The 72,089-nt window shown below is 33.4% G+C and overlaps 1 protein-coding gene across 1 annotated transcript; it reads right to left on the bottom strand.

Moving 5' to 3' along the window:
- Window positions 1-12,322: 12,322 nt before the first annotated feature.
- On the bottom strand, window positions 12,323-49,424 carry LOC149420651 (membrane-bound alkaline phosphatase-like). Its single transcript, XM_089636863.1, has 7 exons — window positions 48,979-49,424; window positions 18,452-18,720; window positions 17,499-17,691; window positions 16,275-16,447; window positions 14,942-15,275; window positions 13,165-13,467; window positions 12,323-12,756 (listed from the first exon to the last, which is right to left on the bottom strand). The coding sequence occupies exons 1-7, from the start codon at window positions 49,073-49,075 to the stop codon at window positions 12,563-12,565; spliced, it is 1,563 nt and encodes a 520-aa protein (XP_089492989.1). The 5' UTR covers window positions 49,076-49,424; the 3' UTR covers window positions 12,323-12,562.
- Window positions 49,425-72,089: the final 22,665 nt, after the last annotated feature.

Raw genomic sequence — 72,089 nt, 5'->3', positions numbered from 1 at the left:
CGACCGGTACGGTGTGGTGCTGCCATCCGTAGGGTAACCGACGTTTTGATCGTAATCAAATGATATAAAATGAAGCAAATTATCGTATGTAAAAAATAATAATTTTTATTCCAGGAGAGTTAGTGCAATACCACACGTCCCATATCGATATACATTTTTTTGTAAAATAGATATTTGAAAAATGCAAAAAAAATTAGCAATTATGGACAAGTATGTAGTAAAAACATCGCAATTATCATTTGATCATAAGCGCATTTCATCGTAATTTACATATATAACCTAGATATTTTTATTGTTTGCGACGTAAGACTCTAGTAACGCCTACAGTAAATGATTTCTGACGAACGTATTACTAAAATCGCAAATGTTTCCAGAGGGATCCCTACAGATGTAAGTAATTTATATTAAAGATTAATAAAAACACAAACTTACCATTAAAATATTTTAAGAAAAAGGTTTTGAAAATTTTATAAAACGTTAAGTACCAGATTTCATTTTTTAAGATGATAAATTAGTAACTTTCCGAGGGATCCCTCTCGAAACATTTGAGATTTTAGAAATACGTTCATCAGAAATAATTAAAATAAACACCACGTAAAGATCTATTTTCAAGGCCTGTTAAGGTAAAGTCAACCATAGGTCCGTCCATAACGCCGGGCCGCGCGCCGAATTTTATTTTTACACGACATCATCACTTATGTTGTTAAGATCCCAACCATCTTTAAAAGATTTGATAGGGAAAATTCAACCGCAGGTCTGTCCAATACAGCAGGGCCCCGCGTTGCATATTTTGTGCACGGCTGCTTCACTTACGTCGTTAAGATTCTGACTTTGTTTTAGGGAATTATCTCGTCTTAACTGTTATTTAGAATTGCGTAATTTAAACTCTGTAAAACTAGCACATTTGCTTAGAATCATTTGCTTATTATTTGTCTACAATCATTTTGCTTACGATTATTTGAAAGTTACGATCATTTTGTATAGGATCATTTTGTTTACAATCATCTATAACCGATCAGTAGCACGTATTTTTGAAAATATACATTGATTTCTTTGCAGTATGTTTGTACATTTTAATATTATTGGTATTTTTATACGAGTACGCAGTGCTTATTTGACTATTTGGAATAAACATCTCTGGCTGTGTGTCTAAACAAATTTTTATTTTTATTTTAAATAGGTACCTAGTTATCTATGTCCTAATAAATGATTATACTTGTATTATAAAAAAAAATATATATATATTTTCGTAATTTAACTTTACATTTGTGGTAACGGTTAATAAGCACTTTTAATAGAAAAAAAACACTATGTAACAGCTAGATAACAATGATAAGTAAGTATTTTAGTTTCCAAAAATGAAAATATTGCATTTTAGTAGCGAATTCATAAAAAAAAACTAATAATTTGAAGTATTTTCTTCACGCTGTGTTTTGACATAACAAATCTCAATTGATTTTAGGCTAGCTTTTTTAATTTATGTTTTAATTAAACCCAAACTGAAAACCTAAGAACCTATTTCAGGGTCAAAGGTTAATGTTTTGGTTCAAATAAAATAAGAAAAAAAACATACTTAAAACTTTGACATCAATAACAATTGCCGCCAAATATCAATCGGTTTTTAAATAGGTATTAAAATGCATTATTTCCATTTGCGGAAATTGAAATACTTACTTCTCCTTATTATCTAAATTCTACAAAATATTTTAAAAATAAAATGTGTGTTAAGCATATCTCTATTTTATGTATATTTACCAAATTTGTTAATATTTCCTGAATTAATAGAATTAATTTCAGTTTCAGTTATTACCCGACATTTTCAGCACCTTGTTAGATTTAGTTCGATTATTGAATGTCCTGTTAGGCTAACAGCTGCCAGCTAACAGCTAACAGGTTGTAACATTATAAAAGTTTACCGTCTGTGTGTTGTGTGTGTGTGATGTTTGTAATCGTGGTTGTATCATCACATTATACGCTGCAAAAGGATCGTAACGAGATATTGGACATAATTGGGTAGACAAGCAGTCAGTAGCTCAGGGAGGGCTGATATCGAATGAAATGTAACTTTTTATAATCAACTATCAACAAATTTATAAATATAATGTCGCGAAGTCACTTTTTACAAACGTGTGATGTTAGGTTTCAGGTCACTTCGGTAAAGAAAAACGCATTCCATTTATCAAAATATTCGTTTGAGTTTATTTAAAATGGAACAATTATTTAAACGGCACTTTTTTATCCTACCCAGTTAAAGGACGGCTCGGTCCCCGGCTAGTTCTGAAGATAACTGCGTTGTTCCACGTACAATATGCAAGAAGTAATTTTTAAAGAAGCTACCCACATTTATAAAAAAATAATCTAAGTAACAAAATACATTTACAGAAGCCTGTGTTTACAGGTAACTACTGAGTAGTGTCCTACCTTATTGATAGAATCATAAAATCAGTACAACTTAAATAAAACGACATATTCAGTCAAGCTTCAAACCTTATATCTTAATAATTGCAATAAAGAGGGCAATAGTAATTATTTTTAAATATAATTGCATTTTTTAACATGTGAGTCAAAACAGAGACAAATAAATTATTACTAAGTATGCGTTATAAAGATTAACCGACATGTAAACGCAGGTATTGGGTTAAAAAAATTTAATTTGATATTACATCAAAACTAAACGACGAAAACCACATTAATTTAACTAATTATCATTCTGAAACACATTGATACATTCTTCACAACAGTCTACATGTCTGCCCTGATGATGGACACTTAACTACACTGTGACGCTGTCTGAAATTTTGACCAAAGAATGAGGAAGCGCAACACGGCTTAAGAACCCAAAAATTAAACACCTTGATTATTTTCTTGTGGTTCTGCAAATGTTATTTTTCTTGCAGCACTTTTGCTACTGATAAGAACTTGAATGCTGCAGCTATCACTGCCTATTTTATATTACCAAAGAACATGTCATTCAAAAGAGACAGCCAACAATAACATTATTTATTTTTTCGGGAATTCCACCAACAATGAATGTGTGTAAGTGCAAGCGAGATAGCATGCTTGGAAAATGCTATAAAAGGCGATGCTTACTAGGATTGTCCCTCTTTTGTTACAAGCAGCTCCCCAATAAATATCAGTACAAGATCAAGTATCATTATTGTGAACGACTTACACCCGCTACAATACTCCATACATTACAGAAACAGTTGATTTAAATAATCAACTTCCATAGCAATCTCTGTTGCCGATGACCCTATTGCACACAACATAGATGTTAAAAAAAATACTTTCCTGTATCCAATGCTTAACTTATATTGAACGGCATTTCTTCTTGTACATTTTATGTTTATTTTTTTCAACTTTCACAAACTCTGAATTAGCTCTGAATGGAACCCGACTGGCGAACGGAAATCCTATAAGTGAGAATTTATGAGAATTTTGCTCATTCAGAGGCGACTCCAGGCACTGCCAGGTCGGACTTCTATATAATCTACTTAAGAGGTTTTCATTTCCTCTGTTCTCTTCGTTTCCTTCTTTCGCTTTCCATTTATTCAGAAATACTTTGAAGAAACTTAAAATCGTTGTCGTTTCTCATGACAAAGTGCAAACATCTAAGGCAATCTACTCTACACCAACAAAGATCCATCTTTAAAATGGAAACATTTGCACCATAAATCCATAAATATTATTGTCATAATTGAACGAAGGTTAAATGCTGGAAATTATATTAACCAGTGAACGGTTTTTCGAGCAAACGTGTGCTGCATCTTTTACGACCATGTTATGGTACGTATGCGTTTGCAAAACTAAAAGAGAACCGAGCCACGAATTACGGCAAAGGAACGAAGCAACTGCAAGCGGCGTTTCGCGTCATTTGCGGTTGCTTTATTCCTTTCCCATAAGTTGAGGTTCAGTTCAGCAGTTCGGCTTGCGTAAGTATACGTAGCATTAGACGCTCGTCTACACGTGCGAGCCCAAGTACCATTAACGCTGGAGGTTTTTTTCCATGGAATTTTAACCCTTTGCTTTAAAAAAATTTGTAAAAAAATATCAAAATCGCTTGCTCTAACATCCCTGTAAATTATACTGCTTATTTTATGAATGTAGCATCTATAACTGCTTACGAAATAATTTTTCTATGAATGTCAAGATTCATTTACATTTTTGTATTTTTTGACAGTTATGTGTTCTTGGGAGGTCTTATGATATAAACATGAAATAATTATAAATATAAATACAACGCATTACCTAGTAACCTAAAACTTCCAGCAACAAACGAAAAAACTTTGGCAAAAGCTCTAAAAAGCTATTTCCTCAGCAGTTTTATTAGTGACTGACACATTAGTTTTTAACTCCAAAATAATCTGTGTTTATTTCTTTTATTGTATTTATGAAATATTTTCCATTTAACTGGGTTAATTATGTCTGGTCTGTTTTAAAATCTATGTAAACTATTCATTAAACTCCTTTTTAAATTCGTTTTCTTATGTAAAAATAAATTTCTTTTATTTTATTAATGTTAACTTTCCCGAAATTAGTTTTTTTAAACTCACTGGGAATAATATATGTTTTAATGTATTATCACTAAAATAAATCAATAGTAAGATACGAGGCATATCCAGAAAGTAAGTGTACTGAATTTTTGTAGGTTACAATTTTCTTTATTGAAACATAAAAATTACATGGTTACCGAAGTACATATGTAAGCTATTTTTCGACATAGTCGCCATTCCTCTCAATGCAGGTGGTGAAGCGGGGTATATCAACTTTTTGATGTCTTCCTCGAAGTAGTTTCCCGCCAACCCCTTCGTCCACTTCTACACCTCCCCCTTTACCTCCTCGTCTGTTGAAAACCTTTTTCCACCCATGTACAGCTTCAGGGAGGTAAAGAGATAAAAATCTGAAGGTGCTAGGTCAGGGGAATGAGCGGGGTGGTTTAGGACATCCCATTTAAACGAAGCAAGCAGTTCTTTCGTTGCGTTGGCCGTGTGTGGTCTGGCATTGTCGTGCAGCATGCTGACTCCCTTTGTCAGCATGCCTCTCCTCTTGTTTTGAATCGCCTTCCGCAATTTTTTTAGGGTCTCACAGTATCTTGCAGAGTTGATGGTCTCCCCTTGAGGCAGATATTCAATCAAAATTATGCCTTGACAGTCCCAAAATACGGATGCCATAATTTTCTTGGCTGAAATTGTGGTTTTGAACTTTTTGGCGGAGGGTGAAGAGGTGAGAACCATTTTTAACCGCCCTATGCATACGAACGTACGTAATACGTCCGTCAAAGTATCACCCAAACGCAACAAGCCGTATCACGTACGCTCAGGTTTAAAAAAACTTTACCGACACCCACAAAACGTTCGTGATACGTTCGTGCGCGTCAAGTTTGTTCCTGTGTCATTCCGTTTAGGATTTCGAAGTCAGCCGAAGCAAACGGGTGAGTTTTCATCACTCCTATACAAGTTACGTCGCTAGTCAGTGGTTCTCAACGCAAGTGGCGCAGTTTTTATAACAATATTATTACGTTACGTGTTTTTAGTGAACTTCATGTGAATGTATGTCTATTTATTAGTGACTTTTATACCGTTTACGTACTTAATGTTATCAATAACTGATTTTTTTGTGTTCCAATATGTCAAGTGAGAGTGAATATAAAAATATTAGCTCCTCCGGAAGTGAGACCACTATAAGTGAGGATTTTTCTACATCACAAGATGAACATGAAAGCGAAGTAGAAGACGTTCCTACAAGTGCTCAGGAGTGGGTGGATATAGATTCTGAAAGAGATGTTTTGCAACCACCATTTGAATTTAGATCGACATCTGGCTTTCCTGAAGCACTCAATAATTGTAAAGATGAATATGAATTCTTCACCTACTTTTTTGATGAAGAACTGATGCAACTGATAGTGGATCAAAGAAATTTGCTGAGCAATTTAGCAATTCTACTCCTCCTTCCACGGACGGATGGGTGCCACAAACTTACAAGGCTTGTCGAAGCCTTGTAAGTTCGTGGCATCCAACAACAATCAACGAAATGAGAATATTTTTTGCAATCATTTTAGTGCAAAGTTTGGTAAAGAAACCAGAAGAAAAGATGTACCGGTCCAAAAGTCCGATATTTGAGGCTCCATTTTTTGCACGTACTCTTTTATACAGGCGGTTTGTAATTGCTAAAGAATTTTTTGCATTTTAGCAATAATGCTGAATACAACGAATCGACCCACCCCAATCCCAAACTGAACAAATTATGGCCTGTGTATCAATATTTGCAAAAAAATTTCAACAAAGATATATCCCCGAGAAAAATGTGACCATAAACAAAAGTTAGATGTTATACAAAGGACGTTTAGGATGGAGACAGTACATGCCACTCAAAAGATGGAGATTCGGCGTGAAGACATACATGTTGTGTGAGTCCACCTCAGGATAAAGATGGTCCACAATTATTTATACAGTAAAAAATACCCTTTTTGACCAGAGCTACAAACATCTTCCCGTCTCCTCCCAAGTCGTTATGTCACTAATGAGACCATTGCTCGATAAGGGGTACTGCCTGACAACAGACAATTTTTACTCGTCACCAGAATTAGCGGAGTTATTAGAAACAAAAAAAAACGGACACACATGGAACACTAAGTTTCAGACGAAAAGGAATACCCAAAATATTTTTTTTTCTAAGAAGGTTACTCGTGGATACACCGAAGCCTACAGAAAGGGGAAAATCATGATGATGACGTGGAGAGATAAAAAAAGATGTGGTTTTTCTCTCCACTGATGCAAACTGAATCGGGTAAACAACGCCCAACTATGGCAAACGAATACAATTTTACGATGGGTGGAGTAGATCGGGTTGACCAGCATTTGGTGATTCGCCCTGTCACCAGAAAACAGGGGAAAAATATTACAAAAAAATATTTTTCATTTTCTGGAGCAAGCACTCTGAAATGCATTTGTGTTGTACAAAAAAAAGGGTGGTGTTTCAAATAACTCTACATCTAGAGAAAAGGTAATCTTTCAATATTTAGAAAATTACCATGCAGCAGATTTTTCATTCAAAGGGGGAAGACCATCAAGCAACCCAAACAACTTACGTCTAACTGAAAGACATTTTACTGATGTAATTCCCCCTACCACAGGCAAACTGAATTCTGCAAGACGTTGCGCTGTTTGCCGCTCCAAACTAAATGAAAGTGGGAAAAAAGTGAGGAAGGAGACAAGGTACTACTGTCCTGACTGTGATGTGGGGTTTGATCCCTTGTTTCAAAATTTATCACACAAAAAAATCTTTTAGAGTAATAAAATAAATAAAGAATACTAAAATATATGGTTTTATTATGAATAAATATCCTCGTAGCAGTGAGGTCCATGGCTATCAGTAAACTCCTACTCTTTTTTGTGATTGTCTCGTATGAAGAAGGAATTGGTAAAACGTCATAAGTCATAAACCTCTCCATAATCAGCAGTTCACTTTGAGAGTGTAGTGAAAAAATGGCCTAAGAAAAGGTGTTATGTTCATTTTGACCGCCCACCAACAATCGCTGGCTACCTCATATGCAGAATGTATCGAGATTATGTTGATTGACATATTATATTCAATACAATAATATTCAATAGAATATTATTACAAAAAATATTCGGTGACATCTTATGTTGAGAACCTCGGACTTACAAAAGGATATAAAAAGGGTCATAAATGAGTCTGTTGTCTAAAAGTAATGTCTGGTATGATGAAAACAAGTATTTTTATTGTGAAATCTAATGAAAAAATACCCGATGTTTTTTTACCTACATTTTGAATAATAACCCATAGTTTTATCACCATATGCAGTTTTCACCAAATTATAAACCTCAAACGGAGGTTTTCCCTTCCAAACGTGATAACGAATGACGCCGCGTATTTCACACTTGGCGGGAGATTGTATTGACATTTTTCACGAAACGTGTTGTCGCGTCGACACTTCTCAACGTACTGACCTTGAACTGGTCACGTTGCAGAGGGGAAGAGTCAGGCTACATGTAAGTGTATCCAACATGTCGAAAATAAAAATCATTCGGTCGTGAGAGCCTCAGTACACTTACTTTCTGGATACGCCTCGTACATTATCTGGTAAACAGAAAATTTCGCGAAAAAAATATTAAAACATCGTTTTTATTCAGATTCATTAAAAACTAATTGTCGGTAAAAATTGTAAGGTAATTCGCACGCGGTTCAAAAAGTTATCGCCCGACATTTGTTGGTATTTTCATTTTTCCCTTCTCGCAAGTTCAACAGAATAATGAAGGACTGAACGTGGTTGGCGCTAACAATAAAACTGTCCAAAGGAGCGAAGCTAGCAGTTCACAATGGAGTGCTGGTACCTACACTGGTGTATAGAAGTAAGGCATGGAACTCGCAGACGACGGATGAAAGTGGACTGAATGCTGTAGAAATAAGATTCCTGAGGAGTGGACAGAATGATGAGAAATGTGTAGATTCGCAAAGAATACAATATGAGTAATATTGAGAAAGGGACGCTTATATTATGGTTTGAGCATATAGAGCAATTGAACGAATAATTCCTCATGTGTAAGGAGAATATTGGACGCGAATGTGAATGGTAGAAGTCAGGGACGCCCGAGGAAGATATGACACGATCATGTAAACCAGATCAATTTTTGAGGCGGGACACCTCTGCCAAAGGTGACTCCGAGTGATTCGCCACGTTTGGTGTTTAGCAGAGGTGTCCGGGTTCATAGGGCGAGGTGTGTTTAGGATGCGCCTGCCCACCACCAGCGTGGCGAGCCAGATTAGAAGAGGCTGGTTTGGGGAAACCCATTGACAACTCCAACTGGTCTCTAGACCCATCGCCTTGCGCCGTAGTGGTAGGGATATGTTCATAAGTCCGTCGTCACTCTTGGACAACCGATGACTAGATTCCTACCCAACCCTCAAACCCTTTACCTTCTCAGAATTTCTTCTTCTTCCCTTCAGTAAAATAAGTCCTTCACACAGGATCGCAAAAAATTACATATGACCTAAGGGAAATTATAATGGAAGAGGTATTGGTTTTATTTTTATTTATTTATTTATTTAATACATGTTACATTATTATGAAATTTACATAGAGTAGATATAATGAATCACCATACTAGGCGGCTGCCTGTTTCATGGTGACCAATTGAATGTAATTAATTTGTATGAAATATTAAATCTAGTGTAAACATATGAAATTAGTAACTATAGATGAAGCTAAAATTTTGGAAAAATTGTAATAAAAAGTAGAAGATAGAAATTAGAAAGGAGAAAGAAGTAAATTAGCATTAGATTGTAAAAATGTACATAATTATATATATAATTTTTAATATGTGTGCATGCAAGCACACATGTGTATATAGCAGCAGACATACCTATATACATATAACAGCACATGTATACATAAACCCATATGACGCATCCTCACGCATATAAACAATATATACACCTCTATCTGAGTACTTGGAATAGGCTACTAACACTATAACAATCACACATCAAAAAATCCCCGAGCGCTTTCCTGAAACTGTCGTATTTGGCTATTGATTTTATTTCTAACGTTAAATTATTGAATATTTTTGGAGCAAGAAAGTTAAATTGTCTTTGTGCCATTGAGGTTTTTATTGGGGGAATAGTATAATTCGATTTGTTGGAATATCTTGTATTATGGGTCGATTCAAAATTATTTTTTTTCGTATGTTTGAATTTATAGTAGGAGGATATGTTTTTGACGTATAAGGATTTTATGTTGAGTACTTTGAAGTCGTTAAATAAGTCCTTCGTGGGGTGAATATAGTGTACTTTGTAAATAGTCCGCATTATCAATTTTTGAGCTTTAATTAATGGATCTAATATCGTGTTAGAGCATCCTCCCCAGACTATTATACCGTAAGATATAATTGATTGGCATAAAGAAAAGTATACCGTTTTTAGTGTATTTTTATTAAGAATATTTCGTAATGACCTGAAGATATATGCCAGTTTCCGTATACGGTTTGTAACATTTATTACGTGATCTTCCCATCGTAGTTTATTGTCAATTATTACACCCAAATATTTAATGGAATCTACTCGTTCTAGTGGATTGCACAGACAACTAGAGTTATCTCTACAAGAATGTATTTTTAGTGTATGATTGATTGAAAGCTGACTCGGAATATTAAGACTAAACGTTATATATTTCGTTTTAGTTATGTTTAAGGTGAGTAGATTATCATCCAACCACTGTTTAATAATTTGCAATGTTAGATCCGCTCTGTGAAATGTTTCTTCCCATGTCTTACTTTTTAGTACTAGGGCAGTGTCATCGGCGAAAGTGATTATATTGCCATCAATAATAGATAGTTTACATAAGTCATTGATATAAATGAGAAAAAGTGTGGGACCGAGTACACTGCCCTGTGGCACACCAAAGTTAATGCTAGTTGAATGGGATGGTTTATGCGATGGTAGCTTAACACATTGCTTTCTGTCTGTGAGGTACGATTTGAACCAATCAAATGCCTTATTCTTTATTCCGATTTTTTTGAGCTTGGCTAGAAGGATTGGATGAGATACTGTATCAAATGCCTTAGCTAAATCCAGAAATATTGCCAGACATTTATCACCTTTGTCTAAGGCTTGTGTTATATGTGATGTTAGTTCTAAAATAGCTGAATCTGTATTGAGTCCTTCTCTAAAGCCATACTGGTTTGACGAGAGTATGTTATATTTTGTAAGATGGTCGATAAGTCTTTTTTTTACTATTTTTTCAATAATTTTTGATAATGATGATAATATAGAAATTGGTCTGTAGTTTGTTATGTCAGTAGGATTTCCGGACTTAAAAATTGGTTGAACTAGGGCAAGTTTGAGTTTGTTTGGGAATTCACCTTTAGTGAGACTGAGGTTTATGATATGTACTAATGGATGGATTATAAAGGGTTCAACTGTTTTTAGTATAGTTGAGGAAATTTTGTCATGATTGCACGAATGAGAGGGCTTTAACTGTCTAATGGTTTGAGAAATTTCATCGTAGTTGGTCGGGTTTAAGGTGAGTATATTATCTGTTTCACTGGCACATTGATTGATAATGTCGGCAAGGGCATTTTCATCGGTTGATGTCTTATTTAAATATATAATTTTGTATATTTAAATATATAATTTTCTTATTTAAATATATAATTGGTTATATAATAATCCCGGAAGCGGTACCTATATACGCTACTCAAATTGAACTATAAATGTGCCATACTGACTTGGTACCCTTTGGTTCTAGACCATTTAGCATGTGGGCTGTCTCTCTTACACTTGATTAAAATTCTATATTGCCATCCCATTTGAATATCGTAATTATGGTGAAACACAGTTTTGTATGGAAATATAGGCCTTGTTTAGGCTAATAAATGAACTGCGAAATACGCTTCAAGGCACTTCTGGTCTTATTCTTTATTCTATGGTTCTACAATGGACTCGTTTCAGAGATGCAGAGACACGATAAAGTATTTACTTACAAAATTTGTTTAATTTTAATTAATTAGTAAATCGTGATGCGCAATAAGTATTTCTATTATTTAAATTTTTGACAAGTGTCAGAATTTTTTATAGTTTACAAACGGTTTTCATTCGAAAGTTAAAATTCTGACAGACTTAAAATTAAAAATCTTTGTTTTCGAAAGGCAATGATACTGAGGCAAATACTTTTGTTTTATTAAATACTTTCAGCTTCCCAAATTCTGCAATGATAATATCCTGTAATGTTTCACCGGTCTGTGCTATTTAATCGTAAAACTTTTCCATCCCTCCCCGAAGTGAACAACTTGTCAATACAGAACCGTGACACGTTATTACGGGCTGACGGTGTGATGAAGACTGACAGAGGAGGGAGGGTGGGTGGTGGGGGGGCATTGACCGTAAACAAGGAAGGTACCTTCACAGAACTACTTTAATCGTTATGCAAACAATCATTTACTGGAGGGTAAAGTACAACATTGCCAATATATCCTTCACATTTACTGGGGGGTAAAGGACAACATTGCCAATATATCCTTCACATTAACTGAAGGGTAAAGGACAACATTGCCAATATATCCTTCACATTTACTGAAGGGTAAAGAATTAATTGATTTTTTTGCATTAACTCCTGTTTTTTTTTTGCATTAACTCCTGTCAATTTGTTCTGAATGGTGAGATTGCACCATTCAGAACAAAAAAGTTGCATTCAAATCTTGTTGTTGAAAGAGAAAAATTTGACGTAAGGCAGTGCAAAAAAGGTCGATTTAATTGAGGAACTTTGATAATTATTAAAACAAATAACATTTTTATATGTGTAAAAGTTTATTTCATTTTCTTAATCCTATTTACTACTGATAGAATAATCGTAACGACAATAATCATAAGTTATAATCATTGAGTCACAAATATTTTAATAATACTCAACAGCTGTTGTACAAAATCATTCTCACACAATCATGAGTTCTTTTTCATTGTTCGACACAAGTGTTAATATTTACATCTCATGTTTTGATTTTTCATAGAATTTTTGTGCGGGTAGGTTGGACGTAAGGGAGTAAGATCAATGTAAAGAACAGGCTGTGATTCCGGGTCCAATGCAGGCTGCGTAGGCCATGGTGTGAGGGATCACATTCTGCTCGTAGACACCGGTGAAGAGATGGGACCAGGGACCGTGGGCGAATACTTCGACGTCCTCACCGCCATGTGTCTCAGATTCCAGAGGCACAGGAGCTGGGAAGGTGTAGTTTAGGTTGTCTGGAATAAGAAATTGAACAAGTCAGTAAAAAGCTAAAGTTTGCCTTGTTAAGCTATACAAAAATCGTAATTGTAGAGTATCATTGAAGTTTGCTAAAATATCTTAGACCCACCACGAGGTACAACAAAAACAAGATAATAAATTGCCAATTTTAATTTGAAATCTGTTGAAAAATTTTCTGGGATCAGGCAAACGAGGAATCATTTTGAGAGATGTCTTGAGCTAAACGGGCTAGAATAGGAGACACGATAACACAATGGCCGATGAGCATTGAGTATTTTAAAGTTCTTAGGCAATTTCGCAATATGCGAGGGTAGTTTACGACAATTTACTTACCAACGTAGTATCCTGCAACCAACCTTCTGAAAAACAGTTTCTATTTTTGATAACAGTTTTAAAATACTCACGCATATCATCGTGGGTTAGATTGTGCCTTCCTTCTAATTCTGGCTTGTAGCTTGGTCCATTGGCGTAGGCTAGGGTGCTGTAGGGAAGACCATCAGTCCCGTTGCCACCCATGCCCAGGATGTCCGAGCCTCTCTTGGCGTACCCCGCGTAGGACATGGTGTGCGCGTGATCGGCCGTGACCACCACCAGGGTATCCTTGTCCACTATTGACATGGCGGCCCTGATGGCTTCGGAGAATTCGATGGTCTCGTCCAGAGCTTTTCTAGCTTTGTTGTCGTGATGACCGTGGTCTATTCTACCACCTGAAATTAAGGAAATAATTGGACTAATATAACTTCATTGTGTTTTTTAATGCTTCTCACATTTATTTTTGAGAGATTGGGAAGACTGCTATGGGAATAAAGGCATTATATCATTGGAGTCAGATCGACAGCATAAAGGTGTATCTTAAAGAATTCTAAGGTATAGTCTCGTCTCCTTCAGACTTCAGACACTATAACAACTAATTTCATATTGAATGAGACAATTTTATATTTCGGTTTCGTTCTATACTAATTTCAGTCGATGTACCACTATGTACATATAAACAAGATCAAATAAAATCGTTGTATTGGTTAAATAGCAAATTTTATGAAGTAAAAGAGGGAGTAGCCAAACTCAAGACAGATAATATATGGATAAAGTTGGGGAAGAAGATAATTCTTTTGTTAGACATAGTTTTTTTCATTGGTTGTTTCGCAGAATTTCAACAATTCGTCATATTTCAACGTTCATTTTCGGGTTCTGTGAAAGTCTTATTCAAGTTTTGTTATTATATCATTTTTGGCTAGGTGCTCGAAAGAACTGAAATAGTAACAAAACTTGAAAAAAATTATCACAGAACTTGAAAATTACCCTAGAAATTTAAAGAATTGTTAAAGTTTTCCGAAACAACCAGTCAAAGTCAAAAGGGAAGACGTAATTATGAAGAAGCGTACTGACGACTGGTATCTGGTGTGACATTGTTTGCTTGATTGGTGATCTTTTGGGACTTTCCCGGTGTTACGAAAATAGCAAATAGATTTTCTGATATTGATCAAGAATAGACGAAAAAATCATAAACTTCATTGATTGATAAAGTAAAGTGTGTACTAAGATTGCAAAAAAATGAGGGTTCCGTGAGGTGTCAATAAAATTATATTGTAAGCAAATAATCACATTTTACGTTTTTTTACGGCTACTGATGCAGTGCTAATCTAAATAATTCTTTAGTTACGGCAAAAAAACATCTTTGTTTTAGTGAAACTACTTACTTTTTACAATACGATAAATACGACAATACACTGAGAAAAATGATTTTCGCTAACTTATTAAGAATCTCTTCAAATCATTTCTGAAAATCCAAATATTTTTGCATTATCAACGAAAAATCTTTGTATGATAATCAAGGCGAATCGATACAATGATGACCGGATCAAAATGAAAATTGAACAAACCTTTAAAAAATGACAAAAACAACTTTAAATAGTTTGCGTTGGTTAGGTATATAGGTTAGTTTTTTTGATCAATTTTAATCACTTTTTTTCAATTGTTTTTGTGTTGAGTTATCATAGAACCTGATAAAACATTATTAAATTAATAAGGCCTGTTAATTTATCTTGAGGGCAAATATTGATTTCTCTTCATGTTCAACAAAAAATAATAAATGTTTTTGAGAGTATGTTCGCCTCTTTTAATAACATACTATGGCTATTACACTTTGAGCTAACGTTAATATGCTATAAAGTTGTTATTCACCTTCCACAAATAAGAAATATCCCTTATCGTCCTTAGCCAGCATCTGAATCGCAACGGTCGTCATCTCAGCTAAGGTTGGATGCTTGGCAGAGTCTGCCTCTAGATGGTACTTCATGTGGTCGGAGTGGAATAACCCAAAGATGTAATCGGCCATCTGGGAGGCCCCCAGGAGGCTTTCCTTGTCCGTGACATAGGCCGATGAGACACCCCTGGAAGCCTTTTCCTTCTGCCATGCCGCAATCAGGTCTACGCCGTCGTAGCGGACGCCGTAGTCACCGTCAGGATCGACGGTGGTATTAGGGAAGAAATTCTTCCGACCGCCACCGAGGATTATCTAGAAAAAAATGTAAAATTCTTATAAGATCTGGATTCAATCAGTCCTGGTGATACGTCACAGAATTATGCTGAATAAAACGGATGGCGTTTTTTTTTGTGAATACCGCACAAGAGAAAAATCCTAACTACTTAAAACGTTCTGGAGACAATGAGACTATGGCATCTCAATTAGAGTTTTTGTGAGGCTAAAGGTAGTGAAGAATGTGCCTGGCTATTCAGAGCTGGTCACCAACATGGCTTAAACCATTTCAATTAATGTTTCAATTCTGAACAGTGGTCTTTAACTAAGGCGATACTGAAAGAAAGAAAAGCAGAGGTCGCTCATATATATGTTCCTCTGATGATTTGTCGGATGTCGGATTCTAAAAAACTGGAGATATTGGAGAGAGGTCTACAGGCCTTTATTGATATTCTTTTTGATAATTAGAGCCCCTGTCTATAAAGGGTAAAGATAGGGGAACCATATCTCCACCAGGTTGGGCAGCCTTGTGAGACGGGTTGAGGTATGGGCCGTATGAAGGGTTTAATGGTTTAGTGGCCTTTATAAAAAAGGAGGAAAAAATAGATGCTTGTAGCTCCTTCGAGATGAAAGGTAGACTTACACAAAAACGAGTCGAAGAAACCCATTCTGATGAAGCAAATATAAACAACTGTGAACGGGTATTCTGCTGGTTTCCGTCGTTTTTGGTGTACCAGTTATTCTGGAAAAGCCGTCACAGTTTTATGAATCTTGCTGTGGGTGCTTTCAATTTGAGAGGCGGTTTTGGGTACCGCCTCCCCGGGAATCATTTATTGGATAACCAAAACCTTTGCGATTCCTTCCTCTCATTAAAAAGACCCTCCACACAAGATGACATGTGCCCTGAGGGAAATTATTTTCTTTGGCCCTTCTGTGTGGGCTTAATGTGATGTAAAAAGAATAGCTTTCCAGCACTTTTTCACTCCTCAAACATCGGAATTAAGTCGAGCGACATGAAGTACCAGATTCTGTTCTCACCTTAAAGTTCTTTCCAACATCTCCCAAGACGAGTTGCTTGGCGAGATCGGAGCAAACATTGGGATCAGCGCCAGCCTTGATGACGTCACTGTCAGCCTCCCAGTCTCTCTCGGAGGTGTGGCCGTAAGTCCCTGCGGGAGAGGCGTGAGTTATTCTGGTCGTGGTGACGATTCCTGGAATTATGAGAGGATTGATCTATAAAAGATTTTAATTTTTACAATTCTCTATTTGTCAAATTTGTGGTCGGAACCTAAATTACGGAAAAGCATTTCAATGAATCAATTACATCAACTCCTTAGCTGAGGTCCTTACCTGCCTTATAAAATATCGTAACTTTAGGTGCAACAAGCACATCAAAGACACTTACAGAAACTGTAAAATTCTTCCTTTAAGCACTATATGAACACAAAACCTCAAACCACACTCAATTGATTACAATCAAGACGTACGCCAACATAACATAGGAAACCAAATTATAATATCCAAAATTCACCTTACGAAATATGAACTAAAATCTTTAAGATACATAACTTACACAATACAACCAATTTAGGATTCTTAAAATCTGTTATGTGAAAGAATACTGTGAAATTTCCGAATGTAATTAGTTTGAAAGATTGCTGTAATCACTGTAATGTTTCTCTGTAAAAAGTACATAGTGATAATAATGTCAATTATGTATTGTAAATAGTAATAACTATGTATTGTAAATGTTAATTATGTAAGATGATCCTGCAATGAGTTTATTAACACTTAGAATTATAATCCAATCAATCCAAATTATTTACATATAAAATAATGAGAAAAAAATCATACTTCCACTTCTCCAAAGATTCGCCAATTATTATAAGATGAACTAAATAATTCACTAGTATTAACACTGCTCTTTTTCACAAATTATTCTTGAAAAAAAGAGCTTATTTTTAAAAAGTTACTTTTCACAGCTTCATAGCTCATCTAGGAATTGACGAAACGATAAAACCGTTGTGTTAACTCACGGCATAGAGGTTTAAATCGCAACTCAAAAAATTACAGCTAGACGGAAATTCCAATATCACTAGTGCATTATCGCTTTGCGGGAGGGAAAAAATTCTTGTTACTGGTGCATCATTGGTGTTCCAGACGTGTTAATTTAAACATGGAGAAAGCAAATCATTATTATGCATATGTTTTTTCTGCAAAGTAATGATAAAGGAGGTTCTTAAGATGATCCTTGCTTAATACCTGTCGCTTTTCCAGCCTTCTGCGCCCAGTTGGCTATGGAAGTGACGTGGTTGTCAGGGTCTGCAGAAGTACCGCAGTCCTTCCTGAGCACGGAGCCGGTGACGCCGATGGTCCCGTAGTTGGCTTTTATACCACACAGATACGCGGTGGCAGAGCAGGCAGAGTCGGCCACCTGCTTGTCCACGCAGTAGGTCTGGAAGAAGAAGACAAAGTAAGTAGGAGAATGGTGATAGGAAATTTTAAGGATATAACCAGGATATGATGTAGCAATGGAAGATAGCTGACAACTAATGTGGCTTCTTAAACATAGGTGACTGGAAAGTGCGGTGAGGATTACCGCATTGTTTAGCAAAATAAATTAGTTGGAGATAAGAAACTGGAGGGAGTTGAGGCGTTTTTTATAGACGGCTATGACTCACCAAGTGCTGATGACGGAGGATATAATAAATTTCGGAATTTTGGTATTGGTCCAAACAAACCGGCTAAATAGTAAAATAGTATGTACAGTGGTACAGATGTCGTAAATTTTTGATTCTGCTTTTCGCTAGCTTTATCGAGATTCAGTAGGCTTAAGAAAGATTACTCAATAGTTCCTATTATCCAAAACTAACGGAAAAGAGGCACGTTCTATTAGACAATATCGTTAGAAGTTTGGAAATTGAAGTTGGGGGAGGAAAACGCTTACATAACTGTTTGGAAAATTTGATCTTCCAGATTTGGACAGTGAGGAAAACAAAGCCTAATCTAATGTCATTTATTTTTGCGGTATAATGGCATGTTGCACTACATCCTTCTTTAGCCAACGTTTTGGATAGTGTTACAGTATCCATCATCAGGACAGGTGTGAAAGTCTAATCCATTTACTTCGGTTCTTGGACGACTAATTAGTAAAATAGATACAATGTCTTCAAAACGACTTTAAATGAGCCATTAGATTAAAAAAATATTGATACCTTTGACAGTCCAGTGTAAGGGAAATCCTCGAAAGCAAGCGACGACTCTTCTCCCAGCAGTCCGAACCTCTGGCCATGCATAACCCTGGCTGCGGAAACGGTAGCTACGGACATGCCATCTCCAAGGAAGAGAATGACGTTCTTGGCGACCCTGGTATTGGGCGTCTTGGCCAGGAGTCGCCTGAGCTGGGACTGTGCTCCGGCGTGCCAAGGAGCTGCTCCGAGGGTCTGGTCTTTCTCGGGTAGAGCTCGGGATGCTCTGGATGGAACTGTGGACGAAAAAGATACAAGTGTAAGTAATTACGAACCAAGTCAATCGATAGGACGACAAATTGTATAGCATCCCTTTTTTAGAATGAACAAATATTTGTCCAACATTCACAGCGAAAACTTACGGATATAAAGTTTTGCCAATTTATTAGAAAATAAAGTCAAATTATCCGTATACCTGTTAAAAACGGGACTGCGGGCCTTTAACGAATGAATTGACAGATTTCCTAATAAATATGTTATAAAAATATTCCAATTTTGTGACATTTCGTCATTAAATTTATCAGGAAACGCACACGAGTAAACACGTGTTCCGATATATTATGGACTAATATTTTATTAGGAAATGGATTGCAATCACGGTTTTAGGAGTATTTGAATAAATCAGCCATAGGTACTAATTTTTCCAGGTGTACTGATTTATTTTTGTGATTACGCTGTGTTGTGCTATCCCCTACTTCAGCTAACGTTTCAGACAGTATTATAGTGTCTATCATCAGGGCAAATGTGCAATTTGATTACTAGCTATGAAAAATAAATTGATAAAAAATAAATAACAAATTGATTGATTGCAAAAAAGAATAAAATAGTTCAAATGAATAAATAATGCAAGATAGATTTGCAAGCATTTATTATTTAAAAGAAAAAATATAGACAGCCCTGATTTATTGATTCTTATCATCTTTAACATGCCAACTAGAATTAAATTAATTGAATTCGATCGAACAATCTTTTTAATTTTGAGTCATTTATATACTCACTTATACCAAGATTACATGCAGTGGGCAATAATTCCTCAGAAATTGCACTTCACTGAATATAGTTACAAGAAGGCTATAGCAAAATAACTCAATACTAATAATTATTAAGCTAACCATATTACAATTCTATTGCATTGAATTTCTATAAACAATTTTTTTCATTAATTACTGTTGCATCTATTATGTACGAGTACATCAAATGTTTGTAAAAGACCGAATAGACAAAAAAAATATACAAAACGTTGGAAATGCTCTTATCTGACTTAATCGAAGGTTGGAAAATCAATTATTTCTTCCGTAATACGTCTACTTCAGTGAAAATATCTCATGTTCACGTTTCTCCTTTGTTCGAGAGATTACAAGAAAATGTACAACCTTCGACTACCATATTCTAATAAAAGTTTATTTTCCATAAAATAGATTATTTAGAAGACAGGTTATACATGCATGCAAATGACGGATTTTTCCTATTGACACGTGTATCATTGAGATGCTAATATGATTATATGCAGGGAACCCTGAAACGGTAAAAAACCTTTGATTAATGACCGTACATCAATGAACGTCAGTTATTTTTATAGTCGTCAGTTCATAGGAGACTGATTGATTTGAAGGTTGTTGATTTTTAAAGAGTTATATTTTTTGAAATTGAAATTTGAAACAGAAATCAGAAATATATACAATTGCATCTAAGAATTGAACCCAGGACCACAAAGGAAGACAAGGACATGGGTTCAAATCCTGGATCTTTTTATGTTATGTCATATTTTCATTTAATTCGCCAATAAAAAAATGAGTTAAGAATAAATTGAAGAAAATGTTGGTAGTTCAAATAAGAAATAATTAAATATGACCGAAGAAAATAGCTCAATGGCAGAGCAGAGCACAGGCAAGGCTAAGGTCCTGGGTTCAATGCCTAGACGCGACCGCATCTTTTTCTGTTTCAAATTTTGATTTGAGAATCGCTAATATTGTCTTCAATGATTAAATATTACAATTTGAGTTTTTTTTACTCATTAAGTTAGTATTATATTTATGAAAAAATAATATTTTATTCTCTGGGTTGTAAATATTTTAAGAAGCTTAAGTAAAAATGTATTATTTATCGCGTTATTGATAACATGAAAACAGTTTCTGAATGGGATAAAATTAAAAATAATTCTCAATTCCAAATGCTGCCAATCGTCTGGAGTCATTGAGACTACTGCAACCCCATTTGGGGTATGTTGTGAGGATGAAGATACAGGAGTGGGAAGGAGATGAGGAGAAGGAAAGTAAGGAAGTACCTGTCTGGTCACTAATTCTATTACAAGCAACGTTTCGATTCTGTATGATGGTCTTATACCAGGGCGATACTGAAAGTATATTCACTCTGAAACGTGCGGCAAATATACCTTATATTATTTTAAATTACTAAAGCGTGAAATAAGACAAATTTGAAATTAAATTTTTTTGAATTTTTTTATGAGCAATAATTATTAGCCTGAAACACTCATCCACATTGAAAAATCTTCTGATAAAAGATACACGACGCCAACGGGACTTAAACCCGTGTCCTTTCGATTTCCGGTCGACAGCTCTTACCACTGAGCTATGGCGGCTTATCTCTTATCCGCGAAATAATTCAATATATACTAGTGTTTCATTCAACAATTACTGCTTGTTACATTTTTTCAGGATTAGATACACAGGATCATCATTTTATCAGGAGATTTTTCAATGTGTATGAGTGTTTCAGGCTAATAATTATTGCTTATATAAAAAATAATTGTTACCCTTTGTGCTATGCATAAAAAATCTTGTCTTAAACATTAGTTTACCAAAAAATAATAATTATTTTTTTTTGACCTCGCTGGGATTTGAACCAGCGACTTCCGGATTACTAGTCGAGAGCCTTACCCCTCGACCACGGAGGCCGTCAAAAATCATAAAAAGATAATATTATGTAATGTTAATCAATGTTCAACTTTTAATTTTTCTAAATTTAAACTGATAAAAGTATTAAATCATATAAGACAAGTGTAATTCTTATTTGCAATGCGTATTTCTTTTGTTCACATTTTTTACAGTCTAAATCTTTTCAGATCTAAATCTTTCTAACTAACTAACCATCACTCCGTTTCTCCGCATGGGTAGGCAGAGAGGATGGACCGCCAAACAACTCGGTCTTGGCATACACTCCTTGCCTCATTCACATCCATACATCGTCTCGTACACGCTCTTTTATTATTCTTACCCTTGACATGGCCCGACTCAAGTATCTGATTCACTTGATCATGCCATGTCTTCCTCGGGCGTCCTCGACTTCTGCTACCATTGACATTTGCGTCATACATTCTCCGTACACTCCTTTTTTCGCTCATTCGCTCTACGTGCCCACACCATCTAAGCGTTCCTTTCTTAATTTTACTCATTACGCCTTGCATTCTTTGCGAATCTCCACATTTTTCACACGATCATACATGGTTTTACTACACATACGCTTCAAGGATCTCATTTGTACAGCATTCAGTCTTAACAGTATATCTTTGACAGATCTAAATTTTTGAGAGATCTAAATTTTTGAAATATCTAAATCTTTGACAAGTCAAAATCTTTGACAGATCCAAATCTTTGACAGATCCAAATCTTTGACAAATCTAAATCTTTGACAGATCTAAATCTTTAATAGATCTAAATCTTTTGACAAATCTAAATATTTGACAAATCTAAATCTTTCACTGATCTAAATTCTGACTGATCTAAATTCTGTCTGATCTAAATTCTGACTGATCTGATTTTTGCTAGTTTTCGTATATTGCATCTACTATGCAAATTATCTGGACAGGTAATCTAATATTTTTAAGACCAATTGTAGAATAAAGAGAACCCAAGAAATGCGATGCAGGTGTATTTTGTGATACAAAAGTTTGGCCAATCGGGCCTTTAGTTTCAAATACATACTGAAGTTTATAATCATTTTGAAATTCAAATTGGACGACTGTGTACGATATCAGACAAATGGATTAGAAATCTATAATTAAAAGGTATAACTCAGCGGCGAAATTGGTTTCCATTCAAATATACATGGAATGAATGAGTTAGAATTATTATTTATTCAGTGAGACCGATTATATTAATAAAACTCCATCTCCAATCAATTTTAATATAGGAGACTTTTTTGGCTTGACTGTATTTAACATGTATATATTTATATTTATATTTTATGAATAAGCTGTTTGTCTCCTACCTTTACCAATAAATAAATAAATAAAAATACGAACAATTTAATTTATAAAGCTACAGGCTGTGACCAAAGCAGTTAAATATGTGTAAATGTGTATTTATTATTATTGTTCTAGACACGTTTTAATACTTGGAATTATAATATACATACCTACATACTCGAGTCTAACATTTTTTAGACTTGAGGACCCTGTAAACGATCAAATGTGTTTGTCAAAATTTACGTTTGCTCGTCACGGATTTTACAAACAAGGCCGAAGACTTTCTTTTTACGTAAATAACAGATAAAGCTTTTCGTGTGTTGATTTTAGCTTCGTTTGTCAAAAAAAGGCGTTGGTGGAAAAAATTGACATAATTGAGAGATTATATACAGAACCAGATGATTGCGATAACTTTCTACGAATGGATCACGCAACTTTTAATTACTTGTTAAAATCACTTTGTCTCCGTTTTGAAAAAAAATTGGATACAGTTTTCTAGCGAAAGTCTATTCCAGAATCTTCAAGGTTATCGGTGACTGCGATTTATTGTAGGTGGACCTGATTTTAAAGATTTAAAATTCCAATCCTGGCTTGCACTTCTTATACTGAGCGAATATATTATAGAAGCATGTGAAGCAATAAATATAAAAAAATACTGCTTACAATTTTAATTATAGCAGTATTTTTATTTTATTTTTATCAATATATTCTTTACGCTTAATCCTAAAAACTGCAGTAAGTTTCAATGTAATGAGAAAAAATATAGAAAAAAATTCTTTCTCTCGTGGTTTCAAACACGAACCTGAAGTTTGTTTGATAAACACTCGCGTGAACCTTCATATGTATTTGTTAAACTCGTCGTCAATCACAATTTCCGACAAACACATCAAACACAAAGTTTGTTTAACAAACACATCAAATAAAGCCGCAGACTACCAAGTATTTTGAAAAACATGTAAAATTTTTAAAATTATTATTTGATCGTTTACCAAGCCCTTTGCGGCAAACTGTCTCTCGATTTTTGTACATATTCGACGTTTTGGTTAACGGAAGATCGGAGGATTTATAACTCAAAATTTTAAAATTAATGATTGAATAACTTGAAAATTATTGATATTGCTTTAATATTAGTAACTAACAATAGTAATAGTGACTAACTTATCCACACAATGTTAGATGCAACATAATATTGAATACTAAATCCACAAATTTTGTGTTGTAGTAAAAACACCATAGTGTCACCCTAGTTGTTTGTATGTTTACTTTTCTTTATTCTTGGGAATAATGGTTTATTTATGGATCAAACATTGTTACAATGCTTTCTAGAATTACATAAGTAGCGACCCATGTAACATATTTTTCTTTGCCTTTCTCCTTTTAATATCAATATAATATTTTGCGTCCAGGTTTTTTTTACATTATCCCCAAACAGGAAACCCTGAGGAAAATAATTTCCCTCAGGGCCTATGTCATATTTTGGGATGTTGTGTGGAGTGTCTGCTATAAGGAATGGAAGGAGAGGAAGTTCTGGAAAGGTAAAGGGTATGAGGAGTGGGCGGGAATCTAGGGATCAACGTGTCCAGGAGCAAACGTGTAAAGGGCACAAGGCGATGGGTCGTGAGACTTGTTGGAAAGGTCAAATGTCTCTCCAAACACCCCTTAAAAATCACCAAACGTTGGGAACCACTTGGGGTGACTTATGGTAGAGGTATTGGTTATTCAACATAAGGTTCCCGGGCGGTGATATTATATTGAAATATATGTAGATTACATTATGTATGTAGTGATTAGGTACTTTATATTGCTACACTGAAATGTGCATATTGTAAACTTTGATACAGGCTATTTATTAGTCCTAGTGATGTTGATTATTACGAGAAAAAATACACTTGATTTTCTGCAAGAAGTAATAAATAAATCAATCATACACTATTTCATTACAACTCTTGAAATAAACCACCATTGAAAATTAATTCACCTAACTGCGCCACGTCTTTTAAACATCCAAAATTTGAAACAGTAATACCTCCGAAACAAATACTACATTAATGCAAACACAGTAGTTTTGGTGGTCCTCTTACAAAACAAATGACTAATACACACTACGTGAAATAATTAAAATTATGGCTGAATGACTGGTGTTGACCTTTAAAATCTACTCTAATTGTACAGAGATTATTATAATTGGCGGATAGCTGCTCTATTAAAGTAATTGCATAATTATGTAATATTACTTAAAAGTAACCAAATTGAAGGCCCATGTGTTGACGTTATTTATTTGATGAAAATAATATTTTGCAGTTATGTAAGTATTTAAAAAATTTTATTTTTATTTATTTTTTTATTTAGTACAAGATTACACATTTATATACATTATTTAAAAATGTTTTGACTGCCCAACTAGGAGGATTCCCGTTTTAGGAGAGTCAAATTAGTATGAGTATTAACATTTTGATAAGTATAGTATTAAAATAATAATGAAATAATAGGTATTTGTACTTTTAACTGGTGCCTAAGCCTACTAACATATTTTTTATAAATATGAATAAGAAAGAGAAGAAATAGAATAAAATAAAATATCCAATTAAACATAAGATTAACTGCTGCTTGGGTAGCATTCTAATTTAGAAGTACTAGGTAGGTACATATATACACATAATGATAAAGATTAAAACATAAAGGTATCTTTTACATGGTTTATTTTTTGTTGGAGTTTTTGTTGTTGTTTTTGGTTTGTGTTTGATTTAATTTTTTGTGTAGTAAAAGTTCACTATCCTTTCTATTAATAATAATAGAAAGGATAGTGAACTTAATTGATGAAACCAATTAGTGGACAATTTATGAAGAATAGCTGTGTTTTCCTTTTTCCAAGCATCAGGCATGAAGTTGTATAGTTTTGGACCTAAGAATGAGAAGTGTCTTTGAGCGAGAGATGTTTTAGTTGTGAGTGGTACAATTGGATTTCTCCGTGAGTGGCGGGTGTCATGAGGGTGGTTAATAGATGGGTAGAGGTGGCGTTGTTGATGGGTGTTTAAAATTAATTTTCTCATGTATAGTTGTCTAACATCCAGAACTCGGAATTCTTTAAATAGTGCATCGCTATGATATCTAAATGGTTTTTTGAGGATTACCCTTAGTAGTGATTTTTGAGCTTTTGCTAATTTGTCCAAAACAGTTTTTGCACACCCACCCCAACCTAAGGATGCATAGTCTAGAAGTGACCCATTTTTGTTATTTGCTTTGGTATATTTCTAACAAAAACCTTTAATTATTTTTTTTTAACTATTGACAGGCGAAGATGCCAAATGATGATGTAATAATTCACAATAATAGAAATCTATACCATAATTTGCACTATCCCTTACATCTTCACACAAACAAGAATTTATTTAAGAAGATTTATCTTTGCGTAATTGACACTAGTTTGGAACGTGACAAAGATTGCTTTGTAACAAATTATCTGCATTTAAATAAAGCCAAGAAATCTCAAGTGGCAAGTAGTTGCACAGTAATCATTATCATTAACAACTATTAAGTCAATTCCTAATGTAATTATAATGCAACATAATCAACATCGCTATCCGGCTAAGTATAAGAATAATCGTAAAATGACTGGTTTTAGTAAATCATCATAAATCAAATATAAAATTACCTAATTACTAATTAATAGTAAATAACAGTGTTTATGTAGGATGATAAAGAGCATTCTTAAAGAGATTGTACTAATGTTTGCCAAACATAAAACAATACTGCATGGATGAAATTTTTTTTCAGAATACGCCTTCACGCTTTGCTGTGGATCAGTCTGTGTGTGCAGATAATTGCTACGTCCAACAGATGGCTTTGTTTTTCAAAAAAATCACAGGTAACATGTAAATAATATAGGTATATAAAAACACACGCGTATTCGGTTCCATGATAACACACTTTAACAATTTAACACACTTTTAAAAAGTGAAATAAAGTCATTAGAAACGATGAAAAAAATAAAATTTAAACCTAACCTAACCTACTTAACCCAGTTAAGAAAGTTTTTGTTTCATAACTTTCCATGGCTTTATAAAACTTTTTAAAGATGTGATGAATTATCATTTTGATGATTTATCCGGTCACCATTTTTTACAGGCAGTACCATACTTACCTAGTAGGCATTTAAAATTAACATTGCTTATTGTTTATTAGAGAAATTTAGATTCGCACATACAGGACATAATTGGACTTTCTGGTATTTATTTTGATGATATGTATTTATGTTCTAAAGGAAAAGCATATTTTATGCTAGGCGGTACGACAATACAAGGTTATGATCAGAATTCATATTCTTAAACGTGATTCGTCCATCGGTATAAGAGAGATTTCGAATCATATAAATCCAATAAGAAAAGTGTCATTTGGATGTATTATAGGCAATACAAGAATGCTACTCTAAGACAGGTATATTTGATTTAAGGGAATGAGAGCTTAAAGAGGTAAGTTTTTAGTTTAGACCTGTATTCTGTTGGACTTGTTATGCATCTTAGTTCCGGGGAAAGTTTATTCCAAGCATTCATTCCATGCTATATCTGAACATCTCTTCTTAGTTTTAAATCCACATTATTTTTACAAAAAATCCCGTTGTTATTAAGATATTACAGTTGTTTAGTTCTTGAATAATTGAATTTTTTTTTAAGTCATAAAAACTGAGTATATTTCTACTTTTTAACGTTTTTATTCTAGATAACAGAAAATTACATTTTCAGATATTTGACTAGAAATAACTAATATATTACACATAAATACATAACATAACCACATTATTTACCATCAGTGTTTTGTTGATTGAGCATAAAAGTGAACAATTTTTTTTAAAATTAACACCTCTCACTATTAACCTATATGTCACCCCCTCGTAACCAATGGATTGCTTGCCATAGTCAATATGTATGTTGTTTAAATGTATGTTATTGTGTAGCCGTGTAAATTGTGTGTGTACTTCCTCCGATTCTCCAATTGCCACTGTTACTTTGTGACTGAAAGTAATCCGAAATTCTACGCTCTTTAACTGTAATTACTCGAAATAATTACCACTGCCAATTATTATTCATACAGTTGATAATTATTAAGCGCGACAAAAATGTGTTCATAAAAATTTATTCTTAAATAAAACATATGTAAAAGGTATTGAATATGTAATTGTTTCGTTCGAAGTAAATTAATTACTCTACTCAAAATGCTCATTTACGGTTTAAGCTGTTTATGTCTTTAAATTACCACATTATTAAGCACAGTTTATCAAACACGGTTCGGTGACATAAACATATATTGGTGAAAAACCACCAATCAAATAATTTTTTTTCTTGAAATGGCTTAAGTCGTGTATGGTGACCAGATCTGAATAGTCAGGTTTTCTTTACCATCTCCTTCCCATCCCCACTGTTCAAGAAGCGACCCGTTCTCATATCAACAGTGTCAATTTTTAACGGTATTTTACAGGGCTAATAATGCCGTGCGTATTTCCACGTAATTTCGAGGAATATTCTGCTTTTTAGACTGGCCACATTAGTAACTGTTACTTTTGCATAAAGGCACTTGAAACAGCCCGCGGTCCGATTTAACATCCTTGTTACTTTAACTGACAGTTAAATTTTTAACTTAGCTCACGATTTAGCATTCTGTTGAAACAGACGGCCCTAAGAGTAGTGTCTGTTGAGAGACGTGCCTTACTTACTTCTAGTGATTTCTGACACCATTTGGAGAAAAAAATGTATGTTTTTGACAGAAACAAACAAAAAAGTCTTTCACGTGTCATCACTGATCACTAAGCCGAGTATAATGAAAACCTCCTAGAATTCAAGGCCCGGAAACTGAATCAAAGCGGCCTCCTAACTTTTATGATAACATTAAAAAAATATTTTTTAAATTAACTAAAACATTTTAAAATGTTCTAAAGAAATAATAATGAATTGAAAAGAAAAAATGAACGAAAGATTTTGTATGATCTCATACGCCGTGTGATCTAGAAGGATTTGTCCTAACTGTCCAATACTTACTGATTTATAAAATGTTTTACCTGATCAAAATGTCCACCAATTTATCTACTCCAAATATCTTCAGGAATCACTGGTAAAGTCTTATAACACCTGTATATTAATTACACGTTAAATAATGTAATGTTAAAACAAATTAAATACAATTTGCTACGTACAATATATTTAAAATTCATTATCAGCCTTCTTTTTTACACTCACTTTTTACAGTCATTGGTTTTATAAAAACCAATGATTTTTTTTATGCAACTGTAAACATTAGGTCATTGATCATTTCTAATAAAGAGGTCAATATCACTAGCGACCTTGGAGAGAATAGAACATAGGCGTGTTCACGCCATTATTTAAGGTTAAGGTCGTTATTTTAATCATTGTGATGACTTACTATGATAATTTCAGTATTCCTCAGTTGATTTCTTATAATTATGAATTAATTAGAATGTATCAAATAATGCTATGTGATCGTACTCATCCCTTGCTCGAATTTCAAATACAGTTTACAATTTCAAATCATTATTATATTCTCATCGATTTCATGCAGTGCAAGATAGACAGAGGGCGCACTAAACGGACTAGAAATAAAGGTTCTAGGAAATAAGTCATTGGTGTTATCAGTTTCCATTCAAATCTATACGAAAGGCATTTCTAGAAATTTAATTTGTATGTTTGTAAGATTATGGACGGGTTGTTTCGGAGAATCTGAACAATTCATCAACTTTCAACGTTCATTTTCAAGATCTGTGAAAGATTTTTTCAAGTTCTGTTTTTATTTCAGTTTTGTCAAGCAACTAGCCTACAATTATATAAAAACAGAACTTGAATAAGTCTTTCACAGAACCCGAAAATGAACGTTGAAATTTGATGAATTGTTCAAATTCTCCGAAACAACCCGTCCTAAGACTTCTTGGATCAATAATAATTTGAATTAGGATTGATGGTTTTATGTGCAACAAGTGTTTTAAGACAATCATTGACCTTTTGCCCTTAGTAAAACGCCATCTATGGGTAACCTAATAGACTAATCTAGTGGCATCTATGGGGGAGCTCATAAACTAATATCAAAGAAATTACAATCGCTAAGTTTTTTTTTGGTATCTATAACATTTACATAATTATTTAAAACATATTTCATTGGTATAAAGACGTTCAATAAATACGTTCAAATTTTCCGATACAAATTTTACAAAAAAAGTAATTTAGTTTTAAAGTGGGAAGTCAATAAAATCACCCCATTTTACGGTTATTATTTCTTTTTAAATTGAGCAAACCATATCTTCCGCATTATGCATGTTCACGAGTTAGAGGATGGCACTACAAGAAAAAATGCTTTTAAAATTTATTTCTAGTAAATTAACAAGTATTATTCTCAACACTGTTTTAAAGACTAAACCAATTAAGCAAATTGATGCAATTATTAATCTAATTGCACAGATGTAAATGAGTTAAATGAGTATTGACAATTTGAAAACAGCTAATTATGGCATTTATTGGGTTGCTACCATAATATAGTAATTTAAAATAACTATTATCCATTTCCGCCAAACACGTTATTAGAATGTGTGTACTTACACAATAACATTACACATATATAATATTATCTATGGAAACATTTGCGCATATAAACTCTTTGTAATAGTGAGCTTAAAAATAAACCGAATATTTGTATTCATAATCTATAGATTATAATATTAAGTATATATAATATTATATAAATTATCTTTATCATTAAGTATTTCATACGTTATCGTTTATGAACCTTTAACGTTATACTAAATTCATTTATGATGATCTCAGTAAATACTAATATACTCAGTGATACTAAGTAAATACTAAGTAAGTATTTACTAAGTATTATTATGGTGCATCCACAGACAAAGTTGCCCTAACATGTAATATGGGTATCATTTCGACCAGCTGAAGGCAAGCAACGTGATCATATTTTTGGCTCCAGGATGGTTCAACTAGAATGCTTTGAATAAACTAGGATAGTCGTAGGTCGACTGCCGAAGAACGCACAATGAAAAGTAATGTTTCTTAAGGCGAAGCTTAATGCTAAATCACTATTTTGATTAATCTTTATAACGAATTGGTGTACATTATGAATACCAAAAAATATGCTTTAGATAAATTAAAGGTTTTCCTGTCGTTTTGCTTGAGTAGAATAGAAATTAAAAAAAAAAAAATTACTCAATAAAAAACATAAATGTAAACTAGTAAAAAAATTTTTTTTCCATAGAAATTAATGAACGCGTAAAGAAGACAACTTTAAAAAATACTGGATTATCTGTGACAGTTTCACTTGATTAATTTTTTTGTTTTCTTATAAAATTATTTACAAAATAAATAAAAACCAGTTTTGTGCTTGAAATTTAACGTTTCTAGACTCCGTTTGTCAAGCGATTTTAATGCCTATTACCTACGATATAAGGTATACCAAGAATAGACACATTTTTGGCTTGTAGCTTCTTCTTAATTGATGGCAAAGGTTTGAAGCGCAGTCCATTGTGGGACTTTTCTGAATGTTCGTTCTTAAACGAACCACCTGACTTAAAAGTCAGTGAGATGGGTAAATTATAACACATCTGCAAAAGCGTCCAACTAAATAATGTTATTTATTGTTTTTGTGTTTAATTCGTAGAACTCCATTTAATTTTTTTATAAATTTAATTTAGATTTTTCAATTTCAGTGCCGGCAACCCGGGCGTTTATTTATTATTAGTTATGTACATACATGATTTTTCTCCTTACCCTCCTCACTAGACAAAGTCTGTTCTGAGGCTGAGGATTAAATTTGATAATATTATTATTAAGTTCTGCAAGTGTTTTAGTTTTTTATTATTGTGACAGCTGTTTCGGCTTACAAGGTGTTTGTACAGTTTGAAAATGGCCTTGTAAGCCGAAACAGCTGTCACAATAATCAAAAACTAAAACACTTGCAGAACTTAATAATAATATTATCAAATTTAATCTAAATTAAATTTATAAAAAAATTAAATAATGTTACACAATATTCAATTTTAGAAACAAGCGCGTACTTTTTTTTCCCGATTCAGGATTTGTAGTAAAGTTTTTTACGCAGCCAGCAATTTGCGCACCATTGTAAAAAGGTCTAATAATTTGTGAGAAGATTTTATTTTTAAGGACTAAATAGTGATTATATATTGCGAGTTGCCCGCATACTGTCAGATTCATTTATTGACAAATGGCAGAAAAGGAGACGCTAACGCCGCTTATAGTATACATGATGTAATACTTTAACAGAAAATTATTTTAATTGTCACTGTCAAAAACTAGAACTGATGTGAATGATATAATGTTTTTTTACCAGAAGGTTAATTTAATTCGTATTATTTTAAATGGGTATTTCTCTTCTACGGTTCTGCGCTAACATAAATATTATTAATAATGTCAAAGCTATAAAGGAAGTAATTTTAATGTGATAAATTACGGAACTAATTGTAAAAAAATGTAAACAAAATGGCATAGACTTCACGCCACACTGACAATTCAGTAAAAAACCTGAACTATTTTCAATATGATATGGTTTTCAGCTGCGGGGTCTTCGGAGGAACGTGTTTTTCTTGCCGATTTTAACAACCATTATTTTCCTTGAACTAAATACACCATGACCTACAAAATTGTTACTATCTTGAATTAATTTATGGCGTGTCGCTAACTCATGGGCGTTTTGAATTAAAATTCAGAAAGAATAGCACAGTTAACGGTGTCCTTTGGTTAAATATATACCAATTAGTAATAAAACATAGATTAGCACTGTCTAAGTAACTGAATTGCTCAGTGTGCGATTAGTTCATTTAACTAAATTAGTTTCGATATTCAAACGAAGTGAATATAATTCGTTAAAATATTTTAAGTTATTTTAATAAATGTACATAAAATGAATCGATGAAAGTTAGATTACGTTCTCTTTGAGATAGGTCACTCAATGAAACTACAGGGTTTTCCAATAAGAAGTGTTATTTTGATGTTCAATCGTAAAAGACCAATGGTTTCGTTATTTGTGTGGCACGTAGCGCCGTCTTGTTGAAAGTAAACGTTGTCCAGATCAATTCCATCCAATTCCGGCCATAAAAATCATTAATCATATCTGGATAGCGCAATCCATTCACTGTGACTGTTGCTCATTTTCGAAAAAGTAAGGTCCAATGACTCCGCCGGACCATAAACCGCACCAATTATAAATAAATAAATAACTCTTGGGTTTTCCGAGCCCCAGATGCGACAATTTTGTTTGTTGACGAAGCCACCGACGAGGAAATGGGCCTCATCAGTCAAGATAATTTGAATTTGATTCACTCAAGTGAATTTTAATAATTTCAATGCGTTGTTGAATCGTGTATCGTTCCATTTATATTAATGGCGTAGTTTCTATTTGTCAAATGTCAAAAAATGACAGCTTCAAAAGTAACATCTACCGAAATAGCGGGCTATTCAAAATAACACCTCTTATTGGAAAACACTGTATATCTGTATAAAATTATCAATGTTCTTATCGATTGTTCTCCTCTTTTTTCTTAATTTTAGCGTCCCAATATTTAGAACTAGAGATAAATCACCTTTTCATCTTAAAAAATGTTCTACTAATCTCAGACAAAACGCTTTTATATTCAGAGCGTGTACCCTATACAATAAGAATTTTAATTATATTGACATATTTTTGTGTACTTTAGGAACATTTAAAAAATATACTTTAGCTATTATTAAATAATAATTAGTAACATAATGCAAGTTATCATGTTGTTGATATGAACCCTGTCCAGTTACATGTGATTCATTCTATAAACATTTGTTCAGTTTAGTTGTAGGTATATTACATTTATTAGTGATTATTGGTGTTGGGTGAGGATAAAATTGGTGTATTGTCATTTACTTTTGTTCTTATATCCGATGTTATTTTAATTTTATTTGATATATTTTGTATTTTTTGCCCTAGGGTACTGGACCCTTAGTTTGTTATTATAATTTTATGTTTAAGTGAAAACCTATCATTAGATATTATTTGTATTATTTATAAGTTGATTATTTAAGAATTTATAAAATCTGTTGGTTTTCCCAAATAAATAAAATAAAAAGACAATATAATGCCTAGCCCCCTATTACTATTACTAATGAACTGGTACCCTTTTAAAACACGAGGCATATTCGATAAGTGCCAACTAGAAAACAATAACACGTGTGACATATAACCTTCTGTTGCTTCCTCTTACAAACGATAACCATTAGATTTATCATCGTAGATCCATCATCAATTTATTATTTTTTGTTTATAAGAAAAGGGTTTTTATGCATAGCACAAAGGATGACAAATTATTATAAGCATTAATTACTCGCCTGAAATATCCATACAAATTGAAAAAATCTCCCGAAGATATTTCAGGTGAGTAATTGATGCTTATAATAATTTGTCATTATTGTGATAGCAATTTAAACTGTTACTCAATACTTGTAGAACCTAATGATAGCATTATTACAATTTATTTACTTTATATTTAAAAAAAATGTTAAATTCCGCACCGCGCTTACTTCTAAATTACAGTTCGTTTAATTTTAATCAGTACAAGCAACAACTATTTACGACGCGGGAGCTGGAGAAACATTTAACAAATAGGTTGTTAGGTTCTTGGTTTGGATAGTATAAATAATTTAGATTAAAGCGGAACCTTCCGGTTAACGTCACATTATACTAAAATCAAACATGGCCTTAAAATACAAGACATTCTTAACTTTGATTTACCATCTTAGATATTTTCTTAACATCTCTCCTGACATAAATATGTAGTTAAAACAGAGTTCTACAAATTAAAACACCATCCGTCTTACATATAATTGCGATATAAATATTATACGGGTATGTAAGGTCGGCATAGTGGAAAACGTTACGTATAATGGCAGTATTAGCTGTCAGATTTATTTTTAGATCTGCTGGCCCCTTAGTATAGCGTCTAGATATCGCAGGCAATATATAAATACTTACATAGATAAATTATCAATTTCCCCTGTAAAAGCCTGATAGGGTGTTAATGAATAATAAATAAATATGGAGTATACACGAATGTGGTGACGATTTTTCGCGAAGTTTGACAAATAACGATTCGCAGCAATTTCGTAAGGATATTTTAAATCGAAATAGCGATTTACCAAAGCAAATATCGGACGCATAATCGAATTGGCCGAATTTCGATGCAAATAAAAACAGATCGGGTCAATGACATTACAATTGAAGAAACATGAAGTTAGCAACAAAACGCGAAATGTAAAAATGACCGTATTTTTGAGGTTTGAAGCAAAATGATGCTAAACTGAAAAAAAATATGGCGTGAATATTATTATGAGTAACGACTTTAACCCGAGCAGTATGCGGCCCTCTCCTCGCATAGCTATACCAACGCTGCATCGGCGTACTAGAGAATTTTTATGAGTTAGACTGAATAACAATAAATAATAATAGTTCAACTGCCATTGAACCTATCCGTGGGGGATAATTTATTTTTCGTTCACACTTGCCGCTGTATTTATACTCGAAAGTATTAGGGGTTATCTCGAATGGTCGTATCTGTTCTACGGGTCAAGAATTGGACTTTCAAGTAAGCAATAATAATTAGTTAGCTGTAATATTAATAGCAAATAAAGAAATTTCTTTGGAAATGTAGATAATGTGTGTGTTCTATGTATAATGTAGACTTCATTGAAGCTAGATATACGAGTATGTTTCTAATAAGTTCTGTGTACTAGACTAAAACAAATGTACTATAAATGTAATAATATTGCCTACTTGACTTTCAAGTGGTTAATGTAACTAGGTTATTTATTTTTTTGAAATAAAAAAAAAAACATTCTTGTAAAAAAGTCAATAGATGTCGTACATTCAAAAAAAATTGATATATTTACCCAAGACACCATCTAGATTGCAATTAGTTCGGGAAGAATCTTGCAATCATATATACCAGTAAAAATGAAAATGAAGATGATATTGGTAGTTCTTAGTCAAAGTTTGAATGACCGAAGGGGAACGAGTCTTAGGACGGGTTGTTTCGGAGAATTTGAACAATTCATCAAATTTCAACGTTCATTTTCAAGTTCTGTGAAAGTTTTTTTGAAATTCTGTTTTTATTTCAGTTCTATCAAGCAACCAGCCTATAATGATATAATAAGAGAACTTGAATAAGACTTTCACAGAACCTGAAAATGAGCGTTGAAATTTGATGAATTGTTCAAATTCTCCGAAACAACCCGTCCTTAATCTGATTTTATTTTTTTTCAAATTTTCGTTTAAGAGTCACTAATATTGTCTTTCAAAGTTACTTAAATCCCTAATACCTAACACAGCGCCCCTTAGGTTTTTTGCTCAGGGCTAGCTCCGGTTACAGACAACACTGAATGACAGAATGCTGTGTGATTTATATAAATTTCAATAAATTGTTCGCTGATATACGGTGTACATTTAACTGGTGAGAATTGACAATAATTCGTTTTTTATGCTGAATACTTCGGCTGCGAAATGACTTAAGAGGTTTTTTTCCATCTCTTAGAATGTAACTCTCTACAAGGCATAGTTTAACTCACTCCTCTCGAGTAAATCTCCATTGTATCAATCAAACGTTCTGACAGAAGTACATTAGATATAATATATCATCTCGGAAACAGCGGTTGAACTCGAGAGATTTATTACCATTTATCCACAGATAAAAAAATCGACGTAGTGCTTGCTATGATCAACTAATATTGTCATAGCGGAAGTTCTTTCAACGCTTCAACAATAACCTATGATACTTCCCATATCTAAATCTACAAACAGTTCTGGTCTGGTGATGTGATTATTTCTTTATATGATATGAGTGTTTAAGTTATGTTCAGATATTTCAAGTTCAAAGACTGAAATGGATGGCCACGGATGCAATATTGCACAGTGCAACGATTGCGTATTATGCAATATGATGCATTACTAAAGCAATATTACGTGTTTTTCAATTATTCTCTAGCAAAATGTGAGCATTTCTGTTTTGCAAACGGAAATTAAATCAAATACTTTCGAATGGATGTGTGATATGAAGAATATTGTACAAATTAACAGCATTTAAAAATATAAAATTAATATCACATACCACTGTCAAAAACATTTCTAGTTTACAGTAGAGTTACGGCCACGCAACTGTTTTCTGAAACACACACTTTGCTGCATTCATATTCATATTGTATACTCTTTTGATAAGCGCCGCTGAGACGATATCAATTATCAATTTACGTCAATTTACAACGTTGATGAGATTGACGACCAAGTGATCGCTTTGAATTAGCAAATTATTGGTTGTGACTTTCCATTGATGGAAGAAATGTTGCGCATTTTGGTTGAGCACATAAACTCCATGGACAAGCGCCGTTGACGAAGCGGATGATAGTTTTGCTGTGCCATTGTAATCGTTTGTTCAGTTGTCCTGTCTATTTAAGAACCACTTGGAATTAAGCTGCACGGATGAACGAGAATTGTTGCACTTATAATTGCATTATATCGCGATTGTCCAGATTTATAGAAAGTAAAAACAAAATATTATCTCTGTATTCGCACTCTTATTGCACTGTTTCTGTAGACGTCAACAAAGAAACTGGGGCGAAAATATTGACAGGTCATTTGAAGTTCCGTATAAATATTGTCAATGACATAAGCATATTGACAATTGCCATTGACCGTCTTCGTACCCCTTTAGTATGGTATCTAGTGATGAAACACTTAAAAAAAATTGTACTATTTCTCTGCTCACACATACACACAAACCCACACACACAAACTCTCACACACACATAAACACACCTTATTCCATTCACATTCATACTCGTTTGTTGTCTCATAACTCTCTTTAAGAGGAAGCTACAAACCAAAAATGTGTATATTCTTGGTATACCTTATATCGTAGATAATAGGCATTAAAATCGCTTGACAAACGGAACTAGTCTAGAAACGTTCGATTTCAAGCAAAAAACTGGTTTTTATTTATTTTATAAATAATTTTCTAAGAAAGCAAAAAAATTAATCAAGTGAAACTATCACAGATAATCTTAGCTGTAATACTATATTTTTAGAAGTTCTTTCTTTTATGCGCTCATACATTCCTCTTGAAAAAATATTTTTTGTAGTAGTTTGCATTTATATTTTTTATTCATTAATTTATTTTTTAATTTGTATTCTACTCAAGCGAAGCGATAGGAAAAACTTCAATTTAACTAAAGCATATTTTTGGTTTTCATAATGTACACCAATTTGTTATAAAGATTAATCAAAATAGTGATTTGGCATTGATCTTTACCAACAAACATAGCGTCTCAGCAAAGCATCTCCCAGAGAGTGCTCCAATTGCTCCTGTAAAAGACCGTGTAAGTAGAGAATGATTATAGAAGAAGATAATGATTATAGAAGAAGATAATGATTAAGCCAAATATTTACTAATTATTAATTAACAAGATAAAATAATAACTATTGGCGAAGTTTATCAATAATTTGCTTACATTAAAATTACTGAGTATTATTTATAGCCATGCTACACTTACATTATTTTGATCACAAGGTCGTAGTTTATCTCTTAATACAGTACCGCGTCAGCTCTCAAGTAATGCAGCATCATCTTCATGAGATGAACGCAATCTTATTTGTCATTCAGAATGATAATGATTTATCTACAGTCGTAACGTATTAACTATTATTTAACTTGTTTCAGCGTCATTCAAAACGCACGCTGTTTCCACGCACGTCGATCATCTCAACTTGTGTTAAACAACATGTTTTGTAAATACTGGTTTGTACTAATTTCTTTAAAATTGACATGAAGCCTAAGTAAACAACTAGATTAATTGCGCAACATATTAAATGGGTATATAATACGTGTTATGACCGGTACATCTTGAAAGCGTTGCAAAATTCGGAGGTTTCCAAGCAATGGTTTTGTTAGCTTTTCAGAAGCTAAGCGAGGGTGCTTACTGTAGTACAGAGCCTCTGGGTATCGATTCTCCAATCCATGCCGTCAAAAGTACATGCATTGGTCGATGCTCTTATTCTTGAGTCTCGTCGAAGGTACATGCTTACATACGCCGAACGTCAAAAGTCATTTCACTCGAACAACGAGTGGGTCGAACCACTCGTTGTTTGAGTGGAATAACTTCATCCAGAATCGAAGCCAAGATCAAATGCTGTATTATAACATTACTAAGCGGTTGATAATCTTATACGAATTCAGGTCGTCCCTTGATTCCTAAATAGAGAAGCCTTAAATTTGACGAAAGTATAAAAGGATGAATTAAAATTTTCTAGTTTATATTTATGATATTTGATCATCTTCCGCTGATTGTTGCAAGTTCTTTACCAAATTCATGGTTCGTTTTTTAATGGCACATACAGCTTTCATCTTTCATGGACTTTACGCTAATGCCAGATAAATAGCTCTTATTGCCAAAAAAGCAAATAAAAAAACACCAATTGAGAAAATGCGCATTCAAATAAAATTAATAAAAAATCTGTTAAAGAATTCTTGGATGCTTAACGCATGATAAAGAAAATCATTTTCACGTAGATATTATGACCTAATACTGGTTACAGATCAATTTAATGTGTGACTAAAAGTTTGAAAGATGCACCAATTTAACCGATAATGGAAGAACTTCTGATATTCGATGTAGTCCAACAAAGAAGAAGCGATTAAACTGATTTTCGAGATTTTAAGAAACTGACAAGAAGGCGGTTGAAAATTATGTAATTTCAATATTCGTTTTTCCATATTAATGTTATTCTTAATTAAGCGGGTGATATGATAAAATTATACAATGTTCTTTTAAACGGTAACCGACGATCGTACACATGATCGTAAGGAAACATATCATATGCGTATGCGCATTTGATCGTAAATTTCCTATTGATCGTCAATTTAAAAATGATTGGAAATAATATGATGTTAAATACTCGAATTAAAATTTGTGTAAAAATTGTCGTAAATTTACTATTTGCCAACGATCATTTTGCTTACGATTATTTGATACTTACTATAATTTGTTTACGATCATTTGATTACCATACTTTGATTACGATAATTTGATTTCGATCATTTGATTACGATCATTTGATTACAATTATTTTTTACGACCATTTGATTACATTCATTTTATTGCGACTATTTGATAACGATCATTTGATTAGTATAATTTTATTACGACCATTTGATTCAGATCATTTGATTAAGATAATTTGATTACGATCATTTGATGACGATCCTATGATTACAATCATTTGATTACGGTACTTCGATTACGATCAATTCGTTTAAGATTACCCCATAACCTTATAAAACACGAAATCTTTTGTTCTATATAAATATATTATATAGATGTCACTGTTACAGGTAAAAGCATGCTTTTTTAACGTGCTTTTACATCTATATAATGTTACTGTTACAGGTAAAAGCATGCTTTTTTAACGTGCTTTTACATCTATATAATGTCACTGTTACTTGTAAAAGCATGCTTTTTTAACATGCTTTTACATCTATATAATGTCACTGTTACAGGTTAAAGGATGCTTTTTTAACGTGCTTTTACATCTATATAATGTCACTGTTACAGGTAAAAGCATGCTTTTTTTAACAAAAGCGCCATACGATGTTTCTATCTCTGCACAAACAGACTGAGCCAAGCAACACGTGACGAGGTACAGCTAGTATTAATATTAAATTTATAATCTTCAAACACAAGCGTCTTGATTCAGAAGTGATTTGGTAGGAGGTACCTATTCCACATAAATGTTGAATTGAAAATACAGTTCATTAATAATCAAAACATGAAGAAAAAAATCATTCTTAAGTCATGAAACTGAAACGATAACATCTTCATTTCTTGCAACACACATATGAGTAACTTTAATAAAACATGATTATCAACTGCACGTAAAATTCATACAGATAAGAAGTAAATGGACTGCATTTTGTAATCAAAGATATTTATAAATATTATTTTTTAACCGATTGCGTGCAGAAATACAATAAAATAAAGCACGGTTATTATACAAGTGTCGGTATGTATTCAAGCGGGTTTTTACGTGAGTGAAACGGGTTCGAAATGAAACTAAAACTTTTCAGTTTCCGGAAATTTCACTTTTAAATAAGTAGTTTTAAAAAACGGAATAGTTACAAATTAAAATTTTTATTTGATGCAGTCAATAATTTTGATCAAAATTGTACGTTAGCTTAATGAGAGGTTTCGGATTCTATTTGTATGGGACTAGATTTATCTGTCAGACAGCTTATACACTAAATGAACTCATCTTGATCAATAATTATTATGCTTCGTCAATGTTATCATATTTAACTAGCGCATGCCCCTGATAAACAATGTGATATTATAATTCCTATTTCGAAAAAAGACAAACAAAATCTTGAATAATCTTGTTAATAAGGTACTTTCATTGCTTTATGGTTTGTCTGAATTATTCTTCACAAAAGGAGTTCTAATTTTCCTACACCTTCGGCATCATATACATGTACATACAGTTGACATTCAACGAATACCAGTTTCGTTAAAAACCGCATGTGTGAAATGATATCATTAAACATATTTCTTATACCGACCAATTACAAAATACCAGATATAATCCCTGTACGATTCAAAGCAAATTTAGGTTAATTCAACCAAATTTCAAGCAGGAAGAACGCACAGCACAGACCGCCGAAATTAGTAAGTTTGAACGGGTGACCGGATAAATCCTCAAAATGATAATTCATCACATCATTAAAAAGTTATATAAAGTCATGGAAAGTGATGAAACAAAAACTTTATTAACTAGGTTAAGTAGCTTAGGTTAGGTTAGGTTCGGTAAGTTTAAAAAAAAATTTCCATCGTTTCTAATGACTTTATGTCACTTTTTAAAGGTGTGTTGAATTGTCATGGTGTTGATTTATCATGGAACCGTTTGAACGAATGAAAGAATTGACATGAAATTCTTCATTTAAATTAGTATGTTTGAACAAATGAAAGAATTGACTGGGAATTCTACATATAAATTTGAATAAAAATGTATTTTAAAGTAGTTACAGTTTTTTTTTACCAAAATTTATTATAATTTATCATGATTCGTCAATAATTATTGAAGCATTTTTTAGTTACTTTATTATTTAAACATTCGCTGAGTTGAGTTGATTTTATTACGAAAGACTTATAAATAATTCAATTCAGGAAACAAACAATTATTCAATTGTTACGTTATGTTGTGTCCAATCAAAGAATGTTGGACGAAATAGTGTTTTTGGTTCCTGAATTGCGTTCAAAATATCAGTTATCCATTCTATTTCTTAATTTTATTCACATCATTTATAAAAAATGCACCATTTATGTTTTACAGTCGGATGCAAAAATATAAGTACACTGATTTTTAGGCCAAATTAAAGAATACTAATAAATTTATTTAAACTGTCAATCGGCTTCAGAAGAACTATTTTTTCGTTAGCATAAAAATATCAAACAGCCAATACTGAAATATAAAATAAAAATCTAACAACAAAAAATATGGAATATTAATTAATGTGACAGGAAAGTGGTTTAAAACATTCCACCAACCGTGTGTGCTGGTTTATTACTTAGTAAATGGTGAAATATGTTTGACAACTTGCCAGAGAAAACAAAATATTTTCTGTTGAATCTTTTGTCGAAGAGTCCCAACTGATCCCAAAAGTTTGGAGCCAGTAAGACTATGGCATCCCCAATTGGGGATGTTGTGAGGCTGAAGGTAGTTGAGAGGGAAAAGAGATGGGGAAGAGGAAAGTGGAGAATTATCTGGCTATTCAGATTTGGTCACCAAACGCGGCCAAAGCCATTACAAGCAACGTGTCAATTCTGAATGGTGAACTTACATTACCTATACTGAGAGTATCACCGACTCTGGAACGTGCCACAAATATACTATATGCAATTTTTACACGATTAAGTTATGGAATAACAAAAAATAATCAAATAAAATTGACTTGTGTACTTTGGGATTTGAACCCGCGACCTCTGAGCCTTACCCTTCGACTACGGAGGCCGTCATTCGTCAATCGAATCAATAAAATAAGTAAATAAAATAAAATGATATCTTTAAAATAATTAGTGGCCTTGGTTCATTTATTATTTGCAGCCGTGACAACTCTGGCAACGTTCATATATTTCACAGCTGGCTGTTCTAATTTATTGTTAATGAAAGCAAACAAAAACTGCACTTAATTGAATAATGTTATAATATTTCGTGACTAAGAACAAGAGCGTATTTTTAGTTGCAACGAAATCTTTTTGTGCAACACTAAAAATGCTTAAATGTTGTAAAATTGAATAACTTATGAAAATAGTGCAATAGATGAATAGGTGCATTGTGAAAAGAAGGACGCTGAATAAATTCTATGTATGTAAAGAAGAGTGTCTGTGACGGGCGACGTGAATTCGATTTAAACTTTTAAAAATATTTAAAAAAAACTTCGTCAGAACTGTTTAAATTATATTTGTTATGCATTTTTATTTTTTTGGTTTTAAATTTTGAATGTCATTATTTTATTGGCGAATGATATAAAAATTCATAACACTGTCAAATACGAATATATAAAGACTGTTATGGTTTTTTTCTGATATTGATGAAATTTTGCACACTTGTCCTTCAAAAAACAATAGGAAGGGTATTGTCTATACAAGATGTCTTAAAACCACCCTTATTACCCTTTTACACCCCGAAAAGCAGAAGTTTGATACATAATGAAATTTTTAACATTTGACTTTCAAAATAAGAGAAAAATTACATTTTTCATCTGATTTCGTAAAATTATTAAAATATTTTTTTAAATTTTTTAATTTATTTATTAATTAACTGAATTGCTTCATTAACAACATTTTATATTTGTTTACAGTATTGAAGATGTCCACTGACTTGGTATAATTGTTTTCCTCCATTAATATTCTGGGCAAAGAGGAATACATATGGTAGTTAGTCCAATATGTCTGCACTGAAATAAATCCTAAATTCTAGTTTTACGTTGTGGAATCCAGAGGCTAATCAATTTTAGCATTACTGAACTATCAGTCGGTGAAAATTCTTCTGTGTAACAATTTGAGCAAATTCATATAATTTAACAGAGTGCTGCAGTTCAACATAATTGCTGGAATACTTATTTTAAAATTTATAAAACGTAAGAATTTGTTTTGTATTCTTTCAACAGATTGTACGTGTATATTATTATGTAATGTATCCTGAAATATTGACTGACAATGGTTCTAAAATTTTAACTCTTCTGTAGAAAAATGGTTTGATTCCAGTCTCAAATCGAATACCCGTGAACATAAAACAAAGTAAGGTTTAATTAGTTTTTTGTTTATTTCTTTGTTCATAATTATTTATTTTTGGTAATTATATATTTTTTAATTTCGAATTGTTATTGCTTTTATCAATTCATTTAATTGATTCGGGAACCGTTTATTTATGTCTGCCATTGGTCACCCCCGAGTTGTTCGCTACGTTTGGCGACTTAGTAGGGGTGCCCAGGTTGACACACTGACACCAGATTTACGTTTTTCCATTCCAAAACTTCCTCCCCTTCCTTTACTAAGAAATATTTATTTTTATCAGCGCCTGCTGTGTTGAGCTAATGCAATATATAAATATATAAATTGTTTTTTTTTCGCACACAAAAAAGTTATTTTTGTAGGTAAAATCAACGATCGAATCCGTTTTGAGTTGATAATGTACGGATTTTCTATATACGAGGAAATAAATTGATTACTAGTTCAAATAATGTTAATGTTTAATTTTTAAAACGTGTCAATGCACTAATATCGTTATCACAGCATGTTAACGAGAGCGTAATTATCTACTATCAATACATTCTTGCAAAATGTTGTAATATATTAATATTATTGTTTACATTCATTTGCTTTAATAATTATTTTTCTATCGTAGTTTGCGCAAAATCTAAAGTAATTAGATCACTTTTTGTATACCCGCATATATCGTTGCGTGCATAATATACATAGCAACTAAATAATATATTAGGTTCATACATAAAAAAGTGCTAATTGTTAATATGTGTTCGAAAACATATAATTTTAATACTTACAGTTAATGTAATCGTGCCTGTTAATAATGAATGACGCCAATGGAATTTATATGAAGAGAACTAAAACTTACAAATGTCATGGCTTCGGTCACAATGTTTACTAAACTAACTAACTGACTAACTTACCATCACGCCGTTTCGTAGAGAGGATGGAGCGACAAAAAACTCGGTTTTGGCATACTCCTTGTCTCATTCACATTCATACATACTATTATGTTATTCCAACTATTTTAACTAAAATTAGTCGGAATTTTTAACATTTTCAAGCCTCGAACCAATCCCTGTTATCAGGGTCTTCTGTCGCCTTAACTAACCGTCAGACCGTTTCTCCGCAGGGGTAGGTAGAGAGGACGTACCCCCAAAGAACTCGGTCTTGGCACAAACTCCTTGCCTCATTCACATTCATACATCGTCTCATACATGTTCTTCTATTATTCTGACTCTTGACTTTGGCCCGACTCAAGTATGTGATTCACTTGATCGTGCCATGTCTTCCTCAGGCGTCCCCGACTTCTACAATTCACATTCACATAATGTATTCTTCTTAAACTCCTTTCTTGGTTCATTCTCTCTACATGCCCAAACCATCTCAGCTTCCATTTCTTAATCTTTTTCATTACGCTTACATCAGCCTTGCATTCATGGTTTTACCACACATACTCCTCAGGTATCTCATTTCTACAGCATTCAGTCTGCTTTCGTCCTTCCTCTGCCAGTTCCATGCCTCACTGACATACATCAGGATAGGTTCTAGCACTCCATTGTGGACTGCTAGCTTCGATTCTTTGGACAATTTTCGTTTAGTGCCAACCGCGTTCAGTCCGCCATTAATGGAGTTATCTGCATTTAATCTTCTTTCAATATCTCTATCAGCCTTTCCATCTCTCATAAAGATACTTTAGAAATTCACAAACTCATCCACCTACTCCGAGTATTCATCCTTCATAAGTATATCTAATGATAAACTAATGTTTATAAGACAAGGTTTTTTATGCATAGCACAAAGGAAAACAAATTATTATAAGAAATAATCAGTCTCCCGAAATATCCATACAAATTGAAAATATCTCTCGAGCAAAGATAAATGCCGCCGACGGGAATTGAACCTTCGGAATAAACCTTTGTGCTATGCATAAAAAAACCTTGTCTTATAAAAATTAGTTTATCATTTAAAAAAAATAATATTTGACAAGTCAAAATATTTCACCAACAAATGTAGATATAATATGTCTCGACGCCATCTAGTGGGAAATTTAGCACTAACAAAGCCTTTCCTACAAAAATAAAGTTGAATGTTGAACAGGTGAAAAAATATAATAAGCAGTCAATCAATTTGTATGGATGTTTCGAGCGACTAATTATTGCTTATAAGTATAAGTAATATATTCTATATCAACGTCCCAATATCACACTCCTATTCGATGGATTCAACAGCTAGGAAACAAATACTACGATGTTGTTGATATATTTAGTACATCAATTTCAATTCAATATTGCATACCCTATCGAAGTTTTTTTCATCAAGTAGTGAAATATTTTAATAAAGGTATTTAATTTGACAAACACAATAATTTTGTCAACTAAAACAGAAAAAAATATTTTGATTTTTATGTTTTGTGCCTTGCTGCCATGCTGTATAGATCAAGTTAAGTGATATTTTGACTTTATATTTATTTTTCTGCAATTGTTGTAAATAGTCGTTTCCTGCACTATTTTCGTATATTATTTCGTAAATATTTTTTATATATGTATGTAAAAGCCTTAATAGGCGTGAAATAAATAAATAAATAAATTAAAAATATTGACGAATGATAGTTGAAATATACACATTATATACTAAAATTAAAATAACAAAATATTTATGGATGATGGTTGAAATATACATATTGTACTCAAAAGTTTAAAAAAAACAACATATTTATAGATGACGGTTGCAATGTACATATTGTACACAAAAGTCAACAAGGACAAAATATTTACCGATGATAGTTGCAATGTACATATTGTACACAAAAGTTAACAAGAAAAAAATATTTATATGTGATGGTTGCATTGTACATATTGTACACAAAATATAACAAGAACAAAATATTTGCGGATGATAGTTGCAATGTACATATTGTACACAAATTCAAACAAAATAGTTGTACAAATATGAACAATACGTCAAGTGAAAATGCACTCTTGTGTAGTTCATCAAACATAACAAATAACATCAAAAGTCTGACGTGCCTAAGTTATGTACAAAAAATAAATAAAAATCGATAGTGAAATGGAAAATAATATTTATGATGCGAAGGGAATTAATTCCGAAACAACATTTACTAATACACATTTAACACAACTGATTTCCGTGTTAAATAAACCGTTTAATATACATTTATTTATGTATGTATAGTTACCATGATAATCACACAATGTTTATTATTAATACAGTACTAATTTTGAAATTCAAGGTAGTAATATTTATTATTTTCCAAGTAGATAATCTTGTTTCTAAATAAACATGAAACCAACATTTTTACAATATATCTTTCTTTACATAATATGTTTATTTTATGGTAAATTTTCATTCAGAAAACTTTGCAAATTTCACGACACCAGAGCTGACTGTCCTAGAGTTTAAGATGCTTTATGCAAATAGACTATCGGAAATTTTAGACATAATTAGTGTTATTTTATTCTAAAAATCGAAGAATTTAAACCAACCATAAGATATAACCTAGAAAAATCTATAATGAAAAATTGTTTGAAATAAATCACTCAGAATGAATTTATCTCTTTATTCCAGATGAAGATAAACAATTTTGGGTTACTTAATTTGTGATAACGTTGAAAGCGTTGTATTGGCGAAACATTGAATGTAGGATTGAAAAATGAAATAGCTATGGTTTACGTACTTACACCAGACAATGCAATTGAAGGTTATATGATACACGTGTCATTTTAAATTATGCGCCTTTCTGTATATAGTTTAAGCACGTTTTATTGTGTTCGTCGAAACTGATTTTTTATCAGATTTCTAATCCAAAGATACAAACAACCACAAATTTTAACTTTCCCACATAGAAGTCGCCTGAGGTAGGACAACGTCTTTTATTATAAAATGCGTTCCAAATGGTTCAGTTAAATTCTAACTGGTTTCTTATATTATTATATAAAAATTCAGCTGGCGTATGTTTCCGCTAGCAAAATTCGAAAAGTAGTTAACTGATATCGCTTAAAATGTTTGTGGTTATTAGTGGCAGAAGAGTTTAGAGATGTTTAAATGGTAGAAGGAGTCAGGGATGCCTGAGGAATACTTAACGCAATATCTTTGTATCGCAATGAGATACGAAGTCGATGTAATGTAGTTTTTTAACGCTAACATTGTGGTATACAGAAGTGAATGGTGGAATAAGTCGGAGGAGCCTGAGAAAGAAATTAGCAAAAGCGAAGCATTTCGGGGGATTCACAAGTATCATATGGAATGAAAAGAATTTTGTTAAATTTTTACTGCAATTCAATAAAAAAAAATATATAAAAGCAAATCTTATCAAAATAGCAAAAGTAGGTACTAATCTCAAGTGATAATTATTGATATTAAATAGTAACAAAGAAAGTAAATATACTCAGACTTATTTTAAAAGTTTTTAAAATCCGTGAAAAAATCAACAAAGTACAAATTCATTAAAACACGTGTTTAAAGAAGTGATACGGTTACCAAGCGAAAACAAACGTTCTGATTAGAAAATATGTTATTCAGAACTTGTAGGTACACTTTTCTCTTTCAAAACATCGATTTTATCAATTTACTTTTATAAATATCTGACTTTACAGAAAGTCATTCAATTTGAAAAATATATTTACCAGATTATATTATACTCTAATTGTTTGTAATAACATCAATGTATCAAAATAATTTGGAACACTTTAAATTTGTTTGCAGGTACATCACAAGTTAAAAGTTTAAACAGAGTTGGAGTGTTCTTTTTTTAAATTAATGGTTATACGTTAAAAACGTTTTTTTTCGTAATAACTTCAATGGAACAAAATAAATTGGAACACTGTTAATTTGTTTTGGTAGGTACATCACAAGTAAAAATGTAAACAAAGTTGAAGTGTTTTTTTTAAATTAAGGGTTGTAAACAAAATAAAACTTACCATCGTCTTCAATAGGAGGTGCAGTCACTTCCGTCGTAAATAGGACACTTAAGTAGATCAAACATAGAAACGAACTCAAATATTTTAAGAGCTCCATGTTTTTAAAATTAAATTATTACTCAATTACGTTAAAAATAAATAATATTATACTAAATAAATTAAAGTTTATACTTTTGACTAGTAGTTTGAATACGTATATGTAATGACAGATGTAAGTCAAAATTGATACAGAGTGATATAAAAATATGCGATATATTAATATTGACCAAAGTTTCTCAATAAGTTATGCATTATTGAAGGTTTTTTTAGTTTTTTCTCGTAGTCATGGTGACTGAGGGAGGGCGGAAAAAGTGTTGACGAGTGTGGAAGATGTCGGATACGGAAGTAGCGAAGGCTGACCGGATGTAGGAACAGTACAAACGCGCGTCGCCGCAACAAGCGGCAAAGAGCGTGGAACAACTGGTCGTTTGAATTTGTGGCGGGCTCTTATATAGGCAGACGCTTTCCTCGGATGTGACGTCACGCAGATTTGGCGCGCTTTTTATTGGAGTGTTACGAGATGAATTTAAGGGAGTGCATTTAGTGTGACTTATTGGATGCAGAAATTTATTTCATGGAATGCCTTCAGTTTATATTTACTTACTGACGGCCCCTTGATGGAAACGTAAGGCTCTTGACTAGCAATCCGAAGGTCGCGGTTTCAAATCCCGGCGTGCGCAAGTATACTTTATTTGATTAATTTTGTGTTATTTCACAACGACATAATTTGTAGCATATTTGCGGCAAGTTCCAGAGTGAAAGATTTTCTCAGTATCGCTCTGGTGTAAGTCGTCGTTACGATTTGAAACGTTGCTTGAAATAACCAAGCAGATACTTCCTCTTCCTCAACCCACTACCTTCAGTACTCTTCATCTTATTAGGGATGACACAGTTTCACTAGCTTCAGACGGTTGGGAGTAGTTAAAACACTCTTGCGGTTTCACATAAAAAAGTTTTAAAAATACAATTTATTTATTTGAAAAATGTAAAAAAGTATCTGATTTAAAATATTTATGTTGAATTTGGAAATCTTGCAAAATACAAAAAGGTTATTTTTCCTTAAAAAAGTGATTTAATTACTAATTACAAAAGGGAAACTGAACGTGTAATAAGTAATAATATATGTGCATAGTTTAAAATATTTGTATTTTGGTTTAAAGCGTTTTAGTTACCTATTGTGTAGATGATTATCTCATTATTGTTTGATGGTAAATTTAGTCACTGTGAGCGTGGGGTTAACACCCTTGACTACTATTCCAGAGGTCGCGAGTTCTACTTGTGTCGTTCGCATTTTTTTATTGATTTGTTTTGTTTCACAATTAAATCAAAGAAAATAGTTAATTTTTCACTGTAAAATTTTCTTTGAAAAGTTTCACTTTATAACTTAATTTTAAACTTTAAACATCGCTTTAATTTTTTTTAATTAACACAATAATATGCATGTATAACTCTTCACTTAACTTCACTCTGCAACCTTTCACTTTAAAACTCGACTTTGTAACTTTACACTTTAATCTTTAAACTTCGCTTTGAAAATGATCACTTTAATAATTCAACTTAAAATTGTAATTTTTTTAATTTTACGCATTAATATACACAAGTACTTGTAATATAAATATGATTTCCCTTCTCCTACGCACAAAAATCAGCTTTATCAGTAGAGTGTATGCAATATAATATAAATCAACATTATTACATTGTGATAAAATTTATGTAGAAATAAGAAAAAAAAGGAATGTATACCATATATATAAATACAAATAAGGTATATTGTAGGGTACTCCTAACCTTCCCTGTCTCATCTCCTTTCTCTTTCCGCTCCCCCCAGCCTCCCAACATTTCCTAACTGGAGATGCTTGGAGAATATTTGTTTCTCGCAGCTAGGAGCAGTTGGATGCGGTACTTAATCACATGAACGAACTCTTAAATCTAGTCAACATAAGAGTACGTACTCGAAATACATCAGGATCTATTTAATTAAAATAATCCAATTCGCCAAATCCTCGTCTACCTAGTTTAGCAAACGATTACACAAATGATATCGACGTTTTTAACAAAAATAATTTTTTCATGAAATCTTTTTTTATGAAATTGTAAACCATTGTAACGTAAGTAATTATTGTGTGTAAGAGTCAAATAAATAAATAAGGAACTTTTCTTGCTTAAAACGAAGATTTTTTTGACATACTGTTTCTATATAAAGAACTGCCTTATTGACTTACCAGCTCTATTATAAAGGATTGCATTTCGTTGCCCTGAACGCAATACCAAATTAAATATCTTGTTTTATATTGAGTTCATTTCAAATCGAACTCACAAATCTCTTCTTGGACGTATCCGCAAATAAAGAGATATTGATATTTTTCACTGTACTCTTAAAATGTTTGAAATCAACTTAACTATCCCGCAGCCAAGTGGACGAGTAGGTAGTACCCAAAATTACTAACCTCCTTATATGAGCTTCAATACTTGACAAATCATTTTAGTATTTTATGTATTTCTGCGCAAATACATAAGTTACCATTAATAATTGTATGAATAATTTTGATTTCCATTGTAAAAGTCCATAAGAAAGAAAAATGCATGGGGTCCTCGGAAGACTCACTTGGTTACAGACGTTTTGATTGGCATCTTGGCCTGTCAAGAGTTAAGGCGAAGCTTAATGCTAAATCACCATTTTGATTAATCTTTATAACGAATTGGTGTATATTATGAATACCAAAAATATGCTTTAAATAAATTGAAGGTTATACTATCGCTTCGCTTGAGTAGAATACAAATAAATAAAAAAAAAATACTCAATAAAAAATATAAAATTATACTACTAAAAAAAAAAAAATGTATGAACGCGTAAGGGAAACCATTTAAAAAATACTGTATTATAGCTAAGATTATCTGTGATAGTTTCACTTGATTAACTTTTTTGCTTGCTTATAAAATTATTTACAAAAATAATAAAAACAAGTTATGTGATTGAAATCGAACGTTTCTAGACTCCGTTTGTCAAGCAATTTTAATGCCTATTACCTACCTACAATATAAGGTATACCAAGAATATAAACATTTTTGGCTTGTAGCTTCCTCTTAACCTCACAATGTACTGATCGAAACTATTATTTATTTATTGTTTATTTTTTTCATTTTTTTATTACATGTGCTACGTAATATAAACACTTTTAATTTGTGCTTGCTTCCTAATCTGTACCCATAAAAATACTTATTCTAAGTGGAACTTTATTGGTTTATTTTAAATTTGCCATTAAATGTAACATTCATTCATATATATGAAGTGGGAGGAATGAATTCCTTCTTTTCCTAAAAAGACTCACCACACAGCATCCCCAAAGAACATCGGCCCAGAGGGCAGTTATTTTCTTCAGGACCTCTTGCTCTACTGCAAAAAAACTTATAATACAAAAAAAATACTTAATGGATCGACTTCAACCAAAACCTCCTACATCACGAGGCCGGGACACTTATTCAAAGGCTGATTTGATTCAGTGTGGCCTTGTAATCTAGGAGGTTTTGCTTCAGCGCATTGGAGCAGTTTTACAAATCTTTATCAACATTGTAATAAATACTAAAGCAACATTTGCATCGCATGTTATATTTTCAGTAATTATCTAATAACTAGTTAGTACACGTAACATAAAGTGCACTTGAAGTGATATTTCTCGAGAGGTAATAATACCTATAAATAATTCAATAACCATTAAGAAATTATTTATCATTATTATACCGTGGTTGGAGTTAACGAACTCTTTTTCCAATATTATACAACTAGAACAAATAATATCTAAAGAGAGCAACTGGTTTTTGCCCTGACTCGGTCCGGCGTGGATATTTATAGAACATTATGACACAATTTCAACAAATCAAACTACGTAAACACACACTTTTTCTAAAAATAATTCCAACATTATAACGAGGTTGTAGAATGGGTTATTAATACTATACAGGGTGTTAACGACTTGACTTACTTTAACCAGTGATTCTTGATCCTGGTATCCGGTGACTCTACGGATGTCTTTTTTTTTTAAACAATTTAACCCTTAAATGCATGATTTATTAATTTTTCTGGAAAAAAATATATTTTGTAGATATTTAAATGCATATGCAAGGAAATATAAAGAATTTTTTTTTTGTAATTTTTTAATTATATTTGATTAAAAAAAAATTATTGCAGATTTACAACACCATATAATTAATAAAAAATAATATGAACAATTTACGTATGAAAAAAAAATAAAAAACCTAAAAAAATTTCTCAAAACTAATAAGTGTACCGGAAAAATACGAGTTATTTCATATAAGTATTGTATTATTGTATCTACTTACATAAGAAAATCAAAATAATAACAGCAAAACCAAACTGTAATTCTAACCTCCAACCAATTTTCGAGAATCTTCACTTTGTTAAAGAAAAAGTGACATTTGACATTCGCGAAAGAAAAAAAAGGTGATGCCACTCGATAAAATATATTACCGTGAACTTGATAATTCTAAAACGGCATGCATTAAGTATACACCAAAGAGTTAAAGTTGGTTTGAACGGTATGTTGCCGTTTTGCAACAGTATGCATTTAAGGGTTAAAAAAAAATCTCCCACACTTTGTCACTGGTAACTAAACTCGATGCTGCTTTTATTTGGTTTACCTAAAGTTCACCCATTCGTGCACTTATTCGTTATCATTAGGGATTATAACTCTGCAATTACGTCCCGCAATCCCGCGGGATTTCAGCAATTATTGATCTCGCGGATTAATGGGATTTTCATGTGCGGGATTAGAGTGATTGCGGGATTGGAAAAAAAAATCACCAAAAAATTCTGGTTTGATTTGAACGTGATTGTTAATGCAAATCGCGTGATGCGCAAGCGCCAGAGTGACCAGAAGTCTGTACCTGTAAAGCTTTTAAGATGATTTTTTTATCAGTCTCCTTTGTCTTCCCTTATTAAAAATACTGTAAAAATATCTGAATCTCACCAATCCCACAAATCAGCCAATCCCACCAATCCCACAAATCTAGCAAACCCCACAAATCCAACATGTCCCTCAGGATCCTTAGGATTTTTTATTCTATTTCGCAATGCCGCGGGATTTGAAAAAGATGCGGAGTTAGTAAACCCTAGTTGCCATATTATCCTAATTGTTTGTATAGTTACGGATTGCAAAAACACGTGCTCGGTATGTTATGAAAATCCAATTCATCTAACCATGGTATGTGTATATATTGTAATTTTTTTTCTCAATTTCGAATCCACTATGTACATGCTTTCGAGAAAAATTGTTGACAAGTTCCAGATATTCAGCAATTATTTTGTTATTTATGTCACACAACAATTATTACACAAAAATATAGCTTGATAAATGATGTAACTAAAATAAAACAGACATTAAAATCAGTAATTTGGTAACTGTTACAATTAGTGTTAGATAATGCTGGGTTTTTGCTTCTGTTTTTGTTTATAAGCAAGGGCAATAAATTAGGATGATGTGTTTTTTTAATGCCCTTGTAAGGCGATGAACTGTCAAATGAATAACACAATCAAATCTGGGCATTATTATAAAAAAATATATTAAAGGTTATCTCGACATTTTAAAACGGATAACAGTCGGTTGCTTCGTAGTAAAATTAATGTTTTCGAAGGCCTGAGTTCATTACTTGGCAACAACCAATTTAATATATCCGAGTTGTAGGTACTTGTATCATAGTGTTTTTTTATGTGAATAGGTACCGTTTATGAAGTGAAGCTGCAATACAAGTGTGTACTTGTTAAAATCAACATATAATACATCTTATAGTGATTTATTTTGGGGGTATTATGCCGTGTTGCGCTATCTCCTTCTTTAGCCAACGTTTCGGACAGCATTGCAGTGTCCATCATCAGGTCCATCATCACACATCTGCTCTGGTGAAGATGTCCATCATAATATATCTGCCCTGATGAAGATGTCCATCATCACACATCTGCCCTGATGAAAATGTCCATCATCACACATCTGCCCTGATAAAGATGTCCACCATCACAAATCTGCCCTGATAAAGATGTCCACCATCACACATCTGCCCTGATAAAGTTGTCCATCATCACACATCTGCCCTGATAAAGATGTCCACCATCACACATCTGCCCTGATAAAGATGTCCACCATCACACATCTGCCCTGATAAAGTTGTCCATCATCACACATCTGCCCTGATAAAGATGTCCACCATCACACATCTGCCCTGATAAAGATGTCCACCATCACACATCTGCCCTGATAAAGTTGTCCATCATCACACATCTGCCCTGATAAAGATGTCCATCATCACACATCTGCCCTGATAAAGATGTCCATCATCACACATCTGCCCTGATAAAGATGTCCATCATCACACATCTGCCCTGATAAAGATGTCCATCATTCACACATCTGCCCTGATGATGGACACTGCAACGCTGTCCTAAACGTTGGCTAAAGACGGAGGTAACGCAACACGGCATAATACCCAAAAAACAAATCACTTTAATACTTTTGGCCGTGAAAATATCAAATAATACTTGATATAATACATCTGTTTTTATTAATTTGTTTTTAACTTTTTTTTGCTTTAACTGAGGATTGAACCTTCTTCCCCAGGGACAGACTAAAATGAGTGAACCGCGCTATCACTTAGCCGCTCAAGCGATGTGATTTTTATGTTTTTTTTTACAAAAACTAACTATTTTGGAAAAAAAGGGTGGAATTTAGGTGGATTCATTGGATTTAAACCGCAGAAGTAGTTCATATTATGTTTCCGTTTTAATATTTGAAGGTATAATTTTTTTAATGAACGCGGACGAATCAAGAACCGAACACCCGGAAATCTCTATCGCTCGAGTGGTTAAGTCATGATGGATTGGATGGTACCGAGATTTTTTCGTATATTACCTGTTGTTAGTTTTTATAAAGTCATCCAGTTTCAGAGAAATGCGTGTGTTCGCCCGTGTGTGTATATGAGCTTTGTCATCGATAACGAGTCTATCAGCAGAGTTTCAGCCCGGATCAGATATTGGGAAGTGAGTTAATTACGACTTCAAGATTCCACTTCATTCATTTATTCGAAAGATATTAGAATACGAGGAGGTATGCCATTCTTATAAACATTTTTACTATGGGAACTAATTTCACCGTTTTTGTTAACCAATACTACTGCGCGCCTTGCATACTACTAACTAACACATGCAACGTATAATATTCGTTGGCACTAATACTAGACCAGATTCCTGTACCTACACGTTGCGACATCTTTCGCGATTATCAATACATACAAATACGAACAAATTAATATAAATGGATAGGGATTGCAACACACAAATCGATATAATAATCGATATTTTAATCAAATTATTCATGTTTTACTTTCATTTAAAAATAAAGTTCTTACTAACAGTACAGATAATAAGGAATACATGTGATATGGACTCTGGATGCGTTTGGTGTAACAACCCATATCGATTATTTCATAACAGAATTAGAAAGAGTTCAGGAACGATTTCTCAAATTCCTCAATTTTAAATCATTTAACATATACAACTCTTACGACGAAATCGAGAAACATTTTCGAATCACGAAACTACTCAACAGGAGGATTGTCGCTGATCAGATGCTCTTGTATAAAATTATTAACTCTAAAGTTGACTGCCCGGAGTTGCTGAACAAAATAAATTTCCATGCGCCAATTCGATACAGCAGACAAAATACCCTTTTTTAAATTGATAGATGCAATACCAATTCCAATCAAAATGAATTTATGCAAAGGACATGTAACTACTATAATAATAAATTTACAAATATAGACACTCATGCTGACATATTCACTGCTAGTTACTATCACTACAGAATTTCATTGTATCACATTCTAACTCATATTCACGACTGTTAAATTGATTGTACCTAATATTTTAATATTACTTGCGTGGCAACTTTTCCTTATCCCTCTCCTCCCCTTTCCCGTTCCAACCTAAGTATAGTTATAATCCCTTTTATTTATTGCTGTTTATGGTAGGCATATTATAGGTTTATCGTTTGTTGAATTTACATTCGTATTATTATTTTTCTTATTTGCTGCTTTATTCTTTTTTTTTTCTATTATTATTAAATATTCTAGTTTACAGGTTATTTTTATGTTTCTGAATATCTATCTGTGAACATTAATAATTGGTCTATTTTTTTGTTATCCTCTTATGTATATTGTATTACTAAGACTGTTTATGTTCCTCAAATAAATAAATAACTACAATTAGATAACGAAATTTCTTCCGTACAATTTTTTTTAGTTTTTTCCAACAATGTTAATCACAAAAACACAACTTATGTGTGTTTTTTGGTAGTAAAAATTCATTAAATGCGATTTTTCATTGTTTACTTATTTTCATTTATTTTTTATTTGAGCACCATACAAGATTCCTAACTGCTCCCAACCATCCAGAGCCAGTGAGATTATGGTATACTTGATTAGGGTATGTTGTGAGGCTGAAGGTGTTGAGAAGGAGAAGGAGATGGTGAAGAGGAAGGTGGGGAGGTACTGGACTAGTTAGATCTGGTCGTCAAACACGGCTAAATCCATTACAAGCAACGTTTCGATTCTGAATGATGGTCTTTCACCAGGGCTATACTGAACGTATCTAATTAATTATTTTACAATTAATAATTTTACAATAACAAGTATTTTGGGCATCACTGGGTGCTCTACCCGTGTTAGGTTAGGTTAGGTTAGGTTTATTTTTCACCTTCGTGTTTTGTCTTATTTTTTTTAAATTCACTCTTTTAATACGCTCATTGGGCGTTTACATTGGATTGTGAGGCTGAATGAGGTACAGTTTCCTAACTGCTTATTTATTTAACAATTTTTTTCAACTTAATTACTACAAGAAAGAAAAAACTATTTACGTCGGGAGAGATGGGAAAAGATGAATTTTAGTTCCACTTTTCCAATCGAAGTCCATGGATGAAAATAATCATAGGTAATAATGTTTTGTATTTGAAAAGAAAAATATTGAATTTTTTCTACCACCACCAGCGTCCATAGAAATAATTATCAACAAAAATAATACATTTAAACAAACGTTAGTAAGATGAAATATAAAAAGGAAGGTGGGGAAGTGCCTGGCTGCTACAAGTATTACAATACTGTAGTATTTGGTGATTTAAAAGGTTCGGGTAGGTTCGGGTTCTACCGAACATAACCGAACGCTACCAACGGCCTCCGGTTACATTGTCGGGTCGCGAAGAGCTCATTCTCTCGCTAGACGGCCTTTAGGCAACTTGTTACTTGTATTGTCAGTTTATTATATTCCGAATTAAACAACGTCCTTATATAAGAATCTACGACTATTCAATATATCACCAGATCCTTTTCTCGTTAGAATACTGGAGATTAAGGGGCCAGTATTCTATCCTATACAACAACGATACGTTGTTGTATAGGATAGAAAATACTGAAATGTTGTAGATACAAATTATAGATACAAATACTGAATGTTGGTGACCAAATCTGAATGGCCAGGTAGTCTCCTACCTTCCTCTTCTCATCCCCTTAACCTCCTTACTACCTTCAGTCTCACAGCATACCCCAATTGATAATGTCATAGTCTCACTGACTCCAAACGGTTGAGAACAGTTGGGACTCTTGTGAGGTTGAGGTCATTTAAAAAAAAATATAAATATATCTGGGGATGTGGTAAGGAGAAAAATGAATGAGTTTGTGAGTCAGTGTAGTAGCGAGATGACTCCGGACTGATGATCACTTAGTTGGTGGATGTAGTCGATAGTGAATTCCTCGAGCCGAAGATCGACACCACGTCGGTGGATGTAGTCAGCGGTGAAGTCGACACCGGATGTAAGCGGAGATAAACGATGGTGGAGTGGTCGAGGCGATGAAGACAGTGGCTTGATACCGCGATATTGGAGACCGGACTTGTAGATGGTGTTCAGCACTGGGGGAAGACGTGGAGTATTCCAGTATGAAATAAGGGAGCCGAAGGTATTATTTACCTGGTCGGCAAAAGATCCTTTAAGGTCGTGCAACGCTGGGTGTAGTGAGTCCGTGGTCCATGGCACGCGGTGAGGTAAGAACGGGACGCGGCGCAGGGGGCGTCGTCTCTGTTGTCGCTTGCCGTTTGTATGGTACCATATGGTACGGACTTAGGTACCTCAAAGTAGCCGCCTGACATACGTTAATCCGGCGATTACTAATAGATAGGTTTGCGTCTTCGCTATTATTCTTGCAGTGTACACTCGCCGTCTTACTAGTAGGTTTTAATGCGATACGGGTTGCATATATCAACGTTCCCGAACCTTCTAGTGGCTACCGCTACACATTTTAATAATGTCATATGTATGACAGAAAAGTTACACATTACATATTACAGTTATGCCGATTTCACGCAAATACAAAACAGAAGATAATACAATTTTGTACCTCTGTGAAGAGCCTCGATAGCGCAAGACAAAATAATGGGACAGTACAACAATTCGACCGTAGACCAAACGCGGAACGCTATGAAAATGGATACAGGACAACGCGCGTTACTATGTATTAGATTTGTTGGAGGACGAATCAATTAATATCCGAGCGCTAAGAGAAACATTGAGACACTGACCTGTCCTCCAAACTTATATTCCCACTAGAACAATAGGTCTGGGGCTGGAACCTGGGACAGTACAATATTGTCCTGTCCTCGTGCGAACTAGGCAATAGTTGAAAGTTAAAGGATAGTTCGTGCTTAAACTCGTTGAGACATGTAGACAATATTTACATTTCCCGCTACGCATTTAATTAACCTAGTAAGTCTTCGCAGGTAATTGCAGGCATTGGTAATTGAGAGGAAGCTACAAGCCAAAAATGTGTAAATTCTTGATAAACCTTATATCGTAGGTAATAGGCATTAAAATCGCTTGACAAACGGAGACTAGAAACGTTCGATTTCAAGCAAAAAACTGGTTTTTATTTATTTTGTAAATAATTTTATAAGAAAGCAAAAAAGTTAATCAAGTTAAACTGTCACAGATAATCTTAGCTATAATGCTATATTTTTAAAAAGTTGTTTCCATTACGCGTTCATACATTTCTATTGAAAACAAGATTAATCAAAATAGTGATTTGGCATTAAACTTCGCCTTAAGTAACTTAAAATCCTGGGATTGCAACAATAACATTTGGCTGTCATCAGTTGTTTTGTTTTGCTCTATCTAAAATTAATTTTTTTCCATTCTATTTTGTTTTCTGGCCAAAAAAAAGTGTAGTGTGTTGTGCCTTGAGGTTTCTTCTCCCTTTTGATCTTCCAGGAGTCACTTTTCGCTGCTGATTTCCAGATATTTATAAACTTTTTTACTTCTGTCATTTTTCATACTATTATTGTAGTTGTTTACTGTTGTGAATAATGGAGGAAGATTTCCCTCCTGGACCCCCTACAAAGCCCCCAGATCCCTCTCCGGACCCCCCAGACGGGGAAAATGTAGAAATTTCTGACAGTGATTCTGTCATTTTGACTTCTACCAAAAAAAGGAAATTTACTCCTTCTTCCCCAATAAAACTTGACTCGCCTTCGACTTCACAGTCCCCACCAGCACTTTCTCAACTTCCTCCAACAAACTTTTATTCTCTTCATTCCCGTGGCCCATTCATAGTATACGCCCAAAAAACTGAGCAAGGAAAAACCATCCACCCTCTTGAATTTGGCAAATTCCTATCAAATAGCAAGAATCTTTCAATCAAGCCTGGAGGTGTAAAAGCCGAGGGTCGCTTCCGAATCTCCGTCGAATTCCTCTCAGGGTCAGCTGCCAACAGTTTCATCAAAAATATCTTCATTTCATCTAATTCAAAGTTTAAGGCATATATCCCTACTTTCAATGTCACTCGCATGGGCCTGGTCAGAGGTATCTCGACCGATCTGTCCATCGAAGAAATTCTGTCTTCACTTTCAACCCCCCAACACATTGGCAATCCCATAAAAGCCAGAAGGCTAAATTACAAGGACTCCTCTGAGGGTATAATTTCCTGGAAGCCCTCCCAATCTGTCGTTATCACCTTTGAAGGTCAATCTCTTCCCTCCCATATATATTTATTCTTCAACTCATTACCAGTTGAAATGTATACTTATCCCACCACTCAGTGTTTCAATTGCTGCCGTTATGGTCATACCAAAGCTGCATGCAGATCTCAACCCAGATGTTTTAAATGTGGAGAAAACCACGCAGCTGACCAATGTCCTTCTTCCTCCTCACCTAAATGTTTTAACTGCTCAGGCTCACATACAGCTATCAACACATCTTGCCCAGAACAATCTCGCCAAAAAAATATTAAAATTTCTATGGCCTCTCAGAACTTGTCTTTTCTGCAGGCTTCTAAACTATTCCCGCCTGTCAAAAAATCATTTGCTGAGGCTTTATCCAGCAACTCCTCATCCAACCCTCTTCCCTCCACTACAACAACTTCTTCTCGTTCAACTAAATTCACATACAAAAACGCTATTTCTAAACCGGCTCCTGGATACGATCAGCAACAACACAACTCACTACTCTTAAATCCCAATGGTTCACCTCTTTCAAATGCCACAAATGGGTGTGCAAATAATTATAATCCGTCCTCAATGAACTCTCTTAAACTTTCTGAAAAACTCTCCCAAGACAATTCTTCATTTATCCAAACTCTTATTATGCTTCTAATTGACCTTATTTCTTCTCAAACTAATCTACCGTCCAACGCTGCTACTATTATTTCCACATTAAAATCATTTATTCAAAATGACTCTTCAGGATGTCAGAATACTTCAGTGGAATAGCCGAAGTGCTATTTCTAACAAATCTGATCTCCTTAACCTATTAAATTCCAACATTATTTCTTTGGCTGCTATCTCGGAGACTTGGTTTACTCCATCCACCCACTTTAATGTGGGAGGGTATTCCTGTCTCCGCGACGACCGCCCGGAAGGTTCGGGCGGCGGTGCTGCCCTTTTTATTAAAAAATCCATATCATTTTCCCCAATAAATAATATCAAACCCCCCAATGCTGACTTCCAAATGGTTGCAGCTAAAATAAAGGACACATCCTTTATTTCAGTCTATCTTCCCCCAACAGCCCACTTCAATAAACAAACTTGGTTGCAAATTGTAAGTCAACTAAGCCCTCCTTTCTTTATATTAGGCGATTTTAATGCCCATTCCCCCGTCTGGGGTTCTGCTTTCTCCGACCGAGATGGTCGAAGTGTGATGGATTTCCTAGATCAATCCAACCTTTTCCTTTTGAATGACGGATCTCCTACTAGGATCTCACGCCCCAGCACAAACCCCAGTGCAGTGGATCTATCGATATGTTCTACTAGTTTGGCTTCTCTCTCCTCGTGGGTGGTGTCCCCCGACCCTTGCTCCAGTGATCATTTCCCGATCACCATTACTTATCAAACTTCTTTCCAATCAGACAAGTCTCATATTTCGACAAAAATTAAAACGAAACACACCAAATGGGATGAATTTAACTCTCATATGGACAAGTTCCTATTAAATTCACCCGCCACCGATATATTTTCCGTCAAAGATGATTATAATAACTTCAAATCAATGCTCATAACTGCAATAAATAAATCAAATCCTCCCCCTAAAACTAAATCTCTCAAAAAACTCCCTCCAACTCCCTGGTGGGATGAGGAATGTTCCAAAGTAGTAAGAATTCGGAAAGCTAAATCTCTTTCCTATCGTTACAATATGACTATGGAGAACTATCTTATATACAAAAACGCTGAATCCAATGCCAAAAGGGTATTGAGGTCAAAAAAAAGATCCGGGTGGTACAACTTCTGCAGTTCAGTATCTCCGAACACTCCAATTTCGGAAGTTTGGTCTATGATCCGAAGATTTAGATCTTCCTTCAGTTCACCATCTCCTCGAGCGTCTCATTCTAAATGGATTGATGAATTTTTGGACAAAATTGCCCCCCCTTCTGTACCTAACTTAGATGAAATAACGCCCATCTATAATACTCCTATGTCTAATCATTGGCTAGACTCTCCGTTCACCTTAATTGAGCTAAAAAATTGTTTATCAACAGTCAAGGACTCATCTCCAGGCAGAGATAGTATACCTTACAGCATAATCAAAAATAGTAATGATAATGTTCTAAACCACTTCTTAAGCATCTTAAATAAAATCTTCCAGACTGGTATAATGCCTGATGACTGGAGTTGTCAAATAATCATCCCTATTTTAAAAACAAACAAATCACCAAATTCTGGATCCAACTACAGACCAATCGCTCTTTCATCCACCCTCAGTAAACTTTATGAAAAATTAATTAAAAACCGATTAGAATTTTTTGTCGAGAGTAAACAGCTTCTCTCTCCATCTCAATTTGGATTTAGGAAAAAAAAATCCACTCAAGATAACCTTGCCATCATCAGTACTGATATTAATTTATCAATTTCTAAACAGGAAGTTTGTCTTGCCGTCTTTATAGATATAGAAGGCGCCTTTGACAATGTTTCCATCCCAATCTTGAAAAAAAAACTTCTAGGCCTTGGCCTTCCCCCCATGTTTGTCCAATCTATTATTAATCTATTTCTAGATAGAAAAATTTTCATTGAACTTCCAGATATTTTTCCTCAAAGTAGGTCTATTTGGAAGGGTTTACCACAAGGCGATGTATTGTCCCCCTTACTGTATAATATATACACATATGATATGCATGTCGCTATTCCCCCACAAGTAAAAGTTATTGAGTTCGCAGATGACATAGCTTTCTTCTTATCATCCAAAATCATCCCTCTCGCCGTCAAATATCTTAACGAAGCCATGAATGCCCTTTGCACATGGCTCACGTTAAATGGTCTTGAACTTTCAATCCAAAAGACTCAGTGTGTCACCTTCTCAAACCGCCATAAAAACCCCCCCGTTCAAATTTTATTTAAAAATTCTCCAATCCCCAACGCTTCTGAAGTAAAATTTTTGGGAGTAACATTTGATAGGAAACTTAAATGGTCTTCACATATTAATAATTTAGTTACTAAATGCGAAAAAAATTTAAATATCATCAGATCATTATCTGGCGTTTGGTGGGGTGCTCACCCTACTTGCATTAAGTTGCTTTACAACGCACTTATTCGAAGCCATCTTGACTATGCCTGCCCACTTTTTAGTACTGCCTCAAAAAATGTACTTGATAAATTAGACAAAATTCAATCTAAATCTTTGCGAATTATAACTGGAGCGATGCAATCGTCACCCATCAATTCCCTTCAAGTAGAATGTTCTGATCCTCCTCTTTATTTAAGGCGTCAACTATTTGCTGACAAATTTGTTCTTAAATGTTTAAATTCTAAATGTCATCAGGTTATCCCCAGCGTCTCGTTGTTCGTTGACTCAACCCATTCATCTACAAACAGAGCTTCAACTAAACCTCTTCCTGACATCTGTAAAAATTTTAAGTCTCTCTCAGAACTTCACATCATCCAAAATGATCTACCACCCTTATACAAATTAAAATATAGTCACGTCACCCTATCCCCAACAATAATAGAAGGGATCGGAATCCTTAAAAGTCATTCCAATCTCCCGGCCCGAACTGTCAATAATATGTTCAATGACATTATTTCATCTAAATGGCCCAACTTTTCTCTTTTATTTACTGATGGATCCAAATCTCCCGACTCTCCTAACTGTGGTATAGGTATTAACGTTTACCACAATAATTCTAATGACAGAATATTTCATTCAATTTCAAATCAATTTTCAATATTTTCAGCCGAGTGCATTGCTATAATAGAATCTCTCAAATATATAATCAAAAATAATTTTGAACATTCCCTCGTTCTCTCTGACTCTCTCAGTTCCCTCCAAAAACTTAAATCCAGTCCTCTTCTTCATCCTGATGATCACTTTGTATGCCTTATTCGAGAGATGATAGCCTCCATTCAAAGCTATGGTAAAACTGTAACTCTGATTTGGATTCCTGGACATGTTGGTATCATGGGTAATGATATTGCGGATGCCTTGGCAAAACAAGGAGCGTCCAACCCTGTTGTTACCCTCGTAAACCACATTCCCCTATCTGACATTTTTTCCATCATCAAAGATAGATCCCGCAATGTTTGGTCGGAGTATTGGCACATTGCTAGTCAATCCAAGGGAGCCTGCTATGCCTCAATACAAAGGACTATTCCATCAAAACCATGGTTTCAGCAATTCCCTCATTTTTCCAAAAAATAAATTTCTTCACTCATTCGAATGAGGATCGGACATTGTTCCGTTCCTTCCCATCTTTTTAAAATTCACGTTGTTGACTCCCCAGATTGTACATTCTGTGGTCTAGAAGTGGGAACTTTAGATCACATATTTTTTGGTTGTCCCTCTCTAAACAAATATCCTCTATTCTATCAAGCCTTATGTAAAATTGCCTCCCCTCCATTCAACATCTCGTCTCTTCTAAGTCTGAACTCGACTCCAATTTTCATTATAATTTTGAAATTTGCCTATTTAAATAAAATTAATATTTAAATTCACCTTTCATTTCTCAATAATTTTAAATGATGGCCAAGAACACCCTTGAAGGGTGAAAGCCAGAAATAATGTTAAAAAAAAAAAAAAACTTAAAATCCTTTTCTTCTACCCAGCTTTATTCGTGCGTTTGCTTTACCTTTGAAAATTTATATCATCTTTTAGCATTTGGTATATGTAGAAAAATGAGTACGGCTTTTTTTATCAAGATGCTGTGAAAAATATGACTGCATGATAATTTACCAATAAAATATTAGTCATTCAGAACATATCCGAACACGTGTTGACGCAGGTGCCCTTGTCCGAATAAATGAAATGGACGAGGACGACTATTATTATTTTGGAGAACACGTGCTCCGACTTCCTCGTAACAAATTATATATTATATCCGTGCTTTACCGATAGTTTGTTATGAAATTTGTCAAATCTTTTTTGGCTTCCAATCCTCGATTTTTAACAGGAAAATGAATAATGGTTAATCTTATAATAAATTAACAATATTTTATATCTGTAAGTTTTTTTCCTTGTAGAGTTGACATTCTTAGGGGGTATTTCACTATCTCTGATTATGTTCTGACTAAGCACTAATCCGCGGATTAGTCATTTTTCGTATCTGAATTTATCTGAATTTTTTTTAAATTTTTTTTTTATAGTGAATACCTCACAAGAGTCCCAACTGCTCCCGTCTGGAGCCAGTGAGACTATGGCATCCCCAATTGGGGGATGTTGTGAGGCTGAAGGTAAGTGGGGAAGGGAAAGAGGAAGGTGGGGAAGTACCTGGCTATTCAGATCTAGTCACTAAACACGGCTAAAGCCATTTGGAGCAAAGTTTCAATTCTGTATGGTGGTCTTACACCAGGGCGATACTGGTAGTATTTTCCACTCTGGAACGTGCCGCAAATATACTATATATTATTTTAATTAATTAATTGTAAAATAACACAAATTAATCAAATAAAATTTATTTGCGCACGCCGGGTTCGAACCCGCGACCTTCGGAATGGCAGTCCAATGCGTTACCACTGGACTATGCCGGCCGTCAAAATAACGCTAAAAATAACGCTAACGCTCGGGTTAAAGTTCGATTTCACTAATCAGTGCTCGAACCTCACGTTAGGCGCTATTCCTCGAATCAAAGATGGCGTCAAAACATTCCGAGTTTGACAGCGGAGAAGTGAGTCGAATTTTGTTGCGAATTATTATGGATACCGAGGTTTTGGATTAACAGAAGCAGGTGAAAGGGCGGCGATTGAATAACGAAGTTATTCTGATCTTTAAAGCCAGCCAACGGCTAGCTAGTCAGATATTTAGCCCTACATAGTGAAATACCCCCTTAAAATATTTAATTTCGTCTGCCAGTAATAATATTGTAAACGTAACAATCAACCCCGGACACGCTACATCGGTTGGCAGAATTGGAAGATGGGTAATATCCTGCGGGTGGCCATATTGGACCCGCCGGAAAGGGTGGCTACTTCCCACCTGTTGCGGCCCCCATCTCTTCTCTGTACGGAATTCAAGCAAGACACATCGCTGACATATATGTGTTATATTTTGAGAGCTGTTTGTTTGAAGAAAATACACCAAAGTGTTTAAAAGTCCCCAGTCTTTGATTTATCGCTTTATAAATATGTTTTACGAAATTCAGCTTAGTTTTTACGAATTATGACAAAAAACTTGTCGTGACAGGAACGTTTATAAACAGAAATTTTAATTGTATGAAAATTAAATACTTTGTATACAATGATTTTAATCAATAAAAAATCAACACGTTTCGTTTTTTTATTTTATTTTTAGTAATTTTGCAACTATTAAAACAGAAAATTTTCATTTAATGCCGTTTGAGAAAACCATTTATCGCAATTAATACATATTTATTCTAACAAAATCGGCTACATGACGTCAAAGGAATTTAGATGAAAAAATTAATTTTAATGAAATACACGGGCGAAATGTTACGTGCACAATGCATAAACTTCGAGGAAAAATCAGATAAGACAAATTCACGGATAAATCGTGAATTTAACTGTTTTATAATATTCCAATTGAAATTCGATACAAGTAGAACAAATATAATTTTAGATTTAAAAAAAATAGCAAAAATTTTTGTAATTTTAAAATATTTTAGGTGATCACAAATATGTTTTTACGTGATTCTTTTTTAATTTATTTGAACATATTAGTATGTAATTAAATACCCACTATTTATTGAAAGTCATTAAAACGCCGAGGTACACATATAATGCTTCCTGATAAAAAATATTGCTAACTTTAAAAGAATCCCTTCAAATTATTCGTATTCCTGTTAAAAACATTGCTGTAGATTGTAGGCCATTAACGAATGTATTGACAGGTTTCCTGATAAAGTTTAAGCAATATATTAATGTTTTATCACGTTGTCCGAACACGTGTTCATAAAAATACTAAAATTTTTGCATTTCATTTTAAAGACAAACGGAGATGAATGAACACGTGTCCTAATATTATTATGAATTTACTAACACTTTATCAGGAAGCGACTTGCAGTCTCGTTTTTAACAGGACTAACAATAATTTGAAGAGATTTTCGTGAAGTACTTATTTATCTAAAAAAAACTACTTGCCTGAATAGCTTCAACCAACACAAATGTTTTTTTCTTAATTTTTTTAGAAAATACACTAGTAACTAGAGCAGGATCTCCACAATCTATCAACAAATGTTCCTGCAGTAAAATATACTCTGAGAGTTTGTTATCATAAAGTATCCGAAATGCTATTGAACAAAACAAAGATAATAATTAAGTTATGGAAAAATCTGTCAGTGGATTTTACTTAAGTTTATTGACACTTTAAATACACAAAGCAATGAGATAATGTCAGTTTTTACTCATTATTATTAGTATTATATCATTTATTCTAGTAAGTCTAATAAATAATATTACGTTGTTGTTACGTTACCATAGCAACAAAATAATGTAAGACAGAAGCCCCCGATCTAGTAGGTAATGGGGGATCCCCTATAAATCTTTTTAATAATTTTATAACCACATTTTTTTTATTAATCTATAAAATCGTCAGTAGTTTTGGGGTGCCCACTGAATGCATTAATTACCCAATACTACGAATGATAATAACATTTATTAATTTATTTTATATTATAGAAACAAACAGTACATTGATTACAGTGATTACTATAGTACTATGATAGTTTCCTTGTAATGTCTCGTACGTGGTATGTATATTCATTAATTATCGAGTGAAGTATGTAGTATATAAGTGTGTGTGTGTGTGTGTGTGTGTGTATATATGTATGCGCATTGAACAGTTTATACTATTATTGACATGATTTCACTTTTAAATTTGGGCAGTGAATTTGAAAAATCTCGATGTCTATAAGTATATTTTTTTCAGTTTTTGTTTCAAATTAAATTTATATTCGCTAAATATCTTATAATAACATTCTAATTTAGTCGGCTAAGGCGTTTATTGCAAGAATTTTGCAATCAATTAGAATATAACAATACTGAAATAAACATCCAATTGAGATACTGCAGAACTACAGAAACGGATTCAGGAATGACTTTTCGCACTTCGCCATTGCCATTCTCATACAGTTAGTCTCAATTTATTACCACGGCTTTTATATGGTTAAAACGGTCTTAAAGCAGACTTAAATAAAAGTATATAAACGTACATATTAATGCCTGACGTTGTAATCATTGTTAGCTAACAATATAATTCAAAACGTCTTCATCAATGTTCAATCAGATCAATTACGATAAATTCAGTTTAATTTGATTTAGTTTGCGGTGTTCATCGCTAGATGGCCTTAATACATATTATAATAGATTACTTGTGTTTATGATTTATATACTTGGATGAAAAATGCAGTATAAATAATTTTCTGCGTTTATTTCTGATAAATTTAAAAGTGCGATCCCTAGCTTCTTTTACATTAGATTCGGCGCTGTAAAGGTTGTACGCTACATATTACAAGGTTAACAAATATAATCAAATAAGCAGTATCTACATGCGCTATGCAACTGACGATTAAAGATTCCATATTATGATGATATATGCACTGTGGAGCATAATTAATGTTTACTAATTGGTGCAGTAATGAAATATTTTGCGTTCAGCGGATTCCGAACAGATGTGTAGTAAATTAGTTAATTATTTAATTTAATTAACGTAGTTTTGTAATACTAATAATATAATTCACAATAATTATGCTCAACTTGTATTACTTCAATTGATTTTTATAAAAAAATAAATCTTATAATATCGTTAAGAAGTTCTGAAAGCTTTTCATTGTTGGGACAACAGTTATGGCGCTAAAAGTCACTATTAAAAAATATCTTTGACTTGTCGGGAGGTTGCTGGTTTAAATTAAATCAATAATACATAATTTAAAAAAATGTCGTCTCTAATTTTAGGATTAATTTTATTTATTTGTTTTTTTATTAAATTTTTATTATAGAAACAAACAATACATTGGTTCCAGTGCAATTGCAAACAATTTACAAATATTAAATATACAAGAGTTGGGTACCTATGACACATTTCCTTGAAATGTGTATTACATGGTAAGTATATTAAGTAATTATCGGGTGACGTTTGTAGTATACAGGTGTGTGTATATATTTGCATTGAACAGTTTATAATATTATTGACGTGATGCTACTTTTAAATTTTGGCTGTGAATCCGAAAAATTGTCGATGTTAGAGCTTAGACAAATATTATTAATTGCGCAGTATATGTTTTGTACGTCTCAAAGATATGTTAAAATTAATTAGGGACAGAAGTTCAGTACAGTCGACGTAATGATTCACGTTTAAACAAAAGAAGTAGCCATAATTTCGGTTACCTTTTTTAAAACCAAAAATACGATGCATTGTTGTACATTACATCGCGCTGATTTTTTTGGGCAATGCGACGTTGTACGAGCAAACATCTCTTTTAATGTACATACACATTAAAATACATTGTAGTAATATTAGTAAATTTACATACTTAAAACAGGATTTTAAACTTCGTCCACAGTTTAAAAATGTTGAAATATTGTAACAGACGCACCCTATAACCTATAATAATATACATATCATAGCACATAATATAACCTATGGACCTATAACCGAAAAATATTGTTTTCCCGTTCGTTAGTTCTTATTTTAGCCGTCGGTCAGCGAAAATAAGTTTAAGGATATGTAATAAGTAATCCAATATTGAGTATTAAATAGAAATTATGTTTTCCTCTCTGAATAAAAAAACAAATTTTGTCTTGAAATTTGCACAGGTTGTTCGTCTGGTCATAATGTCATTTAGAACATGCGTTATGACTCTATTACTATCAGCAATCCGAAGGTCGTTGGTTCAAACCCCGGCGTGCGCAAGTAAATTTGATTGATGAAATTGTGTTATTTCATAATTTTTAATTTAAAATATTGTATTTTGCACTTGCGGCAGATCTAGAGTGGATGATACTCGTAGTATTACCCTTGTGGAAGACCACCATTCGAAATTGAAGCGTTGCCTGAAATGGCTTTTGTCATGTTTGGTAACTAGATCTGAATAGCCATGTTCTCTCTCACCTTCCTCTTCCTTATCTCCTTCCCCTCCCCACTACATACAGCCTCACAACATACCCCTATTGGGCATGCCGTAGTCTCACCAGCTCTTGACGATTGGGGCAATTGAGCATTAACAAGACAGAAAATATGTTTGCCTGTCTGACTCAAAAAAAACATTGTGTCATGAAATTTGCACCCAGTTTTTTGTCTGAAATTTTAAGCTCAAAGTAACTAATTTTAACAAATTATTATAAGCATTAATTTCTCGCCTGAAATATCCCAACAATTTGAAAATATCTCCCGATTAAAAATAAATGCCGCCCACGGGAATTGGACCCGCACCTTCTGCATATTAACAATAAACATATATATAATAAGCCGACGTAGCTCAGTGGTCCAGAGCACTTGACCGGACATCAGAAGGTGCGGGTTCAAATCCCGTCGGAGATTTTTTCAATTTGTATGGATATTTCAGGCGAGTAATTAATGCTTATAATAATTTGTTATCCTTTGTGCTATGCATTAAAACCTTGTCTTATAACCATTAGTTTATTATTAAAAAAAATAATAACTATTTTTAGCTCACAACTCACAACATCATTTATAAATTGATATACTGAGTTTGAAATATCCATACGACTATTCTAAAATACGATAAGATTTAATTTATTTATTTGAGTCTAAAATTATTATATTTAGGGAATTAAAACTCGAGCGAAGCCGGGTAATAAAGGTTAATAAAGGTTATTACAAAAGAGCGGTGGCTTGCAGAGCGGTAATTTTGCAAGGCCCATCATGCCCATTACTCAGACCTGATCGTCTCGACATTGTGAGGATGCTTATTAATCGTTGATTGATTGAAGAAACGACGAAAGGGCTATCTCCTTTTTTTTAAAGTATGCATTATGCATGTTACGGCATCGTATAATTTTCTAATTGATTTTAAAATATTCTGCAATACGACTACATCGTATTTTCGGGCAAGTAAAAACGAAAAAAATAAAGTTT

The sequence above is a fragment of the Hesperophylax consimilis genome, chromosome 10 (assembly GCF_061612785.1).
Source record: "Hesperophylax consimilis isolate HC1 chromosome 10, BYU_Hcon_1.0, whole genome shotgun sequence".
Lineage (NCBI taxonomy): Eukaryota > Metazoa > Arthropoda > Insecta > Trichoptera > Limnephilidae > Hesperophylax > Hesperophylax consimilis.
This window is presented reverse-complemented; position numbering and strand designations above follow the sequence as displayed.

Coding starts and splice junctions, on each gene's coding strand:
- LOC149420651 (XM_089636863.1), bottom strand. CDS start 49,075: ATGGAGCTCTTAAAATATTTGAGTTCGTTTCTATGTTTGATCTACTTA. Junction 17,692..18,451: donor CTTACACTGGACTGTCAAAG/GTATCAATATTT, acceptor TTCTTCTTCCAG/ACCTACTGCGTGGACAAGCA. Junction 16,448..17,498: donor GAAGGCTGGAAAAGCGACAG/GTATTAAGCAAG, acceptor TCATAATTCCAG/GAATCGTCACCACGACCAGA.